The 72089-nt window shown below is 41.6% G+C and overlaps 2 protein-coding genes across 2 annotated transcripts; both read right to left on the reverse strand.

Annotated features, from left to right (window-relative positions):
• Window positions 1-382: 382 nt before the first annotated feature.
• On the reverse strand, window positions 383-28110 carry AMACR (alpha-methylacyl-CoA racemase). Its single transcript, XM_075727020.1, has 5 exons — window positions 27861-28110; window positions 24816-24959; window positions 21365-21525; window positions 11088-11274; window positions 383-792 (listed from the first exon to the last, which is right to left on the reverse strand). Exons 1-5 carry the CDS (start codon window positions 28108-28110, stop codon window positions 383-385), a joined length of 1152 nt encoding a protein of 383 aa, XP_075583135.1.
• Window positions 28111-37537: 9427 nt separating this feature from the next.
• Window positions 37538-52663, reverse strand: C1QTNF3 (C1q and TNF related 3). Its single transcript, XM_075727044.1, has 6 exons — window positions 52376-52663; window positions 47237-47348; window positions 44475-44629; window positions 40704-40833; window positions 39104-39203; window positions 37538-37697 (listed from the first exon to the last, which is right to left on the reverse strand). Exons 1-6 carry the CDS (start codon window positions 52661-52663, stop codon window positions 37538-37540), a joined length of 945 nt encoding a protein of 314 aa, XP_075583159.1.
• Between the last annotated feature and the right edge of the window lie 19426 nt (window positions 52664-72089).

The following is a 72089-nucleotide window of genomic DNA, read 5'->3' on the forward strand; positions in this document are numbered from 1 at the left end:
AATACAACTATTTCATGAGAAGTATAGTAATATACATTGTAATTACATGAAGACAAAGCAACAGTGTAACTAAGAATCAAAAGAAACAAACATTTCACAGGATATGATATTTAAAGAAACATTTTGAGGATTTACAGCTGCTTACTAAGCAAACTGAGTAGATCTTCAGAACATAATTTTGGTATCATTCTGGACTGCAGACCATCCAAGTACACAAGAACGTAACTCCCACTGTTTTCAATTAAATTTAAAACTTCAGTCATTTAAAAGAAATTATTTAAAAGCTGTAGCATCCAAACATTTATTTGTCATATAATTCAATTTTAATGCATAAAAACGTACTGTATCAGCCTGAAATTTCTCCAATCTGCATAGTTAGAGATTACAAATTAGCTTCTAGTTTACTGAATTCTATTACTTTATCAGAATACAGTTTAGTAATCTCTTCCTGAGTAAATCCATATTCTCGAAGAATTTCTTCTGTGTGTTCCCCTATAAAAGGATCTCTTTTAAATGATGGAACAGCAGGCGTCCTTGATAGAAGAGGAGCAGGTCTAGGACTTATCTCTTCCTGTTCATTTTTGATAAAAGAACCTCTTTCTTTGTTATGCTGATGTGAGGCAACATCATCAAAGGTTAAAACAGGGGTCACACAGGCATCAGTACCATCAAATATGCTGCACCACTCAGCTTGTGTCTTCTGTGCAAATATGGATGCAAATTTTTTCTTCATTTTGGGCCAGTCGGAGAAACTCAACTGACTGGGAAGTTTATCTGAATCTAGCCCAAGACCTGGAAGGAGAAAAGCAAAGTTTAACTGTAGTATAGCTTACTTAAATTAAATTAAAGTGCTGCCCACAAGTAAGTATGTTCCTTGAGAAGCTAATATTTTGCAGGCAGTCCAACAGAGAAGAACATACTAACTAAAAGTCACTTCAAACTTTACTATGATATCTATGATTGAGGAGGAGGGAGCAGAAGAATGCAATGTTCTATTACTTTCAATTAGACTAAACTGCAACAGTTACAGCCTTTTAACTAAGTACATATAATAAATACTCATTGGTATAAACACTTCATAAGAGCAGCAGCTGCCTAGAGACAACATTTTGTCCTGAGAACATTTTCTGTGACAGGTATTGTATTCTCTACCTAGCAGTGGCAACACAGAAGTCTGCTCAATGGGTCTTGGACTACAGCAATATACTTATCCCATAGATGCCAGTACATCTCACTCGCTGAGGCGAGCAGCTCCAGGGCTGGTATGATCTGCAGCAGAGCGCTTTAGCATGGTGCACAGGGGGGTTTCCCAAACCAGGGGAGCCTCAGGGGAAGCCAAGAGAGCTGCCAGGAGCCTGTAGCTGGCGCACAGGAAAGGCGCTAAAGCTCTGCCAGCTCAACCGGGGAGCAGTGCTATCCACCGGGAAGAAAGCCATGGCCTCTCTTAAGCTCTGCACCCACCGCGACTGAAGCAGCTTCCCAGAACGAGCTGCGGTGGGAACACGCTGCTACCCTGGTGTGGGGCTGCAGGGTGTGCCCTGCTTTTATGCGAGTACGGGACAGCAGCAGTGAGCACACCTGCAGGATGTGCACCCAGGTAGCGGGATGTGCACCCAGGTAGAGGAAGTCCTCTGCTTAGTGAGAGTGCTGTGGGAGGAGGTGAGTAGGTTGAGGAGTACGGGGGGGGGGGGGGGGGGGGGGGGGAGGGAGAGACTACTGGAACCCCACCCTACCTTCCCTGAGACAGCCTTGTCAGGCAGACAGGTCACACAACATGGAGGATTCCCTATCCTCTCTCTGCCTGGCTGAACACAGTGACTTAAGGGGTAGGGGGCAATGGCGACAAGTTCCTGCCCGGCGCAGCAAGCACGTCTCCTCTGCGACTGCCCCACCTTCCCAGGTGCCCTTGCATAATAGGTACGAGGCTCTGCTCGAACAATGATGAGGATGATGGTTTATCTAGCTTGGAGGTGTTGCCGAGGTTAAGTCAGCCTACGCCCTGCATCAAAACCACTTCCATAAAGAAAAAAAGGCGGAGCTGGAAGCCACTGTGCAGCGGGAAAACTCTGATATAGCTGCAATCCCGGAAACATGGTGGGATGACTCGCACAACTGGGGTGCTGCAATGGATGGCTATAAACTCTTCAGAAGGGACAGGCAAGGAGGAGAGGCAGTGGAATAGCTGTGTATGTTAGGGAACGTTTTGACTGTCTAGAGCTCGACCATGGTGATGATAGGGTTGAGTGTTTACAGGTAAGAATCACGGGGAAGGCCAACAAGGCAGATATCACGGTGGGAGTCTGTCACAGAGCACCCAACCAGGATGAAGAGGCAGACGAAATATTCTATAAGCAGCTGGGAGAAGTCTCATGATCACTAGCCCTTGTTCTCATGGGGGACTTCAACCTACCAGATGTCTGCTGGAAATACAATACAGCAGAGAAGAAACAGTCCAGGAAGTTCCTGGAGTGTGTGGAAGATAACTTCCTGACACAGTCGGTGAGGGAGCCAACTAGGGAAGGTGCCCCGCTGGACCTGTTGTTTGTGAACAGAGAAGGACTTGGGGGTGATGTGATGGCTGGAAGCTGTCTTGGGCACAGCAATCATGAAATGATAGTTTTTGATTCTTGGAGAAGTAAGGAGAGGGGTCAGCAGAACCACTACCTTGGACTTCCAGAGGGCCGACTTTGGCCTGTTTAGGAGACTGGTTGACAGAGTGCCTTAGGAGGCAGTCCTGAGGTGCAAAGGAGTCCGGAAAGGCTGGACATTCTTCAAGAAGTAAATCTTAAAGGCGCAGGAGCAGGCCATCCGCTTGTGCTGAAAGATGAGCCAGCAGGGAAGAAGACCAGCCTGGCTGAACAGAGAGCTTTGGCTGGAACTCATATCTAGTATGAAATTGACAATTTGACTTGCAACTGTTAACAGGCTTGGCTACTAAATGCCTGTTTGCAGGTAGAATTTACACAGAACTCCTCTAATCTTTAGCAGCAGATAGGCAGAAGAAACTTCCTGTGTCTTCTATTTCTACAGCTTCCTTATCACTGAGAGGGGTAGACATATAGTGACTGAAACATACAGGGGAGAAGAAAGGAAGATAATGTCCATTCTTCCACTCTTGAAGTTCTTTCTTTCTGCTCATAATCTCTACTACATGCACTTCTTGCGGCTCATAGGCTCCCCCAAGTTATCATAATATTTAAGAATTCCACCGTCGATCACAAGATTCTTAAACTGTTGCTTTGAAAATGAGTACCTGCTTTGAAATCTTACTTTGGTACTACAAAGGAAAACACAGAGAAATCACCAATCTCTAGACTCAGAAATACAGCCTTGCAGTTGTTCATCTTTATAAGAAAATCAACATAGTCAAAGACAGAATAAGCATTTTCACATCTTATTAGAGATTCATACAGGTATCAGGATAAGTATTACTACAAGGTAAACATCAGTCCTTATCAAGTTACCAAGTCATGTGCACCTAAATCGCTAAACTAAATCGCTAAAATCTAGTCTTCATAACCATTCATATCATCTAAAAAAAGATCAGCTGAAGATTACTCATACTGGTTGAGCATCCATAATTAAACAGAAGCTAACAATGCTTTCAAAATTAATTTGATTATTAACCCTCAAAGTATAATACTAAAGATGAACAGTGCTGTATAGTTTACTTAAAAACTAGGAGGTGAGGCAAATTTACCTTCCACAATAAGTAAAGCTAAGGTAACAACACACTGTCTGAGATTCTGTCTCAGTGCATGAAATCTTGTCAATTGGAAACATTGTTTCAGAAGTATTTATTTGCTTATTAATTATGGTTTGGGTTCTAGTAGCCAATCCAACATGAACAGAGCTCTACCATTATCCCATTACACAATTATATTTGAAGATCATGCCAGATGGAAACTTGGCTGAACCTAACCGTACAAGCTCTAGCAAAATAGAACAATATGCAGAACCTGGAATTTAATATTACATGCTCATTTTTCCGTTGACCACTGAAGACTTCAACTTTAAATAGCACAAACCGACAGCATTTAAGCACTATAGATTCTCATTTTCCAGCTTGTGCTAACCATTTGTGGTGCAGATGAACAGAATCATAGTGGGAGCGACTGAGTCAACAAGGAAACAATTACACAGCACAGAATTGTTTGGGATACCACAGGATGACAGATTTCACCCAGCATAATCAAAAACAAAGTATCTTTTACACAGAATACCTGGTAACACAATCTCAAGTTGTTTCCAAGTTTTTTTGTTCAAATTTTCATCTAGGGATTTTTGTTAAGAAAAGCCCAGTAATCTGCCCTAGTACAGCTTTGAAATAACTATTTTTGAAAAATGAAAAATTAAGTCTCATTATAATGATATAGTTTTAAGTCTTCTTTAAATGCTATAGTTTTATTGACATGTATCTGCATGTCATTTATTAAACAAATTGAAATCTCTATTTCTACAGAACTTCTTAGGCAAACTGCAGTAAAATTAGGCACCTATTTCAAGAGAGAGGAAACAGTAAAATTCATTAGATAAATCAGTGAGTACTACCAGACCATCGCTGCAAATGCATCCATAGCTGTACTCCAAGTTTATGTATTTAATTACCACAACTGCAAATGTTTTGGTGCAGCAAGAACCTGGCCCTCTACAGTATTTGTACAATGTTTAAGTCCTATCATGATTAAGTAAATTCAAATAAAACTTAACATTATGTGTAACTGATGGTGTCTAAAATGTAATGAGGAAACTGTCCACTTTGCAGGTCTTAGTAACAATGTTGTACTGCGGTACAGTAGCAGAATTTTTAATACAGTACACAATACTTTACAATCACAAAATAGAGAACCCTGTGGAAATCCTTCATAATAATGTAAACTATGTTTTCAAGGGCTTCCCAATTTTTTTTCCTTCTTTTTAAATAAAAGTCATACAATGTAGGAGTATCAAAGTAGTATGAAAGGAGTACTATCATAGAATCATAGAATCGTCTAGGTTGTAAAAGATCTTTAAGATCATCAGGTCCAACCATTAACCTAGCACTACCAAGTCCATGACTAAACCAGTTTAAGGGTAGAGTAATAATTAACTTCATGTTTCCTGGCTTGGTGGCTGAATTATTTTTTAATGAAAGTAAAACAAGAACAGAGTCATTAAGGTTGGAAAGGACCTCTAACGATCTTAGGATCATCAGTCCAACCATCAACCCAACACCACCATGCCCACTAAACCATGTCCCAAAGTGCCACATTTACACATTTTTTTAACACTTCCAGGGATGGTGACTCCATCACCTCTATGGGCAGCCTCTTCCAATGCTTGACCACTCTTTCCGTGAAGGAAGTTTTCCTAATACCCAATCTAAACCTCCCCTGGCACAACTTGAGGTCATTTCCTCTCATCCTATCACTTGCTACTCGGGAGAAGAGACCAACACCCACCTCACTACAACCTCCTTTCAGGTAGTTGTAGAGAGCGATAAGGTCTCCCCTCAGCCTCCTCTTCTCCAGACTAAACAACCCCAGTTCCCTCAGCCGCTCCTCATCAGGCCTGTGCTCCAGACCCTTCACCAGCCTTGTTGCCCTTCTCTGAACACGCTCCAGCACCTCAATGTCTTTCTTGTACTGAGGGGCCCAAAACTGGACACAGTATTCCAGGTGCGGCCTCACCAGTGCTGAGTACAGGGGGACAATCACCTCCCTGCTCCTGTTGGCCACACTATTCCTGATAGAAGCCAGGATGCTGTTGGCCTTCTTGGCCACCTGGGCACACTGCTGGCTCATGTTCAGCCGGCTGTCAACCAACACCCCCAGGTCCTTTTCTGCCGGGCAGTTTTCCAGACACTTTTCCCCAAGCCTGTAGCATTGCATGGGGTTGTTGTGACCGAAGTGCAGGACCCGGCACTTGGCCTTGTTAAACCTCACACAGTTGGCCTCAGCCCATCGATCCAGCCTGTCCAGGTCCCTCTGCAGGGCCATCCTACCCTCGAGCAGATCGTCACTCCCACCCAACTTGGTGTCGTCTGCAAACTTACTGAGGGTGCACGCAATCCCCTCATCCAGATCATTGATAAAGATATTAAACAAGGCTGGCCCCAAAACAGAGCCCTGGGGAACACCGCTTGTGACCGGTCACCAACTGGATTTAACTCCATTCACCACTACTCTCTGGGCTCGGCCACCCAGCCAGTTTTTTACCCAGTGAAGAGCATGCCTGCCTAGGCCATGAGCCACCAGCTTCCTTAGGAGAATGCTGTGGGAGACAGTGTCAAAGGCTTTACTAAAGTCCAGGAAGACAAGAACCACAGCCTTTTCCTTATCCAATGTATCCAATGTATCCATGTATCCAATGAACGTTATCAAATACACGTTCAGAACTTTAGTGACTGTTAGTGCTTTTCACATCAATGTAAGCTGATACTAAGTTCACCTTAGGTAACCGAGTTTACACCACATGATAACACAGAATCAAACCTTTACTCTCACCTGATACATAAAATTTACTGTGCTCTGCATACCTCTTGTAGCCTTGCTACAGCAATACTAAGCACATATTGCTGAAAATCAAGAGAAACCTGCAGAAGTAATTCACAGGTCAGCTGGAAGACGTTCTGTCTCTTTCTGTCAAAACATTGAGACAACATAAGTAGCACATGTTTCTTACATCAGATTTTTCATAAGATGCAAAGGCATTTTAGTTACTTATTGGCTGACTTTTGTAGTAATAAAATATAAGCAAAAGGATCACAGCATTTTTGTTAACAGCAAATAGTCTATAGTGAGCCCAGAATACAACTCCTAATACTACAGCTACTACAGAAATTATTTACTATATCTGTTTTATGTAGCTTCAGTTTCTCATATCATTTTTTTTTTAAAAAAATTATACATTTGTGGTAAGCAGAAATTTACTTTTCTCTGCTGAGCACGACCTACAAAGCCAACAATCTTCTCAAACTAAGATGCTGTATTTTCTTAAACTTAGCTTCCCTCTGCAGACCCCTTAAGAACTTTCCTCGCCATGTCTTTGACTGCACTCTGGTCCAGCACTGGGTTCCTAATTCTGCAGGGAAACACTAAAGCGAGCCAAAACCAAAAGGAAATTAGTTTCGCTTCAGCTAACCAGAATTTTGTGAGCCGTGACAAATGGTTCAGAAAATATGTTCCTTTCTCAACTCTGCAATCTTTAAATCTCCAACTCTTAACACCTGCAACACCCGTATCCTTGTGTTCTCATTATATAGGAGTGGCAAAAGTAACCTACTCTCTGAGTATGGACACAGAGACATAAAGTGGCTTTTGAATACATTTTATCTGGAACAGCACAAAATTGCTTACCAGCAGAACTGACCAGAATTATGGGAAAAAAGTATGAAATAAAATTATGGAAATTGTAACTGGAACATACTGTTTTAAAACAACTTCAAAGCAGGGAATTAATGCCTGGAACAGACGACTCAGCCTAAGTCAAAGCTCTTCGGGTTTGTGAAAGAGCAATACAATTCTCAGAAGCAGCTTTTTCTTCACTATTAACATTCAAAGGCTTAAATTCTGAACTGAATTTCTGCAATAGATATCCCAGAAAGGAAAAAAAATCCCTAAGCCACAAGAAGGATCTGCTGTTCTAATTTAGTACGCTATTGCTTCAGAAAGCTTGCAACCATAACTACTGAAGGGGATAAACATTTCCTATGTGAAAATCTGAACTCATAATACACACCTAAAATACAATGAACAAAGACCACTTTAAATGCAGTATTGTGAAAAAAACTCTTGTGTTCCCTCCTATACTTTAAACAACACACTTTTACAAAATAAACAAAGAAAAATTGTTGACTGTAAACAAGCAAAGACTGTGATACAATTAAAGGCAAAAAGCAAAATTTCCTTAGAAGACTGTAGTCTGTATGCTAGATTTTTTAAATATGATGGAAACAGACTGAAACACAGGCACAGCTGTGATTGCAGTTGCTGTCTACTTACAAATGGATACACAGGTTCTTTACTGCTGGAATAACTAGTTTTGAAACTTCAACTGTTAAAATCAAGCCATTTCTGTGCACTGCAAGCATAAGGGATACTTTCAAACATGAAAACAGTTGTTCAATGTGGGTGCCACAGTATAGGCAGATTAATTCATAGTTGCTGCTCCAATTTTATGCTCTGAATTTCTGAGAAACAACTAAGAGGAAAACAGAGAATTTGAACATTTTCCTCAGTAAAGAGCTATCTAAATAAGACAGAGACCAGTCAGTGGTCATGTTATATTGCCAGATCACTGGATTCATCCATCAGAGGCTTTTTTCTGGATAAGCTGGCTGGCTGGTTGAGAGAGAAAAGCCTAAGTCTTGCCCTGTTGCAATGATCAATACAAGAAAGCTGGAGTGTCCAGCTGAGAAGGAGAGTGACAAACATGAACAGACTCCATTACAGAATTCATTTTCTTTTTGAACAAACAGAGATTCCATCCCACTTCTGTAGCTTAAAAGTAAGTGCTATTCAACTTAACCTCTAGAGAAGAATAAAATACTGCAGCCATGAACACTGCAGGACAGTGTTTGATCACTTTAAGCCAAACAGATGGGTATTTGAGTAAGCAGCTTTATTACTTTCTTTTTTCCTTTGTATTTAATACAGGCGTTCTCCCTGAAGACATGTACCGGAATTCCAAACTCCTTACATTTTACTTTGATACAGTTTTACATTTATTTTTGTTCTCCAACTCCATTTCTTGCAAGCAAAAACATCTCAAGGGATTGGATGAGAATAACGTTTCAAAGAATGACAAAGTGTAGAATCATCAACTACACTGGCTTCTTCAAGATCAGTAGCTTAGAACTGGAGTTCGCAAACAAGTTACTCTCAGATCCTGAGAATAATCCGTATTCTCAGGATATGAAGGACAAAGTACCAGCTTCTTCAGCCAAGAACATGACTCTTCCAAACTTGACATCTTATCTGGGGGCAGCACATAATGCTGGACATGTCCCTGAGTCACTCCAGGAGCGTGCCTTATGTGTTTCATGTATCAGCATATACCAATTTGGATATTCTATGCAATTGCATAGCCCTTTTTAAGCTACGTAGAGAAGCAGCCATTTACAGCCACAGATGTGCAAGAACTTTGGGAGCACCGCAGGTTGCAAGAGAACAAAGCCAAAGCATACAGAACGAGATCTCTCTTTGGGGTGCTGCTCACCAAAGGCATACCCCACCTTACAACCTCATACCTTCATTGCATTCTACCATGCTCCTGAATTTCAAAAACTCCTGGAAGTGCAGATCCTGGCACTGACTACACTTTTGTTAGCACAATGTAATTGATTGGGGCTGAGCTGGCAGTAACCGCCTGTGAGAGGAGCTGTCATGGTTTAACCCCAGCCAGCAACTAAGCACCACTCAGCTGCTCACTCACTCCCCTTTCCCACCGTGGAAAGGGGACAGAACTGGAAGAGTAGAAGTGAGAGAGTAAGTCGTGGGTTGAGGTAAAAACAGTTTAATAATTACAAACAAATAATAGTAATTAAAAAATTGTAAAGAAAAGAGGGGGGGAAATAATAACAAAGAGAGAGAAAAATAAAACCCAAGAAAGACAAGTGATGCAAATGAAAAAAATCACTCACCATCAACTGACAGATGCCCAGCCAGACCCTGAGCAGTAGACACCCTGGTCAACCTCCCCCCACCCTTTATTGCTCAGCATGATGTCATATGGCATGGAATGTCCCTTAGGTCAGTTGGGGCCAGCTGTCCCAGCTGTGTCGCCTCCCAGCTTCTTGTGCACCCCCAGCCTGCTCGCTGGTGGGGTGGGGTGAGGAGCAGAAAAGGCCTTGACTCTGTGTGAGCACTGCTCAGCAGTAACCAAAACATCCCTGTGTTATCAACACTGTTTCCAGCCCAAATCCAAACCACAGCCCCATCCTAGTTACTCTGAAGAAAATGAACTCTGTCCCAGCCAAAATCAGTACAGGTATCTGTGCTACAATTCAAGGAATAATCAGCGGGGAGAGACTGAGCAAGAATAAGCAGCTATTCCACTGCTACCCTCATTCAGCAAAGATTTACCACATGTAAGTCATGCACATACAGAAGTGGTTCACATAACACTGGGTGCATCCACTTCAGGTATATCCTTTGTTGGTATTCCTTCTATTCATTAAGCAAAACTAAAATTAGGTTGAGAACTTTTTGTATCCTTCATATTCAGCGTAATGGAAAGACAATAAATACCAAATTCTTTCATGAATTTTTTATATGTTCATAAATTCTGTATGGAAAGCATAGCAATCTACCAAAAGAGCATAACAGAAGAAATTATTTTTAAATTAAATAACCAGTCAGAAGCTAAGAGCATATCTGGTCAAAAGCTTGAAGCACACAAACAGTTCAAAGGTAAAGAGACACGTGCAAATTTCTGTTTTAACTTCACACAATTATTTGCATGACCCATTCTAGTTTCTCAAACAGATAAATCACATTTTATAGTCATATCTAAAGAGTATCAGTCAAATATAAAAATTAAATCCATAGCTGGACACTAAAAGCACTCTGAAATTCTGTGGTGGAGATTAATTTAAAAAGCTGACTTCGCTTCTAGAAAAATTCTGTTCTATCAAGAAATACTATGAACTACTTCCAATGAACATTTATTTCTGAAACAATTTAAACAGTTTCTTTTTTTAAAAAAAATAGAGCTCAAATAACTGAAACTGCTTGAAATTTTATTCACAATACCAAAGAATTAGGTCTACTTTTTAAAGTATATTCTCAATCTCTTGAAAAATGTGTTTTCCAAAAATGGTTGTTTAGTGCTCCACCACATCACAGGCTACCCTTACCATAACTCCAGAAGAACACCTGTCATTAAAGTGTAGTTTCTGAGGGTAAGGTGAAGAAGGGATGAAAAAGAAATCAATCAATTCCTAGAAGAAGAAAGTCAACTGAACTGCTGCACTCTACCCAATTAGTTTCAAGAAATGTTTGGGTTTTACAAAGCAATCAACATAACCAATGTCATGAATCAAAATCAAGTATTAAAGAATTCATTCAGTCATGCTTTGCAGATGTGAAACAACTGCTCCTACTTACCCTTTATTAACTGCTCATAGAATTGAGGCTCAATGGCACCAACAGCCATATATTTTCCATCGGAGGTCTCGTAGGTTTCATAAAAATGCGCACCGCTATCTAGCATGTTCTCACCTCGAGGTCTGTTCCAAAGTCCCAAATTTTGTGATTTCCACAGGAAAGAACTTAGGTATGCTGTTCCTTCCACCTTGAAGATTTACAGGAAAAAGTAACAGCTTCAGTAAATTAGCTGGCACGTTACCTTAATTCTACATAAAACAAAAGAGCAAAAAACTACTACCAGTTCTGTCCTTTAATAAGATTTTTAATGACAAAATCTCTGGTAAGCAGTGTAATTTCTTAAAATTTTCAATTACTGTTTATATTGCATATGTGAAATCATCTAGAATTAGAGAATAAGAAGGAGCATAAACTTAATAACACAGCTTCAGATGGATAACACACTTTCAATGCACAAAGTTTCCTCATTTAGCAAGTTTATAAGGAGTTCCCAAAAAGAATGTAAATAATTTTAAGTGATGTGAGAAGCTTCTTGGCTCTATAGAACATTAAGTATCTGACTGCCGTCAAGCCTTCTAAACCTCTGCAAATCAAGATGCCTCTACCAGTCTTTTAAGTATCAAATTTTTATCTCAGCATTAACTTCTTTGAATTTACTGATTAGAGTAAGACTGCTATTTTTAGGAGAAAACTGGAAAGAAATCAAAGGTTAAAGCTCTCTTATACTAAGCTCATCTCCATCACTAAGTTAAGACAAATTATTCTCCCATTCTCACCACTGGCAGGTATACAGACATAGCAAGGTAATCTCTAAATAGGCAAGTGTCTGATGAATACAGCACTAGAAAACATGATTAATCCTGTTCCAACTTCTAGAAATATCCCTGGCTGGACAATTGGACAGCTAGCTTCTATCTGAGGCTGTGGTGGTGCAGCACTGCCCCCACCCCCCCACACCCCGCCGGGCCACTCTTGAGATCCCAGGATAAGCCCTAATTGTGCTGTTACCTTGTTCGCAAATGCAGTGACTGCAGGTCATCAGGCAGTCTCTGTCCACACCTGGGCCATCTGCTCCTTGAATTGTATACCAGAATGACTCAGTATGAATTGTGGTCAGAATGTAAAATACTGACCAAAGCCAATCACCTCGAGATCCTATAAATAGACCTTCTGGAGCAGAGCTCTCCGGGACTGCAGCAGGCTGTGTGACCCAGTATCTCCCCCTAAGCTGGGATGCCTCTCAGGGAAGATTTGAGGATCGAAGGACTGTCCATTGACGACTTCGTAAGGACTCAAAGGCCTCACTTCGCAAGGTTCATCAACTGTCTGTTGATGAATGCTGGCACAAAAAAGTGACTAATAAATGAAACTCACAAAAAGGGAAATTTTCATCTCAGGTTAACCTCGGGGTGTGTGTGTGTACAATTTGTGTCAGAACTGTTTGTCTGTCTGTGTGTGTGCGTAATTTGATTTAGATCATTGGTCTGTCTGTGTGTGACTTGATTTAAACCCCATCTGTGTGTGCAACCCTGCTGTAAGTTTTGGGTGACCCTTGCCATTCTCGAATCTTTTAACTAAGTCGCTCTTTTGATTGTAACAAATTCCATCAAATTGCTGTTTAAATTGGCTGATGCTTAAGTGCTGTTAAGAATTATACAACGTAATTCTGTGATCTATCTCAAAAATATTAAGAAATCTTAAAATTTCTGCTAAACCAAAGCTGTGTAAAAAAACCCCATATTTGCAACAGAGGCCTACTGCAATTCAGAGACAAATGAAAAGGTGTCTAATGTGTGCACCAAACGTCCAAATACATGCTCAAGCAACACCACACACACACACACTAATGTGGTCAGTTTCTTTTAAAACACGAAAAGGACAACATGGGGAGACTTCACTTAAGCCTAACTGCAGAATGATTACAGTAACAGTTATGTGTTTCACTTAATGGCTCCCTCATGCTAAAAGCATCAACAGTCTCTGAAGCAGGGACAAGAATCCAGAGGCACCACCCCGCTGGGTGACCTATCTGCTCCACAAGTCTTCTGTTCCTCCTGCGGAATGAAACAGTTCAAACAAAACTGAGAATGAATCCACACCAATCTAATCTTTATCCTCGTGACTGATGAATGCCTCTAGGATGTGGGAGTTTTGGTTTTGAATACCTCCAGGCTGAGAAAAACCTGGAACCCCAGTCTTCTGCTGGACAGCTAAATGCTCTTGCCATGAGACTATTATGCAAGTGATCATTACCACCATCCTCTCCTGTGGCTGTCTTTTCGCAAAGAGTGAGTCATGCTTGGTCAGATGCCTATCATCAGCAGAAGGCTCTGTCTCTGACTTTGGAGTGAACCAAGGACGGATGTAGGGGGTGACGCCTTATGAGGAAGCAATTAATCGAAGATTGTAATCATTGGTGGCAGATGTATACTTTGGAAGATCAGGAGAAATGGCCTAAGAACAGAACTCTGAAGTATAACACTATATTGCAACTAATGCTGTTCCACTGTCGCAAAGGGAAATGGGATCTTTGAATTGTAATTTTGCAACTTTTGTTGTTTTGCAGAAGGCAGGATAAATGGGATGAAATGCCATATGTGGATTTTTTTCTTTAAGAAATGATCATGAAACAAGAAAGAAATGTAAACTGTTGATATCTGATTCAAATGTATTGATGAGGATGGAAGATAGAAAGAAATTGCCTCGCTGTTGTTCTGCTTGTAGTATTGGGAAAAATGTTTGAAAACAGAACAGAAATGTGCAATTTAAATGCAAGGGATGGTCCAGATCGTTTTATGCTAGCACAAGAGCTGGAGTGAGATCCAAACACAGGGGTGGGCAGATTAATGGATAAACAATATCAGCAGTTGATATTATATGGAAAAAAGCATGCGGTAACTAGACCTAAAAACCTTGCAAAACTATATCAGGTGGTGCAAGGTAAAGATAAGACCCCTCTGTCTTTTATAAGAGACTGTGTGAAACAGCCTGGAAGTGGACAGATTTGGATCCTGAGGATGAGGCTAATAGAATGACTTTTACTACTTTCTTTGTGGGGCAGTCAGCACCGGACATAAAGAGAAAGTTGCAAAAGGTAGATGGCATGTCTGGAATGTCAATATCTCAATTAACAGGAATTTCCTATAAGGTACGCAATAATAGGGAAGGATTGGAAAGGAAGGAAAAGCAGAAAGAGAAATTGAAGGATAGAAAGCAAAATGCTGCAATTTTAGCAGATGCCTTTGCTCAAGCACAAATTTCCTCTCAGGGAAGAGGTTTCCCAAGAGGGTGGGGGTGCAAAGTGGGCTGAGGAGCAAGAAGACATATAGGAAATAGAGTCCCTTTGGGGAGAGCTCAGTGCATGATTTGCAAGGAAAAGGGACATTGGAAAAACAAATGCCCAAAGAAATGGACACCCCTGTCTGCACCCATTCTGGAGGCAGACTTACTTATGATTGGCATGGAAGATTCAGATTGATGGGGCCGGGAGTTAAGAAATTAGATTCCCCTGCTGAACCCCTGGTTTCAGTCAAGCTGGGGAATGAGACAGTTAAATTCCTAGCTGATACAGAGGCAGCATATTCTGTACTAAATAGTTGTAAAGGGCCCATGAGCAAATTCTCTATGTCAGTGATTGGTGCCACGGGAAAATGAGAGGTCAGTCTTTTCTTTCAACCGATTAAGTGTGAAATTGGGAATCAAATACTTACATATGAATTTTTGTATATGCCAGAATGTCCGTTACCTCTGATGGGAATGGATTTATTAAATAAATTGGGAGCACAAATAACCTTTGATCAGGACAAAGTTCGAGTACATATTTTACAAAATAATGTTTGGGAGGCACAAGTATGCATGTTACAGGAATTTTCAGAAATACAAGGTGCTGGAAATAAGGAGAAGCAAACTGAAGCCTCCTCTGAAATCATGAATGCAGTAATCCCTTTTGTCTGGGGAACTGAGAAACCTGCAAGAGCTATGTCAGCAGAACTGGTGAGAGTGGAATTGAAACCAGGAGCAAAGCGGGCAAGATGAAAACAGCATCCAGTAAAAATGGAGGCCCATGCTGGACTGCTGTCAACAACTGTAGCAGCCTTAGTCCCAGAAAGAACTTTCAAAATCAACACCCCTAATTATACAGAAAAAAGGAAACAAATTGGCCAAATTACTGAAATGCATAAAGACTACCAACAGATGGTGGGTAACCCCATTTGGACAACGTGTTGTAACTCCACAAATAATGAAGGAGTTAATGGAGTGAATCCATAAGAGTATGCATATGGGAACTGAAGCTTTAATTGAAGCAGTAAAAAGATATGCTGTAGGAATCAATATGATGCCGATTGCTGAAAGTGTTACACAACAATGTGAAATTTGTATCAAAAATAATCCTAAGATCCAAAGGAGACCCCCTCCCGGAGACGTGAAAAGAGATTTTATGCCTGGGGAATACTGGCAAATTGTTTTTTCCGAATTACCTAATTGTAATGGATATGGGTATTTGTTAGTAATTGTTGAAACTTTTTCAGGATAGCCTGAAGCTTTCCCATGTCACACCAATAAAGCAAGAGAGGTGGTGAAGATTCTGTTAGAAGAAACTATACCAAGATTTGGGGTACCAGAATGGTTCTCTTCAGATAGAGGACCTCATTTCGTTACAGCGATAGTTCAAGAAGTATCAAGATTTTTACAAATTAGGTGGGATTTATATACTCCATGGAAGCCGCAGTCTAGTGGGAAAGTAGAAAGAATGAATCAAAAAATTAAAGGCAGTTGAACAAAATTTGTCAGAAAACTCAGTTCAAATGGTCAGATGCTCTCCCGTTAGCATTACTGAGAGCAAGAATTACACCAAAGTCCAAAGAAAAAGTCAGCCCTTTTGAGATATTATTATATGGAAAACCTTATCCAAGTATAAATCATGAGCCAGGATCTACAGAATTAATAGGGAAACAATACCTTAAAGAATATGTGCTTTCTCCAGGGAAGGTTCTGTCTTCTCTTAATAGTTACCTACAGTTAAGAACACCTTTGGGCCTAGACACTACAGTCCATGAGTTTCAGCCAGGAGATTGGGTCTATTTGAGAACCTGGAACAACGAACCCCTGAAAGAACATTGGAAAGGACCCTTTCAAGACCTCCTGACCACATATACTGCAGTCAAGCTTGACAGAGTGGGTCCCTGGATCCATTACACTCAGATCAAAAAGGGTCTTCCTCCGATAAGTGGACTGGGGAAAAACAGAGGGAAAACTCTTTGCATAAAAAAGTTAATTCATGAACTGTACCTGGGATCAGGAAGCATCAGACATAGATTTTGACTGCATACAGGGTATTGTTTTGTTTTGTAATAGAGATAATTTTAGTTATGATTCTGCTGATAATATGGAAACCAAGATTTTCACATAAAAGGAACTACAATGTCTGTAGGAACAGTATACATTAAGAAGCAGCTCATTAAAATTTAACCAAGTTGTTTATTAATCTGACTTAGACAAAACGAAAGCTGTAAATGTAATGTTGTTATGGAAATCTAGTCTTGCAACTTATCCAGTCATTCGGAAGAATCCGTAACAGTAGTAGTGTGACTGCATGCCTCCATTACCAAAATTGGCCTTGAGCTCCTTGAATTGGGGAATGCTAACCATAGACTTAAATCTAACTTTTGAACTGATGATTAACGAAGACAAGATAGAACAAGTAGCAAAATCAAGTCGTGATTTGGGAGCTAGAATGGAAATGGGATGGCTGAATGAAATATTACATGGATTTGGATTCTCCCTTACTGGGTGGCTTTAAAATTTACTACAAGGCTTTGTCTGTATTGCAATCATGATTGTGATTGCCTGTATTTTATTTGGATGCATGAAATAAGCAATTATGTGGACTCTGTTTGTCAAGAACATAATGATGATCAAAGATTACGGAAGTCTCAAATGAAATACTTGAAACTTCCAAAGGGGGGAATTGTTACCTCAAACGTATATATTTTTCTTGGATGAAATGGAAATACTGCAGGAGTTAGTAGTAGTTAAGAAAGGATCACAGGATTGGAAACTAACACATGAGAATTTTAGAATATTCAAGGTAGTAAATAATGTGTACGCCAGATAAGAGGGTATTAGCAATGCATGACTCACTAACGAGTACCTCCTCAAAAGAATACAAATCTGCAGAACTTCAAGGACTGACAATGGAAACACCCTGCTACAAAGAAGGCTATAAAGATAAGGGAAGGCCACAAATGCAAGGTCAGCAGTGATAAAAGGGAACATCTTGCCCCAGAAGATGCTGAGAAATTGGGTGATTGCCCAAGCATGATAACTGGGGGAAAGGTAATTCTGGCATGGGGAGATTGCGACCACCAACTCAACTGAGGGATGAAGGGACTACCCCCCCACATTCCTTTTGAGCACATGCAGTGAATTAAAATTGTGCTGTAGCTTTATAATTAAGCGGAAAAGATACAGACCAATGAAAGAAGAGGATGCTCAGTCAGTTCAATTATTATGTATTAGATAGGTGTGGTATGTTAACTGAAATGTATAAATGTCAAAATGAACTTCAAGAGGTGTGCTTGATTTGTGGAAATATTCCACCTTCCACCTGGCACTGAATAAAGTAATGCCTGCTTCTTAATACAGAAAGTGTTAAGGAGTTCTATTCCCGAGTTTGGTGACACCTCAAGTGTGGCCCTGATTCCTATGCCTCTATGCCAGGGCAAGAGTGCAGATCTACAACTGTGCTTACCGTACCATACCGTGGTGTCCGCTCCACATGCTACTTAGCACATGGGAAATATCAGGCTCACTGCAAGATACCTGCGATCCCTACAGAGTCAATGACAAGAGACAACAACTCACATGAATCAGCTCAGACCAGGCATTTAATTCTCCCAAGGTAGACAGATGAAACACAGGACCCAGTGTCTACTTTTTAGGCAGTCTGACAATAACACTGGACACGGTGAACAGGTAATGCAAATCTAGCCCTTGGCCCAACCCTCTCTGCCCTCCTTTTGTATCAGTTTAATTTAACTAGAGGAGTTCCACAAGTATTACTGATCATAAGAATGCTCCCAAGCCATTTTTCAGCTTTAAGCATAGTAATTAGAAATAAAAGATAAATAACAAATTCTTCTATCACAAAAATTCGGATCTCAATCTAGAATTACTAACCTCAAAGACAAGAAAGAATTCATTTTTTTAGATTACCTCGGAAAAATAGACATTGCAATAAAAGGAAAAAACAAACAAGTGCTCAGTAAAACAATCCATAAAGTAAGATGAAAACTTAATAGAAGTAATCCTGGGGACACAAAGCTGCTAAAAAACAAATTAATTTTCCCTCCTCTACTGTAGAAAATTCCACCATGTGTCAGAGTAGTTAACATATTCAGACTACCTAAACTGTACAACAACTTAAGTAATAGGCCAATTAAATAAAAAAAAGAACGTTAAAATGAAATGTCAGCTGAAATGCTGTAGTATTGTGATTTTAAAATATCTACTTCCATGAAACAAACTTAAGATATAAAAACAGGCTCATCAACCCAGTCTATTTAACTGTCTTTGCTGTTGATCATGCATGTATGTTTTTCATTAACTGTCTCACTGAAAGTTTCACCTGAAAGGTGAAAGGAACACAACAAAATACCAGGTAAAGTACACCAGCAACATCAGCAGGGAACTGTAAATTCCACATTTATAGTGACACAAGAAAAAATTTAAAGAGAGAAGTTTTGAGGGCTTAAAACCAAAAAAAACCCAGAACACATTCCATTTCCAGTGAGCCAGAGATCTCATTAGGACATTAGCGGACTTACATTGATTCTTCTCATAACAAATTCTTTTAATGACATAAAGTACCAATAGCGAAAATAAGGTAACACTCCAAACTATAAGAAGTATCTTTTTAAATATTTGAAGACTTGTCACAGTTCTCCACAGTTTTTGCTTCACAAATATACAAACTCCTTCAATTTTCCTTTGTAGGTCATGTTCTTAGACTCACACCATTTTTGTGGTGTTTCTCAGACTTCCTCAATTCGGTCATTTTTTTTGAAAGATGATGGCTAGCGTCAGAAACACTATTTTCCTGAGACCTCATAAATGTCGAACAGATTAGAAGAATTACTTCAGAAACTTTGCTGGCTCTATTTCCTGTTTATACATCCTAATAGAGTGTGTGTGTATTTTACAACAGCATGATATTGTTGACTCATGTTCAGCTTGTGACTTAATACAAACCCCCAGGATTGTACTTTGGCCAATTGTTCTCACACTGCATTTGTGCTGCTAATTGTTTCTGCCTAAGAGAACTACAGAGCAGTGGTCTCCACAAATTTCAGCCAATTTTTTCCAGGTCATTTCTCCAATTTGAAAAGGTCATTTTCAATTCTAACCCAAGTGTCCAATGTACTTGTAGCTCTTCCCACATGCATACCATCTGTAGATTTACTAAACACAATCACTCATCCATCACTCAGCTTAGAATCATAGAATCGTTTAGGTTGGAAAAGACCTTTAAGATCATAAAGTCCAACCACTAACCTAGCACTACCAAGTCCACCACTAAACCAGTTTAAGGGTACAGTCATAATTTCATGTTTCCTGGCTTGGTGGCTGAATTATTTTTTAATGAAAGTGAAAACTAGGAATCATTAAGGTTGGAAAGGATCTCTAAGATCATCAGTCCATCAACCGAACACCACCATGCTCACTAAACCATGTCCCAAAGTGCCACATTTACACATTTTTTTAACACTTCCAGGGATGGTGACTCCATCACCTCTATGGGCAGCCTCTTCCAATGCTTGACCACTCTTTCCGTGAAGGAAGTTTTCCTAATACCCAATCTAAACCTCCCCTGGCGCAACTTGAGGTCATTTCCTCTCATCCTATCACTTGCTACTCGGGAGAAGAGACCAACACCCACCTCGCTACAACCTCCTTTCAGTTAGTTGTAGAGAGCAATAAGGTCTCCCCTCAGCCTCCTCTTCTCCAGACTAAACAACCCCAATTCCCTCAGCCGCTCCTCATCAGGCCTGTGCTCCAGACCCTTCACCAGCCTTGTTGCCCTTCTCTGAACACGCTCCAGCACCTCAATGTCTTTCTTGTACTGAGGGGCCCAAAACTGGACACAGTATTCCAGGTGCGGCCTCACCAGTGCAGAGCACAGGGGGACAATCACTGCTCCTGCTTATTGGAGAAAACACTGAAAAAACCCAACAGACATCTGTGGAAGTCCAGTTGATAAGTTTTTCATTTTGACAATCAGCTACTAAAAACTATTACTGGGGTAAAAACATTGGACCAGTTTTGCACTGATCACATAGAACTTTCATCTAGACCCTAATGCCAGGGCCTGCTACTGAGAATGCCATGTGAATTTGTCAAAAACTTACTCAAGTCGAGATAGCTAGCATCTCTTGCTGTTCTTCTACCTTCCAGAGCTCTTCAACAAAAGGATTTTTTTCAATTAATACAATTTTTTTTCAATTTATATTTGAGTCCAAATCATAGCCTTCACTGTATCACAAGACCTCGAAGAGAGGTCAAATTTTAATTGCAACGCTCTTTAAAAACAGAAAAAGAGACAGAGAGAGAAAAAACACTTGCAGATAACACAGGTTTCAAGGATAAATGTAAATACATATTTTTCCTCTGTAAGTGGCCTTGCAGTGAGAAATTCCATAGTATTCATTATTAAGCTAGTTTAGCCTTTCATTTATTTTACAGCACATTAATGCAAAGTGTTTGAAATTGACTTCTTGGCAATAATCCATGGCAGTGTAATTATTCGAGGGAACAGTGATTCTAATAAGACATGACCTGTCACAAATTCATAAGCGCAGGTATCTTGGATAAAGCTAATGCAATTCTTTATTTTATTAGGATCATAATTTTTGCAGTTATTAATTATGTTAATTGTTTATTATACACCCTATTTCCATACACCAAACTTACTCATCAAATATATACAGCTGATATTTTTTGAAGAAGGCCAACTTGTAAAAGGAAAGATAGAGAATGGCATAGGGGGAAAGCCGCAGTATGTGCCCCATGTCATAAGGATGTTATGGCAACAGTGATGTGAAAACTGCTTTCAGGTGAAGGAACAGCCATTTTATGAGATTACTTACTTTCCCTTTTCCAAGTTCTCAATTTTAAACCTTATGAATAGCTCCAATTTCCTCCCTTTTACTGACCTAGAGTAAGAAAAAACCCAAACAAGCAAACCTAAGAAACCCCACCTTCCTCAAGACCAAACTTACCAGACTTGCATCAATGACCTGCCCTTTGCCAGATTTGGTACGTTCATAAAGGGCTGTAATAATGCCCATTGCACACATGACACCTCCACCACCAAAATCAGCCAGAAGATTTATGGGTGGATAAGGTTTTTCATCTTTTCGACCCAGCCTTGACAGCACACCTGACAGTAGAGCAAACAAAGCAAAAATAAGTATAAAATTCATTATAAACATTCATTTCTACATTTCTACAACTAAGGTTTCATTCTTTTCAATCTATGCAAGTAAACAAGGGATGAAGCAAACTACTACCAAGTTTTCTGTCTCGGCTGTGTCTTAGCAAATAGTTAACTCTTTAATTCACAAAAGAATAGAATATCTGAAATCATATTAGTGAAGATGCATTTAATTAAATAGATTAATAAAAGTCTCACAGATAAACCATTGATAATTTGGCTGTATGGTGACAAAATTTCATCAAAAAAAACTTGTGTGCAGTAATTCTATTTTATTACTTTGTACATGAATAGAACCTCCCCCATAAGAATTCAATAGGCATTATGAACATGTCTCAAAACAATTTTGGTAAATTTTTCTTCTTTGAATCTAAAGTAAAAATGCAGACATATAGTCTTCTGTGCACGTAACCCATGAATTAATAATCATAACAAAGGTTTTCACACCAACAACTGCATTTCAGTACTAGCCTCCTTCTTCAGCTATCTTTGGAGAAAAAAAGGTTGTAAGAGGAATGGCTGAGTAACACAGGAAGGTTACCTCTGATTGCATGCAACATAGACACAGGGAACCTATGTTTATGCCAGAAATTACGCAGGAATGAAAGGGAATAGAGCAAAGGCTAAGCCAGTTTACCTCAGACGGAGCTTTGAATCCTCTGCCATCCTGAACAACCTCTTGTAGTTCCCTCATAGTGATTCCCCTTGGGCAAGCAAGAAACTGCAGTATGATCATATCTCTCCTATGCCTGTAGCCTAAGGTCTGAGACTTGCAGCATACACAGTCAAAATTTCCTGAAAATTGCATGATTCTGATGCACTGTTTAGTTAGCTAATGGTCTAATGCACTTCCTAAGTGCAAGCAACTGAGTGCATGGTATAAGAAGTTCCCAAAGCCTGTAGTGCAAGTAAAGCCCCATTGCTGACTAAAGCCTCACTTCTAACAGTCTAAAGGTCGTCACAGGCAAAAGCAGATTAACATATTAACTTATATGTGGAGTTTCTAATGCAAGCCATTTTTTAGTTAAAGAAAGCCAAAGCTCATCAGGAAAATACTCAGGATATGAGACCTCATTTTTAAGGAATGATACCTCCCAAACACCTTGTCCTATTTCCTTTAAATAGACAGAAAAACTTGACCTGTGAAATTTCAAGCAAAATTATTTAATTTTAGGAAGATAGCAGTAACCAAAATACTACTGATTAAATCAGCTCCAGAGGAAAAAAAAACACTTATTTTGTAAGCATAAAATATTACAATCTAAGGTAGTGATGGACTATACTGTTTCTGCACTGACTCTTTCCTTATGCTAATAACAAATAAAAATATTTTAATACTTTGAAATCATCTGGGTGTGAAGACAAAAGCGTTTCAAACAAGGCATCCTTTCTTTACTCTTTTTTATTCTCTGACAGCTAACATAATGAGACAAGACTGAAACGATCCCTGAAGAAACTTAATTCCACAACACAAGGACTCCCCATAGTAGGTGATACCAGATCACCACATTTGTGGTGCCTCTGCTCTGGCTCTTTGCTGGGGCTAAAAGAAATGCTTTATCCAGTGGGAAGCCAAGAAGTTTTGGGCCACTTTCTCTCCACCCTCACAGGAGTGGAGAAGCAGCAGAGACAGAAGCAGTGTGAACAGCAGTAGGTGGGGCCGTGCATGACACACTGACTGCTACCACCAGAGTTGGGTACTGTTGTTACTGTTTGTTACTGCATACTTGTAGAACATGACACTTAAAACCAGCATACTGTCTACAACACCTTAAGGAAACACAGCATTGCCACTTTATTTTAAGCCTACTTTCCTTTCACTTAGTATCAATGGAGGGACATTTACAGCAGAAAAGCAGGAGAGCTCAAATGGCTTAGGCTGCCTAGTTTTCATTCATTCAAAAAAAAGCTGCTCACAAACACGCAAAATAATCTGCAGCCCTTTCAGGATTATAAGAATATAGATTTTCTAGGAGAGAGGCCCTGAAGAAAGACAAAAATGCATTAAAATTCAAGTCCTCTCTTCAAAGAGAAAATCTTTATTCAGATAAAATAGCACAAAGGAAGGAAAATACTGTACCGCCTGAGAAGACATGCTGATCCAGCCTAACAGCTCACTGCTGCTGCCAAAACAAACAGCCTGTCCAGCCCGTGTTTCCTCCTGTCTTGTGCCATCTTTTTATGTTTGCTGGATCCCTTAATGAACTGCTTCATCTCAGTAACCTGGCAGACAACCATCCTCATTTCTCCTGGCCAGTTTTTGACACGTGACGGAGCTTACAGAGTGTGAGAGACTGAAAGAGTTAATGTATGTTGATGTCTCAGACATTGTGTGGAGACAAATTAAGGTCTGCATAGCGACAAATTAGGGTCTGCATAGCACCACTGAGCCACAGGTGAGAAGCCAGTTGGCACAGAGCCGGGAAGGTGTGTCGGAGGATGCACAGTCCCGCCTTCTGCTGTGCCGTACATCTCGCCACATATGGCCAGAAGTCATACAGGGTTCCTTTGGGGAAGGGGCTCACGACCACCCAAAAGACCCCTCGTGACCACCCCCGAAAATGGTGCCTGCCAGAAGATGAACGCTGTGGAACAAGAACCATGTAAGCCTCAGTGGGGTGAAACTAAAGGCAGGGACTAGCCTATAAAAGACACAACTCCGAGGAGCCAGGTGTGTGCCCACCACCAGAGGATTGCCAGGTTTACCATCGACATCGCAGAATCCAAGGGTGGTGATATCTCTCTCTCCCTGCCCCCCTTCCTTCTTTTTCCTTTCCTCTTGTAAGTACTTCAGTGAGAACCCATGTTGCCTACCATTACGCTTTCCTAGTTCAGGTTTCCTACCATTACACTTTCCAAGTTCAGGTTGGTTTGGGTTTTTTTACCATCAATAAAGTGTTTAATCAATTGTTTGGTGTTGTTTCACCTTAATTTAGCCCAAGGGAATCACAGAACTGCCATGATCCTCTCTGGGCAGCCCAGTTTGTATCGTGATACACAGGGGTTAAGTAAGCACCAGAGCTGACTGGAGAGAAAGGAGCAGGGAGAAGCACATGGAAAGAGAAGGAAACCTTTCTTTCACTGACAGAGACACTTCAGATCTGCTCAGCTGCTTCATCAGACTGCATCTCAGGTAATTTGAGATATCTGCAAATAAACTTTCAATAAATTCTTGAGTCTTGATTAAATCAAGGCGGGGGAAAAAACCTTATTTGACAGGAAATTTTACAGCCTACCTGATAAAGCCAAATAATTGATGTCATGACCTGCAGACCGGGCATATTTTCCTGTCTGGCCAAATCCAGTAAGTCTAGCATAGATGAGTCTGGGATTCTCTTCTAGAAGGACCTCTGGACCAAGCCCAAGTTTTTCCATGACACCTTAAAAAGACAAAAGCACAGAATCCTAATTTGTGTTTATTTTTAATAAGACTCAAAATACACATGGTTCAAAGTTAAATTATACAACAACAGAACTGAATTGCAATTTATGAAGTAATGCATTCAAGTATCCATATTACAATGTGAACACCCAGAATGTTATAAATTACCAACATACTGCACACATTTTGAATACAAGCCAGTTAAGTGGAAATTAAGCTTTAGGGTCATTTCTTTTTTTTTCAGCTTTTTTTCCTGTTTTACCTCCCCAAAAGACTGCCAGACAGATTGCTGCAATCCATGTACTGTTGAATGAGAGTGAAAGCTTGTTAAAAAACAAAAGAGAGAAAGAGGAAGCTTTTACGTTTTCCACATTAAAATGACCTGAAATTGCTTCCTTCTCTCACTGGAATATATTTTCCTCATCCTATGAGCCTCTTAGTACCCCATGTGTATCTGTATCTTTTAACTCACTGATGCGAACGGACCATGCCACTATTCCACAAATGATTTGCAACAACTGTACAAAAGAAAATGCATTCTTTTGTAATGCAGAGAATGAGGAACTTTCATAAAGCAGTGAAATGTAGGTTTGGTCAGCATGGGTTTACAGTAATCAAGGCTAAAATTTTGATCTTGCAGTTCTAAAATAGTGGTTTTAAAAGAAGCAGATTCAAATAGCAAATAAATGATAGATTTTTATTGGCTCAGTGCAGCTTGGTCAGACTATGCTCTATAATCTATACTGGCACTGCAGGGAAACACATTTTGGAGGGGAAGGATAACGTAACTTCAACACCTATTCCGCCCCAGAATCTATTACTGCAACTTGTTTCACAGACTAGTCCATAATACCAATAAATCTTCATATTCCTTAAGATCTATTTCTATTGTTGTCCTGGTTTCAGCTGGGATAGAGTTAATTTTCTTCCTGGCATAGTGCTGTGTTTTGGATTTAGCATGAGAATGATGTTGCTAACACACTGATGTTTTAGTTGTGGCTGAGCAGTGCTTACACTAGTCAACGACTTTTTCAGGTTCCCATGCTCTGCCAGGTGCACAAGAAGCTGGGAGGGGGCACAGCCAGGACAGCTGACCCAAACTGACCAAAGGGCTATTCCATACCATATGACGTCATGCTCAGTATAGAAACTGGGGGGGGTTGGCCAGGGGGCAGCGATCGCTGCTCAGGGACAGGCTGGGCATTGGTTGGTGGGAGGTGAGCTGTTGCATCACTTGTTTTTCCTGGTTTTGTTTCTCTTTCTCTTGTTGTTCTCCTTTTCATTACAATTTTTATTACTATATTATTATTATTATATTTCAATTACTAAACTGTTCTTATCTCAACCCACAAGCTTTCTTACTTTTGTCCTACCAATTCTCTTCCCCTTCCCACTGGGGCTGGCAGGGGTGAGCAAGCGACTGTGTAGCTCTTGGTTGCTGACTGCAGCTAATTGTAATTAATTAATTAATTGCAATTGTATTACATGCTGGGGAGTGGCAAGTGATTAATGCCAAGGACAAAGCAGCAAAATTTGGTAAAAAGCAAGATTTTCAAAAGCACAAGTGAGAACTGGGTGCCAAATAACCCCTGGTGTCACAAAGTCATTGTCAGAAGGTCAATGGTACATGTGTATTTAAAGAAACTCTCCTGCCACATGGGACCTCATCTTCTCATTGGTTCACAGCAGTGTCACTGGATCACAGATTTGCCTAGTTCAGTTACAGGCCCACAAACCCTGATGTGTAGTTACAAAATTCCGGCATTTCCAGATTAAAAAAAAAGGCAAGCACCTATAAAACCGAAGAAAACAGAAATTTCCATGATAGGAAAAGAAAGATCCCACTAGAAAATAGGAAAGTAGCTACAATAAAAAATGTAATTTAATGTCTTGATTCTATTTACACAGCTTCTGAGGAACAAAACAAAAAATTCTTAATGTAAAAAAATCACGATCATAAACCCCTGCTTTCAGAATGAAAAGCATTATCCGTGACACAGGATATATAAGCCTGTTTATGATGTGTGATGTTGAACTGGTACAGCCTTCTATTGCTAAACTGCAGAAACCTTGAGGTTCAGCTACACTTCAGCTAGCTCCTCACTGAAGCATGACCACAGAATCATAGAACGGTTTGGGTTGGAAGGGACCTTGAAAGGTCATCTAGTCCAGCCCCCCCTTGCAGTGAGCAGGGACAACTTCAAGCAGATCAGGCTCCTCAGAGCCCATCCAGCCTGACTGCGAATGGTCCTCTTGGTAACACAACAGCATCCTCATGGAACAGCAGGGATAATGAAACAGCCCATGCATGAGCATCAGATGAGCGAGTGCCTGTGTATGACCCATGAACGAAGACAGCATGTTAAATCTGTTGTCTTCAGAGGAATCTTAAGCTCTGAGACTCAGACCACTGTCTGCTGCATCTTACCCACACGCTAACCTTACAAACATGAGCTGAATTGTATCAGCAGGCCGGAGGCACTGCAGGACTGATGCCCAAGCTCATGCATGACTCCTCGGCCCAGACACCCTCTGCTGCCGTCCACAACTATTTGTTCAGTGTCTCCGTCAGTGGGGCAAGGCCCCGGCTGAGCACCTTCCACGGCTCCTGCCCTGTGGTGCTGCAGGGCCGCTGCCCTTCACAAACCCCGGTGCCTCCTGCAGCACTTCTCACCCGGTCACGCGAAATAAGCCCCCAGAAGCCGCTCCCTTCCCGCTTCCCACTGTGGATTTCAAGAGGTCACGGACCGACAGGAGCCCCCTCAGCACCGCACCCCACGGCCCCTCAACTGCCAGCACCCCACCTCCCGCCTACACCCCCTACACCACCTCCCTCAGGCAGCCCCCACCGCACCGCCCCCCGCTCGACCCGCTGCCCCCCGCGCCCGCCGCCCCTCACCGTGGCGGAAGGGTTCGATGACCACGTCCGCTCGGCGGCACAGCCGCTTCAGCACCCCCGGGCCCGCCGGCTGCTTGAGGTCGAGCACCAAGGAGCGCTTGCCGCGGCCCTGCACGTCGATGGCCACGGCGGAGCGAGGCATCCGGTCCACCCGCACCACCTGGGCCCCGAAGTCGGCGAGGATCATGCCGCAGAGCGGGGCCGGCGCCAGGCCGGCCAGCTCCACCACCCGCACCCCGCGCAGCGGCATGGCGGCCGCCGCCTGCCGAGCGCCGAGAGATCGATCCCAGCCGCGGGCCTAGGCTTCGCGGCGGCGGGGCGGTGCTGCTGAGGCGACCGTCTCCGCCGTTCCCGGGGTGTCCCGGGAGGAGCGGGCTGCGCCACGCACGCCTGTCCCCTTTTATGTGGCTTCCCTCTCCGGAGGCTGAGGCGTCGGCGCCGTGTTTCAAAGGGCGGCTAACAGCAACACCTGGCCCCGGCCCCGGCCTCGGGCTGCCCTGCGTGGTCCAAACCCACAGGCACCTCAGCCTCCCCGGGTCACACGTCGGGATATTAGCAGAAGACCTGATAAAAACTAGGGGTTTTTTTCAGCAGATGCGTCTTCAAACTGGGCTGTCCGGTCCTGTTGCTCCTGCTGCAGCAGCTGCAGCCTCTCCCGGAGGAGCAGGGCCCGCAGCTGGGCTAGTGATATCTCAAGCAGCCCCCACCAAAGCTGGTCAGGACAGGGCTGACGCAGCAGCTTGTGGAAACTACACCGCTGGGATTTTAAATAAATACAAATTTCAGTCAAGATCTTGATGCTTGCAGCTCACCGGTGCGGAGACGTTAGCTCAGCCGTGCCACAGAGGGACGACGGTCACCACGGAGGCCATCAGCCCAGCAGCCTTCTGCTGGCCAGCAGTCCCGTGGACCTCCAGCCAGAAATGTCTCCTGTCTTCCTGACGCTTTCACCGTTTCCCCTGCACAGAGCCCAGGGGCTTGTGTTTGCTTAAATCAGCTTTAATAAAGCCCACATTCATGCACAGTTGCTCTTTTCATGCAGCCTGCCAGAAAAGCAGCCATGTTTGACTGGAGGCCATGGTCGTTTTGTTTTTGTTTGGGCTGCTCACAGGAATCCATCCAGGAGAGGTGATGAAACAGGCATTGGATTAACACAGCTTTTCAAACATAAGTCCTGCTCCCAGTATTTCAGGTTACCAGGTAGGAGGCAGATCGAAGAGGCCCTTAAAATCAGTTCCATGCTCATTTTGTTTATTTCTTTAAATTAGTTGGATTACAAAAATGTGTAAAGGCTGCAAATATGAATGCAGAATTTTTCCTAGTTCTGCAATAACAAACAGAAGAGGTCTATTGCCAGAACAGTCTTTATTTTCCAGATAGACACCTAGTCCTGTAATGCAGGCATTGATTGTATCCACTGCTATGCTGCCACCCACAAGAAATGGCAGAGAGGAAAGTATGTTCATTTTCATTCAAAGAAAGCTGGTTTGTTTTGTTTATTATCCATCTCCCTTGGAGACAGTATTCCATATAAAGGTTTGTTTCCACAGACATCATTATGTTACTGGGACACTGTATTTCTTTAAATGATTTTCAGTTTAATTTGTCCCCTCTCACCTTCGGGTCTTGGAGTTTGTGTTGAATAAGAACAGACAATTTCTGTTGTGTTGCCTTCTTTCATTTCACCTGATGCTCTTTAGTTTACCACATCCAAATAACACCATAATCACACACTGGATAATGTCTGGATTTTGCTACAGTTTAACTGAGCAGGTCTTTGCACCTGCTTTTTTGCTGTCATTGACCATTACAGCAGGTATTCTGTGGCAGAAACATTCGAGTCAGGACCTTATTAAATTATTTCAGTTTCAGGGAGGTGAGGGCAGCATTTTATGAGCATTAAATCCACTTTGAAGAACTGGATTTTAATGAACTAGGAAATAAACAGGCATGAGAGAGAAACAGATACTCTAATTAACAAAGAGATGAGGCTAATGATATAAATCTAGCAAACTGTCATGAAGCAGCAAGTTGGCCAGCAGAAAAAGTATGTTAAAAACAAGGAGCTATCCGCTAGAATGAGCTTGCAGTAAAAACAGTGCAGTGCTTATCTATGCAATACCATTTAATATGCATCATTAATATGCAGCAGCAAGTAGGTGGCTGTATGAATGGCACTGCAGAGGCAACAGGTGTAGCAAAGGAGATTGTTTTGAGATTAAAACCCCAGTGTGGGTGGCAGGACACTCGGTCGTGTTTCACACCTTGTCAGACTGCTTTTGTGAGCTTTAGTGAATTACGTCGGTGAGTTGCTACCTGTGTCATCCTGTGGAACATATATAATTCCTATACTGAAATTAGTGTATTCTACAGTCGGTGTTAAAAAAATGAAAATATCAACATTTCTTGCAGAGGTACAGGCACTTCTGTGATACAGGCTGGCTACACTGCATGCCAGACTTTTACAGTTTGTATCAGATTTGTTGTTTACAATTACTATTACTTTTCAGTCCTTTGGAAAAATACCAAGGCAGGAATGTGAAGTTATAGCTGTACACAAACCCTTGATTCTACCCTTTCATATGTATGTTGTTTACAATTTAGTCCATCTTAATACATGGTTAAAGAGATAGTATGGTTTGTATTGGTTTTGTTAAATGACAAAGCAAGAATTGCTCACATCTGTTATAATTTTTGAAATCTGCATAGTTATAAATGCCTAAAAATGCAACTAGTAGGTCACTAGTTAGGGTGAAACTTCTCTAGTCAATTTGAACATACCTGCCTCCATCTGAAATTGAGAATTTTAAGGATTTTCATTAAATTTATGGTGGTATTTTTATGTCCCAAGTTTATGAAAGCTCTCCTGAAGGTGCTTTATCCTGAAGCCTGCATTTATGCCTTGCCTGAACAGAAGCTGAGTTCCATTTATAACACTTCTTGACATCCACAAAGACAGTGTAGGTGATACTCCACTTTTCTGACCTCATATTGTGTGCTGTTGTGGCACACTGTCCCTCATACAATGTGCTTGTCAAATGCAGCTGCTTAATCTCTGCAATTTCAATAGGTTCTTTAGCTTGCAACATCTCTTTTTCTTTCTGTGTTTCTCTGCTTCTGTGTGAGTGTGGATATGCACGTTATTGTTCGCTCTCTTTTAAGTGTACATCCAACCACACACCAGCAAAAAGCCCCAAAGTGAATCTAACCTGAGATCGATACATCCCTCTAAAGTAGCTGTGAATTCATGCTGCTTGAGCATCTGACCCTGTCTGTTGGAGATTATGAATTATAGATTTAGAAATGAAAGCTCACTCTCATCCACAGAAAGTAATTATATAAGCTGCCATGTGCTACTTCATTATAATGCACATACCCTAGAAAAACTACTGTTTGTGAGTTGTTTAGTCCAGGCAGTCATTGGGGTGATGATCTGGCCTTGCTACAGTGAACAAGCTTTGCCATTAACTTTCACAGTGTCAGAAATTTGCCCCTTGATACTCTGATGCCTGTGACCGTGATTTCTGTACTTTGGACCTTTACTCTTGTACCTGAATCAAAATACTCATATTTTATTTCCTTTGAGTCACAGCTTATGGTATTACTGTGCTTTCATGATTTAGATGAAGAGACTGGCAAGCAGCTTTATATAGCTAATATTTACATTGGCCAAACAGTAGAAAATAAATATTTTCCTGCAAGTTTATTATTAACCACTATTGTAGGGACTGGAAACTCTAGACCAGGGTTATTCCCAGATTTTGTTTGCCTGGACACTGAGCTTCAGCTCTGTGCTGGGCACCACACATACCACCACTTGGCCATCCTGCCCGAAATTATTTCCAGTGAGCCATTCCTACTGGATAGTGTTGTCCACTGCATTCATTAAAGAATTTCTGCTGAATTGCTGATGTGATGGATTGATAAGCCTTTGCTTTTATGAACTGTTTTCATCACCTTGCCCATGAGCAATTTATTTGTGCCTTAGCTATGTCACACCTAATTCAGGTTCTTTATTTTCTGTGCCTTTGGTAATCTGAGAAAGCAAGCAAGGACCATTCTGGGAAGCAGCTAGTCTTGGAGGGAAGAAAGCATTGATCTTAAATGATGCAGTATCTGAAAGATTTTATTCAAAAGAATCATACTTCTACTCTTTTCCAGTTTAAAAGATGAACAGAAGACAAATTAAATTCTATCCAGCACTTTCAGCTGCGGACCAGGACTTTTCACATGGCAGAATGGCACAAACTCTGAATTTCCATCTCCTGATCTGAAGTTCCAGTCCTTATGGACTTTCTTGACTCTTATCAACTTTAGTGTGCTGTGAGAGCCTGGAGTGTTTTTCTTTCAAAGAATTGCTAAGATTGAAAAATGAAGCTCTTAGAAAATGCCAAAATGAAGGTTGCTGCTGTGGATTTAATTCCTCTGTTCTTTCTTACATATTACATATTTCTTTCATACATATTAGCATGTTCTATTTTCTTTAGAAACAGTGCTTCATTAACAATACATTTGGATGAAGTTACTGAATGAAGCTGTTCTATATTCATCTCTGGCTATCACATTCCAGTATATGGCCCATGCCTTATTCAGCAAGCATCATATAATTGCTGCTGGATGAGGCCAAGAAGTAGCATATGACTGTATGATGGGAAGAACATACTGGGAGACACATTCACAGGAAACAGGAGCTAAGATGCCAGAGATGATTTTAACAGGGGTATTTCCATTCTTGGTGTTGTAACAATGTGATTATTTTAAAACACTGTTTTTGTGGAATTTTTCACATCTGCTGGATTGTTTTCAGAAAAGCAGAAGGATAAAACTCCAGTTGTGTGATTTTGCACCGGTTCACACAAGAAGTCTCTTTGTTTAATAAAGTTCTGCACCACATGGGTTTTATTATTTTGTGAATGTGTTCATGGAGGATGTCCTACCCTATTTCAAATGCAGATGCACAATATTGAGCCTCTTCCACTGTCATCTTTACAGTCTTCATGCCAAAATCTATGCACTGATTTTGTCAATCTAGTGGTGGAAAAGAGTGACCTAGCCAGTCACTCCTGTTGGGAGGAATTTGCAATGTCAAGAAGCCAGCATAGTCTCTTCCCACAGCTATTATCAGTCCTTGTTCAGCCTGGAAGGTACTCAGGACAATGTACACACTAGTGAATTAAACAGCAACAGGAATTTCCATGTCTGGGAATCGCTGGATTGCAGTGTTGTGTTACCAGATTTGATGGGTTATACAACTACGTTAGCAGAATGGTCCTGAGAATGCCTTTAGCCCATGACAAGGAGCTATCTCCCCAACTTTTCTTGAGTACTACTTGAAAGTTAGTGCAAGCCAGGGATCAATCACAACAGACAGTTTTGCAAGCAGACGCCCTGCTATGGAGGCTGAGAGAGTTTAATTAACGTTAACATAGTCAGATGATAACTTTGGGCTGGAGAATACACGCTGGCACTGTTTTGGTTTTTAGTATCAGTTTAACCAGAGAGCAGGGGGTGAGGTGTGGGAAGCATGCTGTTCTCCACTGCTACTGCTGTGCTGCTCAAGGAAGCTATTTGATAATGAAAATTAACATGGCACTGCAGATGGTCTAATTCCTGCTAGGACTGTGTGGTTTGGCCCAAAGACCAAAGGGGCTGTTGCCCTTTGGTGTAGGAATGAATCTGGTCATACTAAGAAATGTACATTGTATTGAGTTCTTTTAATTTATGAAGAATTTATGTCTTTCTTCATTGGTATCCGACTATTACACCAGTGTGGAGCACTGCTTTGTATAATTCCTTTTGTTGCCTCATATTTTTAAATCTGAACTGATCACTGTCAGTTTTTATTTCCTTTGGATGCTGAAGCAGAACTAACTGCCAAATAGGGAAATTTTGCTACTGATTCACCAAAATTAAGAACTGTGGGCTTTTTCACACACCACTCAGTGATTCTCTGCATGTTTTGTCCTTGTGTGATTTTTTTTGGTTCTGAGCACAAAACAGTATTTTAATAATTTAAACTAAGTAGGAGAAAAAACAGTTTTAATAAAAAAACCCCACTTTTATTAAAAACTGCTTCAGAAAGCAGTAGGGTATAATGTACGAAACTTAATGCAAAATTTCATGGGGAAGATGAAAGATCTGACTGAAGAGTGTGTTTCTTACTTTCCCTTTAGAAAACTGTTACTTTATTTAAAGCCCTCCCTTCGGCTCACAAGGTTTTCAGTTGGACTGTGGCTGCAAACTGTTGTCAGTCTAAATTGCTTCCTCAGAATCGACTCAGTCACCCTCAGGCCATGGACTAGCCTCTCAAACTAAAGTCATAGACAGATTTTTTTCTCAAGGATTTCTAATTAGAGTAAACTGAGCTGCTTTCTGCTTTCTTTAAACACTACTCATGAAACTGGGACCCAGATGTAAGATACTTTCCTTCAGTTAGGTTTCATTCTAGTTCATGATGCTCTCGCACAGAAGTTGTGTTTTACCTCTGCCAAGGGAGTGCAACCAGCATTCTCTCAAGTGGTACACAGCCCTATTTTGCAAAATGCAGCTCTTAATGCTCCTAACGAAGCTGGAGATGAGAGCTGCTACCTTGCAAGGTTGTCATGAGGAAGGACAGCAGTCCCTGGGTCTCAGAGGAAAGGGAGGACCGAGACTGGGGATGGTGTTTCACACAGAGTGGAGCTCAGCTTGTCTCTGTGTGAGGCAGTGTGTTCTACTGCTAGGATGCCAGCTCCTACCAGAGAAGCAGAATATTGCCTACCAAACCACAGCTTTGTGGCAGGCAGTGGCTTGCAGCTCTTGCCAAGTTTTGGTTAAATCTGGGAGCTCATTGAGTGGGAGAGAGAGAGAAAGACTCAGCAAAGACAAGAAACCATTAAGTATACTCCAAATTGCAGCTTTTGAGTTTCCAGAAGGTTTCTCACTTGTAAGACAAATTACAACATACTACCTATTTTATAATAGGTGACAAAAGTCTCTGACAGAAGACATTTTGTCTTGAGCATCTGCTAAGCAAGAAGCTTTCAATTATCAGCAGCAATGGAAAGACGACTAATTTTCATAAACATTTCTGAGAAAAAAAATGCACATTCCATATGACTTACTGAATATGAAATGATAATTTTGAGGAACAGGAACACACACACATGTATTTTTACAGCAGCTGCTATATTTTGAAGGATCTTTGAAATTAATATGTAAGTTAACAGTTTATTTGTAAAGTATTACAACACTCAGCCAGCAGAGATTACATGCAATAACTTTGCAGAGAAAAGACTGCAGAGATTTCATACAAAAACAAGGAAGTTTCAACCTTGATGTAAAAAACCTCTTGGCTTTAACCTTGGAACTGAGACCATGCTGCTGTTTGTTTCTCAGAAGCTTTTGTGGTCATTCTTAGTTGCTTTGTGCTCTTAGCAGGCCAAGTTCCACAAAACTTGTGAAAACAACATAAAATAAGAATGACAAAACTTGGCTTTCTTTTATATCATGACCGTTACAAGAGATGATGTAAAGGAGCTTAAAATGAGTGTATGTATCATAGTTTCTAAGTGCTTTATTCTGACCAAAATGGATTAAAATGGCCATGCCATAAAGGAAAATTAAGTCCCTAAAGGAAACCTTAGGGATTTAAATTTTATATGTGTGTGTATATATACACACATGTAAAATAAATGTATTTTAAACCTTAGTGCTGGCTTTTTCCTGTTCAGTAGCAAAATGAATGCTTAGGAAATACATATTAAGAATATAACTCCGTAGTCTCCAAATGGTAAGGTCCTTGGTAAATACAGATATGAACAAACCAGTATAGTTGTATGACTATTACACTTTATTGGGTAAATGTACATGTTACAAAGTAAGCAAACATTCCTAACACAACACAAGAAATACTTTTTTCAAGATTTTTCCTACTGTGAACATTAGCTCATGATGCCGTATTTCTCAAACAACTTGTGCACTTATTCCAAAAGAATAACATTATCTGATTACCTGGTGGGTGGGTTCTAGTTTGAAGGCATGCCAGAATTTTACTAAAATGCTTATTAAAATACATTAAAAAACCACGGTCTCAGGTGTTGAAAAACTATGTGATACAAACCCAACCCAAGTTCATAAACAATAAAACGCATCAGATGATAGTTCATTAAAGCTAATAATTTCAGTGGTTGATGCATAAAACTAAAAAATCACAAGTCATAATCATCAAGTATCAACATGCATTTTTTTGTTGTAAGACATGGTTTACATACACTAGGAACATGTACAAGGACATACAAATTCATATAGCAGATTTTGATTTGTTTGCTCTATTGTTGTGCTACTGGTATCTGTATCCAGTATAAAAGAATTTCAAATAAATGCTTTCCTAACCCCACCTGCTTGTTATACATTAATGGCAGGTAATGTCTGGTTAAAATGTAATGTCTGTTAAAATGTATTTTGTATTTCATTAGCTTGTGTGTGGAGAGCCAGAATGTGCAGAAGATACATTCAAACTTGAGTATTGTCTTACTATATTTGGTGCTGATTCTGATGAAAAGAAAATAGCAAGACAGGATTTCAGGTACCCAAATTTTGAAAAACTGGTGGCAAATATTAATGCTGAAGAATGGCCCAGTTTACTGTGACCAGGACTTCTGAGCCAGCCAGAAGTTAAATATTGAACTGGGTTAACTGCTGCTTTGCCAGGCCGCAACGTCTTTTCCTGAAATACTGGTTCTTGGAAGGCTGGTAGGAAAACTGTATCAACATCTTGACTGTTAAGTAAATATGCAGTATTAAAAGTTACATCCTCCTGAAAGAGCTTGAAACACCATAGAGCGTGTGTTTCTCTGTTTGTTCTGTTGGCATATCCCCACTTCTCCAGCTATATGCCTCTGCTTTGACACCTTGCATTCAGTTACATCCGATTTTAACAATTTCAAGGCTAGGAAGAAACAATACATTCCCCTGTCTGATCCCCTGTACGCTGCAGGCTAAATTACCTTAGCCTCAAGCTGCTACTAAGAATTACTACCACTCTTTTTTTAAGAGAGAGAGAGCATAAATATGTACTAAAAGTCTATGAAAAATGACACCAGATACATCTTCAGAGGTTTGAGATGAGAATACAATAAACCTGAATCCTTGACATCTTTATTTTCACATTTTTTTCTTCTATTGGTAAAGTTCATTCTAGTCCAGTAAAAACGTCTTCCTTTAAATCTGGTCTCAGCTGAGCTTACTTACAATTCATTCAGGCCTATCTCCATGATGCAAAGTTAGATGAACATGTAATAAGAACTGAATAAAGGAACAGAAAAACATGATTCAATTGTTCAATTCCTGACATATACTTAACTAAAGTATATTTACAGACAAAATTTACTTTATTGCGCAAACTGCTCCAAATTGTTTAAACTCCTTTTCCTTTGTTTTTCAGTGACTTCAGAGAAAAGAGCAATAGCAACATTTAATGATTCACTAGATACAACCCAGATGACAATACATCTTCTGTGAATCTGTAAGTGTGTCAACTACCCAATGTTACTTAGCTCATGTCTGATATACAAATAGAAACTCATTGCATCAAAACAAGCCTTGTTGATCTTTCAATGTTGGTAATGCTATTCCACAGTCCAGAGAAAAATACCAGTTCCAAAACAGAAGTTTCCTCTATTGGGTGGTTTCTTTTTTTACTTGGTTTCAAAAAGAAGAAACCCAGCAAAGGTAGAGAAGCGTTGATGGTCCCCGTGGAGGGCTCCATTTCCCATTCGCAGCCAAACTTCATCTCCCTTGGCAAGTTTTAGCACTGCACTGTTTCCTGAAGTGTCTGCTTTCCCTTTTGATTCATAGCTAAGGATGAATATTTTAACAAGTCAGCTTTTTGTTTCTCAAAAATGATCAAGCAAACAACTTTAAAATAAAAGAATCCAAGAAAGCACATTGTTATCCTGAGCAAAACTTCCTTGAAGAGCTTGCCAACATCTTTTCAGCTTTATGAGGAAATTTGGGCATCTTTCTGCATTTGATCTCCTAGTCAAATTTTGCACCTTACCTAACTGCATAATTTCATTCCTTTCTGAAATTCTGGAAGTTTAACTTACGTATTTTTTTCCAGGGCACAGGAACAAATTTGTTCTTTAAAATAAAACTCTGCTCATTCATCACAACACTCCAGATTTCCTGTGATGTTCTTTTTTCCTTGGGTTCATCCCAGCTAATTTTAAATGCCTCCATGTCAGGAGTCTCATGTGAGCTGTGCCCCAGTGCTCCCCGCACAGGCAGTGGGCAGAGACAGGCGGCTTACTCTATCCTGAGGCCTTTTGTTGGAATGTAGGTGTGTTCGATGTGGGCTAACCTGCTGGCTTTACGTGAGTGTTGGTTCCCTTTCTTCCACCTGTTGCCTTTTCTGACATCAGTGCTTCAGGGGAAAAAAATTCAGAACTTTTTCTTTTGCAGGAAAGACCTGTTGGGAGTGAAGCACCCTTTGGTGGTGCTTCAGGTACTGGCTGTTGAAGAAACCTTGACAACTTAAATGAACCTGCTATCATCTAAGTGCCTAAAAACCAGTGTGATCAATCTAAGCTTTTGTGTCTGTTTATTCAGGCTCAGGAGAGAAGCTTGGTTTTGGCATCAGACCCCGGGTTGGTATTAAAGAAATAATATTTTTTTCCGAACATATTTTTTTCAGCTATCCATCTGCCTACAAGCTTCTTGACCTGGTCCTTATAGAAGTTGGTAAGCTAGAAGTGAGTCCTGTTCTTGATGATCCTTCAGCTAACATAAAGAGTTCAGGAACTTTTTATTCCAAGTGTGCTAATGATAACAAAGCCTGTAAATGGAGGACCTTTGCTTCTTACTTATCCTTACTACTGCAGTTCAAGTGTTCTCCACCTTTAAAGTAAATTTCTCTCCCCTAATCCTTAACAAAACTTTTACTAGTCTGACAGGCAAAATGAGGATGAAGATATGTTTTAGCAGAATGACAGCATGTTACCACTGGACTCCAACCCTGACTTGCCATGTTAATTCCTTTCCCCTGAGCTTGTGATCAAGGCTGAATTTTCGGTCCAGGATCTGTGGCAGGTATGATCCAAATTTGCAAGTTGAGGAGGACAAAATACAATAGTTTTTCTTTGTTGGTTATTTTACCCTACAGAATTCCTTCAAAAAATGAACAATTTCATGTTTCTTGAAATGCGAGCAAGCTATCACATCTGTGCAAACATGTCTTTTGCATTAAAATGTCTTTCACTTACCTATATAAGCTGAAAACTGTATTACCATTATGCATCAGGTACACGTACACTTCCTCCACATCTTCATGTTTCATCATATTGAAGGTGAAGAAATACACCCCTGAAAAGATTACCAAATACAACGTGTTTGCTTCATAGAGGGAGGTAGTCATGCTACAGACTTGTGCTTCTTGCTTAGAAAACATAACAACTGAGGCCAAAATGACCTTCCAGTTGTCAGTGGGTATTTTACTTCTGCTTATAGTGTGCCAAAATCTGATAAATTTTTATTCTGCATATGGCAGGGGGTCAGCCACAGCCTGATCCAGAAAAATGTCTGGTTTTGAACATGGCAGGACCGCTCATCCCTTCCTTCTCACTAAAAGGGGAATTTCCCAGAGGCTGAGTCTAGTGACCCCTCTCTCACCTTTTTTTCCTTACCTTCTTGCTCCTGCCTTCTCCCAAAAAGGCAGCCTCCAGGCCAGCCAGGGCTCAGCCTCAGAGGCTGTCAGACAGACTGCATGTCTCCCAGGTCAGGCAGGGTACGAGTCATTTTAGCAGCACCCACTGCTGCTCACCTGGCCATACCGCATCCTGAACAATGCGGACATAGCCACCACTTTCTCTTCTTGCACAACACACCCTTACCATCACCCTTTTTCTTTTTAGCTCTTTCTCTGTCTGAAAGATGCCAACAGTGTTGTCAGTGCAACCATGTTATGTATCATGAGTTCTGCAAGACTCTCCCAGGTGGGAAGACAAGCTCCTGGTTCCTGAACAGTAAGTCTGTAGCATTGACCCTGCAATGGGAGTTTGGAGTTTGCATCAAAGTCATTAAATCATTGTGGTTCAAAGTTTATTGACATCCACATATACATTAACCTCAAGAGGAAGCAGCTGTGAGGACGCCCCCCCTTAACTGTCAGTAAGATGTGTTACAGCAAGCTTGGATGGCCTGACTTTTATTTAATTTAATATAATCTCCTACAGCAGTGAGTAAATAAATGGCAGGGTGAGAAAGGCCAAGTGAAGGAAGGTGGTGTCAGGTTTTGCTTAGATGTGTTTTTGGTTATGGCCCTGCCTCCTCCATCTCCTATTGTTCTTCCCATGCCACAGCTGCGTATGATGAGGGATTGATGCAGCTGGAAAATAACTCAGGAAAACCTGTAATGCCTCATTTCCAGCCACACATCTGTTGTAGGCCAGCTCACAGCTGAACTGGCATGAGGGAAGATGGGGATGAGGAGAGTGACTGGCGGCAGGAGGAGGCAACTGTGAAGAAGCTGCTGCTGCTGTTGCTGCAACATCAAGGCCATGGTTATCTCATCACAGTGGCTGAAGGGCTAAAGGTCTCAAAGCAGATGGTCCTGCTCCCTCCCCAGCTCTGGCCATTCCTCTTCCTCCTGCCTTTGTGCCAGCAGTAGTCTCACTGGCTGGCAAGCCCTCTCTTGGCTTGCTCAATTTCCAGTTTCTTTTTTTCTGAAAATAGGTAGCAAGAGCTATGCAGAGCAAGTCTCATCAGTGCCTTGTGCAAGGGCAGTTAACCAGTTTCTCATCGTTATTGACTATACTTCTCCCTGTAGCTCCCAGAATTGCATTATTTTGTTTTGCAAACACTCACCATTCACTGGAGCACCAAATCTCCCAGTCATGACATCAAAAAAATTCCCAACGTTGGTTTCAACACTACTGAAGATGATCCCACTGTTCTGGTTGCTGAAATGAGTAGCCATGGAAGCCATGAATGCAACCTGCAAAAATGAAGTTCCTATTCAGGCAGTGGTTCACAAAATGCACATGTGTAGAGGAAACAGCTATGGAATTTTTCCCTGTATTTGTGGTCTGTTTATTTTCCCAACAGAGATGTTCTTCTAGGGCCTGCTCCAAGGCCATTAAACTCCAGAAACAAAACTCCCATTGAATGAAACTAGAAGAGGACTAGGCTTCTTACATACAATTGGACTATTCATGACTGTAAAAGTAAGTGTATGGGCAAGTGTTTGCAGGTCAGGACCTTCGTTTGGGATTTTATTTACTTTTAAGGCTCTCTAGAATGATGCAACAGAAATCTGGTATTGAAATGGATGGTGACAAAAGTGATTTAATTATTTTTTATGTATTCCCCAATGCATTCAGACTGGATATTGCTTTTAACTGAGTGCGTGTAATAAATAATGCTTGGTAATCCATACACATTAGTGTTTCTTGCTAACTACCTTCAGAGATAGATTAAGCATTTTTATTAGAGGTCCTCTAGAAGTGCAGGTGCTGGGACTCAACATCCAGTGCTTTTTCTCTCTTACCAGTTGCCCTGTACCCTCAGTCACAACAACAGAGGGTGGTGGAGACCAGAAGAGGAAAATAATAAAGTGAAAACTGTGCTTCAACTTCATGTTACACTTCTTGCAGTGAGACATCTTGGCTATGGAAAATGTTTCATAGGAAGCAACACAAAACCTCCCACATTGGACAATTCAAATTACCCTTAGCAAGATACCAGGGAACGACCCTGCCAACTTGCATGGGCAGAAAAGTGGGTTATCTCCTCTGTGAGTCTGTGATCCCCCCATCTGACTGTCAGTAAACAGGGTACAGGCAGAATTGCTGCACCTGGATGCTAGAAGGTCACATAGTGACTTGGCATTTTATCTCTATCTCTTAACTACTTAGATGAGAAGTGTTCAATTACAGTTGTTACAGCCCCTCACAAAAATGACATTTTTTGTGAGATTCCGGCTATGCTGGTATCAAAAAAACCCACCCCAAACTTCTTTTGATTTCAGATCCAAATGCGAACAAAACCAGAACAGGCAAAATCAAATGCAAGTCTGGATCCAACAATGGAAATCATTAGCCATCTGCTCAGAAATTTGAGGAGCTCCAGATGTGAGCTGAAAGCTTGGGCTCATTTTCCTTATCCCTGCATGAACGTGTTTTCTATGATGGCAAATTGTTAACTTCTTGCTTCTCAGCCAGGATCACATCAAAGTTCATCATGTGTTAAAGGAAAGCAGCTGCAATGGCAGCTTGATGGAATTTATTGCTTTTTGTCTAGATTCCATTTCACATTCCCTTTGACGCCAAGCTACTTTTCTTGGGCTGATCAGAAGAGTTAAAAAAGATGTCCTTTCTCCCCAGGTATCATTTCGAAGTAGCAGATCAACATGGACACGCCAAGTCTTTCAAAATAATCCTGTACTTAAAACAGTATTGCATTCAAAAGTTTTTTCTCTTCTACCTACCCCCACTCTAAAATTCTTAAGCATGATGTTAACAAGAAATGGTATGCTATACTGTGTAAGGAATTTTTAAACACATCTGTTAAAAATAGTGATGGAATTTTACTTGGAAATAGGTACTGCAATATGAGCTTTTGTTATTAATCTTCTTTCATTATTCAGTTTTTAATTAAATTACTACCACTACCTTTATGTAAGAAAAAAAATGCTGAAAGCTCATTTTAAAATTGCAAAAGGGTTTATGTTGAAGTTAATTACAACAAATATAGTTTTAAGATATTCAGCTATAATGTTAATTCCAGTTAATTCTTTAAAAATACTAAAATAATTCTGCTTTATTACAAAATTCCAGTAATTTTGGAAGATATTTTCATTGTGAATGTTATTCTGTGCAGTTATCCCGTCTTCATGGTGGAGAATTCAAATATACACAATGCCAAGAAATCCAAACCCATTTTCGCACACTGCACACATTGGTTGTATGGTTGATTTTGCTGTTAATTTGCATGCCTATTATGACATATATATATAAAACATATATGAATGACTGTTATTGGGAAATAGTATCCTTCAGTTAAAAGGTATAGATCTGTAAATAGACCAGAACTTCAGTTTCAACGTAGTCAGAGTGTTTGGAAGTGGGATTTCTTTTTGTGTGTGTTTGCTATATCCTATTTCGTCCCTTCTGTGGTGAACTTGGTGTGAGGGGTACGAATCAGATCAAGACTAAGACACTTCCATTAAAGTGTGTACGTGTGAGTGAGGATGTAAACTCCCTTACAGTTTCTGGAGATCTATATACTCTGTGCTGTCTGCAGTCCCATTTCCCCAAAAGCAGCCGCGATTGTCAGACTAAGCTGAGTTGCTCTTCTAGATCCTCAGTAATTGTAATGGGAGCTTAGATGCTTCCCTCACCTGTAGTCTCTCTGGAGCTGAATCTGACCTCAATCACTTGCCCACGCAAACACACCTAGTGCTATCTGAAGTGCTCTAGGATTCCCCTGCACGGGGCTGGCTGATCTGACCTACAGAAACCCCTTCCACAGTGGCAGCTGGAGACTAGGAGGGATACATCTCAAAGGCTTGTCATGCATCTAAGTCTTGCCTTTAGCACCCTAGCTGCGCTACATCATAGAGATAGTCAAGTCTTCCTGCTATTGCAGATGAACTGGTTGTATATTGCTACACTGCAGTGTACAGTGTGGACAACTCTTTTAAATCCCCTTTGCAACAGCAATCAAGGGTCTTAGTTATCCAAGTCCCTTACTTTCGGTAGTCTTAAGAACAGGACTATACCATGTCTCTGCTGTACTGCAGGTATATATGTGTATACAGATATATACATATATATCTTTTATATATATATATATATATATATATATATAAGCTCTCTGCCATCTGCCAGATTCCTGGGACATGAAGAAGCTCTGATGCAAAAGCTATGGGACTACACCAACACAGTGTTGAGCCCAAACAAATATATCCCATCCCTCAGCAGAGCTTACCAGCTCAGGCTTGAACCCGTGTTTTAATGCTCATCTGGCTTTTGGGTAGTTCATTCATAGGCAGAACCTACATGCTTCTCAACTTACTTAAGGTATCTAGACATATAAAACCACAGATAGCTACTGAGGGGGATTTTTCAAAACCAGAGGACTTGTGTCTGCACTCAGAGGTTTTGACCCCATACTTTGAGGTGCTGGCTACATATGTGTCTGAGAATCTCACAAAGCCTGACTAACCTGAGAAGCATGGGCCTGAGTCGCTCCTTTACTCATTTCATATGCCATAGGAAGCACAGTTATATATGTGATACAGCTTGATAGAAAAATGATAGTCTCCCTCCTATTCTCCTTTAATGACCCATATACTGGCTTTCTGCCCTGAAAGGGAACCATATATGTTTCTTCCTGCTCATTTCTTAGCTGGATTCTTACTCTAAAGAAAGACTAAGCCATGATGTCTTTCTTTTCCAGGAAAAGATGTCAGAGCACATTTGTCAGTCATGACAAGGGGTATATACATGTCTTACTGTATTAATTTACAGAGGGATTTGCTTCTTAAGTATCTTACAGTAGGTAGGTTCTGTTTTTCAGAGAAGAAAACCATAACCTGAGAACTGCTGCAGCCAACACAAGCCAGAGATTTTGTACCTGCAGCTCTGGGGGAATCCCAGGGTAACCCTTCTCTCCTTTGGGTCCATGATGGCCACGCTCTCCCCTCGGTCCCATATCTCCTTTGTCTCCTTTCTCGCCTTTGGCTCCTTCCTGGCCAGTTGCTCCATTATTTCCATTGTTTCCATGATTTCCTTAAAGGAAACAGAGCTTTCTGTTTATTTTAAATAATTTCATATAATATATTTTAACAGATAACTGTGACAGGGTCCTTTTCCACGAGTTTGCAACACATGGACTTTTCACTACCATAAAAACCAGATTGAACGTGATGGATCAGAAACAGCTGTGTGGTTATGCTGAAGGTGAAGGTTTTGATGAGCAAGTTTCCAGAAGGATGTAGATTGATGTTTAAGAGTTAACTCTCATGCTTTCTTGGTGTTGCTGTATAAACTGCCAATGTCTCAAGTTACTGCATTGTTGGGGAGATGTGCAAGCACAAGACCTCAGCAGACGTGAGGCTCAAGGAAAGCGAAAGCTACGGCCTATTGACACATACCAGCTAGCCTGCATAAGCACTTTTGCTTTTCATTTTGTGTAAAAACTTATTTCCTGATAATTTAAGTTTATTACGATAGGATAAGATAATTCTGAATAACATTTTGCTATCTTTGAAACATGTCTATGCAAATGAAGAACGGCTGTAGCCTTAAACAAACTAAATGACCCATCTCTGCCAAAAACAGGAGAGTGTACATTCTCGGGGTGCTGGTTAGCTTGAAGGGCTTGATTGGTTGAATGTTCCTAGATTTAAAGAAAGACAAAATTTTTACAATGAAGCTTTTCTGAGGTGGCTTCTTGTAAAAGGGGTCATTATAAAAACATATTCCTGCACCTGCAGTATTACTTACTTCCTGATGTTTACTGAGGAAATTACTGAGCAAACATCTATGAGACTGACAAAATTTTACAGTTGGGTAGAATCACTGAGCAATTATTATGCCTACCTGAAGCAAAAGCCTGACCTTTCAGTTAATTACTCAGGGGATTAATTAGTGTCATCATTGTTCTAATTCTACCTGACTTGAAATTAGATTCTTTGCCACTCTGCTTGTTCTCTGATTAGTCACTCTGTTACAAATTTACAAGAACAACAGTGTTGTTTGAGATCAAATCTAATGATTAAGTGATTCTTCAGAGTTTTATATTGAGAAAAAAATTTACTTCAAACAAGGAAGCTAATGGTGGAAGAAATTAAGCAAATTTTTGTTTGGATAGAGAAATCAATAGCTCTTAAAAATAACAAGAATAATCCTTCATGTAAAGCCAGAACTACTTCTCTACCAGTTCAGAACAGAAGTCTGCAAGCAACATTTAATTCAATCAAGGGAAAAGTAGCTGTTGTCGTTCCCCTTACAGGCACAATGATATGAAATACAGCAGATGAAGGAGACAGAGAAATTCCAGGGTGCAGAAGGCTGCTGTCAGCCATACATTTGTGGCATCCTGTGGTGACAAGCAAGTGTGACTGAGATACATCCTCGCATGAGGAAAGGGCAAAGCTGGGACTGGGCTGTGTCCCAGTATGTCCACTGCATCCTTCAAAGTGTGGGTCTAACACAAAATTGTGTACCACTTCTAAGAAACCAACAATTTGTTAATATGTAATGCAATATTTCTGCACAAGAGGCCTCACCATTAGATTTCTCTTACTGCTGTAATGGTCAATAGTATTTTTATAAAAGGTTGATGCATGAACAGCTTACAGCAGGCCAATACCAAATATGCCTATGACCTAATTTTGCCTAATACCCAAAGTATGTCCAAGTAACAATTTATTTCAGTATTTTGCCCACTGAAGCTAGTTCTTGAAACAACTCATTCACTCAGATTTAACTTCATAACAGTCAGATTTAACTGTTACTGTAAACTGCTTGTACCAAATATCATTACATTATTTTTTTTGTGTATGGTTATCTGTCATGTCTATTACTGTCAGTACTTTTGTGAGACAGAAGAATTATGAAATTATATGTTTATTGTGATAACAGAAGTTCTAAGCTTTTGAAGATGAGACAAATCTGTCAGTCAGTGACATATTAATTTACATTATACATCTGCTTTAGGAATGGCAATTTTCAAATCCCTGAAGGTAGCTGCTGTAACAAACTTACACCAACACGCAACTAACTGCCTTTTTCCCTTCTCTGGGCTCTACTTTTTCCATACCAATTATCAGATCAAAGTATACCCTTGTCTTGTGTATCCTGGTTTTCTGTGTGCATTTTTAATGGAAAAATAAGGTACTTTTTGTTATAGAAGACAAGAAGGAAGAAGGAAAAGAAGAAATTTCTATGAGAGAACAGAAGCCTGTGTGTCTCTGGAAAATATTGGCTGGCAGTATGCTAGGTAAAAAAACCTCCTGAATACAGTACACAATAGCATAGCTGGATATTCAAAGGTGATGGCAAGAATCAACTGCAGGGAACAAGTTCTTCCAACTTTAATGGAAGCTTCATGCTACTTTAAGAAGAGAGACCAATTTGCCCTAGAAATGTAATGAGATTACTTTCAGTATGAATTTGTGAAAGCTGAATTTTAATAACAAATGGATTTTCACTGGAGAAGACTTTAGAGTCTAACTGAAAATCTCTGTTTCCCCAGAAATTACAGAAAAACTTGTTTCTGAATCTGTCCCCAAATACTGATGTTTGGACCATTCTCTGATATTTCATAGAATAGCCTGTAATTTATAGCCTGTAATTAGACTGATCAAAAAATCAATTAAACTTCATCTTTACCTGGCATCCCAGGGGGCCCGGGAGGTCCTGGGGGCCCTTGGTAGAGTCGAACTCCAAAGTCACCACGGCAGCAGGAACTACAGTCTGGATTTTGCGGTCCAGTTTGTGGGGGCTATGTGCACAAAAATAAGCTTTAAATAGCTCATTCATGGAGAGCATCAATCATATGCATGTCAGTTACAGGGTCTTCATTATATATTCTCTGCTTATATATTTGCTAAGTTTTCAAAACACTTCTTATCTGGGCTGAATTCTCCCATACTTGGGTTGTCCCTGAAGATGTTATTTTTGGAAGATTTAAGGGAATAGCTCTTCAAGTGTTCTAAGAACTATATGAATATTAAAAAAACCCAACTTGTCCTGTCAAATAGTGAAGGTTTTGAAAATAAAATAATACCAAGTAATGAAAGTTAGATGAATATTTCAGTCAGGTTCCTATCCTGCTTTTCACTGATCCCACATTTCAGCTGACCTTTCTTGACAAACAAGCCTATGTACAACAAGAGGTAGGACACAAGGGACTTCATTTGACCTTCAGCAATGAACTATCCTCCATTAAACATAAAGAAAACTGTGCTGGACCACCTGAAGGAGATGTTCAGAAACATCTGTGCAGCATATTCCTGTTCATGGCCTCAGACTTATATATTCACAGGCTACTAAAGTTGGGAGAACCTAAAAAAGTGCCAAGATACATGACAAAAATTTGAACTGATCACAACACCTGGTGTTATGGACATTTGATTATTTATAGTTGTGGGTGTGTAACTGTGAAAACCTGTTTATATACTGAAACTAATACAGCAGCATAAATAAACTAATGAGTTTATTATACACAGCTCCGCTCCTGTAATAATAGTTTGATAATAGTTTTGTTTCAGTGCTTTTCTTTCCCAAATTATTGTGTTTATACTAATGGAGTCTCATTCAAACCTGGCTGATTTTCTAACTAGGCTCTTGCTATTATTTAGCAGTTGCAAATCTTCCGATGGGTCAGCTGAGGTAGAGGTCCAGGGTTTGATTTTATTTCTCTACCTCCCTCTCATTTGTCTGTCTTTGTTTCTTTTTCCCTACAATTCTTTGCTATTATCCTGAGGTGCAAATCTGCAGTTCTCAAATTCTGGAGGGCAGTAGTTACACCAGTCCAACTGCTACTTTTCTCTACTCTTTCTACTGTTTGTCTTCCTTCCCTTTCTTTCCACTTCTCTTTATCATCCTCAAATTACTTGCCTAATGCAGATCTGTTGGTTTAACAGCAGAAAATTAGCTTCTGGTGGGATGGGAGCTGCCAAATAAACATACAAATGTGCTGTGTTCCTGCCCTTAAGGTCATCAGCTGGCTTGATCTTAAACACTAAAGCTTTCTGCCTGTGTTTTGAACAATACCAACTACACCCCCCGAATTCACTAATTTCAAGAGCCTTGGGAGTTTATGTTTATGGATACAGAAAACACCTTTCATGCCACCAAAATACTGCAACTCCTCAATGGGACAGGCGCATGCCCTCTCCAACTGGAATCGCCAACAGTGGAGCTACCATGGGAATGAAGGCTTACCTGACAGCTCAACAAATATGCTTCATATTCAAAGAGTTATGGAAATGTTAAGACTTGCCAATGGGCAGAAGAGCTTCATATTTATGGGGTTTTGGTCAATACTATGCTTTTTACCTTAGTTCTGGATAAGGTCTATATTTTATGAGAAAAATGAGTTTTGCCTGTTGGCCTGTCTGTTCCTGGAGAGCCTGTTTTTATGTTTCTTGCTGTTTTGTCTATCCCAGTTGTTATGAAGAACATAACTGACAATCACCAGATACACTATTTAAAGCTTTCCTAATATGAGAGAAGAAGTAGCCCTGCTTTCATGCTCATTTTCAGTCCTTGAAGGAGAGCCAAGTACAAGAGGACTGGAATTGCACAAGTATTTTGCATCACCTGAAATGCTAATATTGAGTGTTGCACGGAGATTAAAATCTCCAGCTCTTTTTTGATAGTGCTTCATATTTGTGTTAAATGAGAGGGCAAACTATAAGAGCAAATAAGTCATATCAGCCTAGAAATATCCAAAGACTTAGAACTGTGGATTATAGGAAAGGGGAGGCATGAATCCAACAAACTGGACTGCATGTGAATCTCTCTCTGTGCCAGTAAGATTTGGTCTTTTACCCAATGCACTGAAATCCTGAATGACATTATTAGCTAACCAGCTATGTTATCATAAAATAGATACTAGTGCTAGTCATAACCAAACTCTATGTGGCATTTCCCTCTCAAAAAGCTCAGCAGGTTATTATGTATGAAATGAGGCAAGTCCTGCCAGCCTGGCTGTATGAAAACTGTTCCACTGACTTCAAAATAACTACTTATGCAAGTCATAAAGTACTATTGACTTATTATCTTTACTGATCCTTTGACTACAAGGAAAAAAATGTTCACAGTCAGCTGCCAAGAACAATGAATATTCAGGCTACTCTTTTAATCTCTAAAAACAGAGAAATTAATGAAAAGTACATTTAAAGGAAAAACCTGTTCCTGAAGTAAAATTACACTCAAATGGGGCAAAGAGATTAATTACAACCTACTTGCCAAAGATGTCCTACACCGCCATTTGCACATAAATTTTATAGCACAATGAATTTTTGGCATTGCTCTCAGAGCATGAATATGATTTAGGAGCTTGTGAAATGCATCTGCCACATTGATGTCCTAATACAGATAGAAAACTGGAAATATTTCTGAGGTTATTTGCTGAATTTCCTGTGATTTAGTATGTAGGAGACAGTTCTATGCAGCTGATGGTCTATAGAATTCCATTAACTTAAAGCTGCAAAATTATAATTGGAGACCCAGCCCTTTTTCAATTCCTTATTAATTTTATGGTTTTCTGACATATTGTCTAAGACAGTGCAGAAGACAACTAATGTACACCCACCATTCTTGGCTCCTATTCTGAATGCAAAATAGCATGTCTCTGTGGGCACTAAGGCCCTCCATGCCCGTTCTCTAGCAAAGAATTAAACAAATGAAAATTGCCAAAATTCAGGGTAAAACACCAGTAGGTTTAGGGGTACAAAGAGCAACCTGAAAAGGAAGAATGTGTCTGGCATGGCTCTCCCCAGTCACCAAGATCTCCTGCGTTTGAGAAATGCACATTTTATTTTATTTTATTTAAGTTACCAACAGCATGGAAACTGGCCTTGTACCCAGTACAGCCAATGCTATTGTCTTTATTCCACAACAGGGAGTGGGACCATTAAAACACTTTAGCAAGAGGATGAAATTCTCAAGCCAGAGCTAAGATAACCAAGAAAGTAGGGACTTAGGGATGAAACAGCTTTCAGATGGCTCAAGGGGAATAGAGAGTTTTGACATTAATTAAAACATGTCCATGCCACCTTTGTTCCTCCTCTGCCTGGAGTCTAGAGATGGAAAATACCTATTGCGTCAGCCACTCTGTGATGGATTATCCCTGTCATGCATCTGCTAGTGCTCCATTTCATTTCAGTAAGCCAAAAATTGCATCATTTCCCCAGCAGAGATTGCTTCTTAGAGAGGGTCTGGCAGGTAAATGACTGCCATCAGCTGTACTCAGACTTGCTGGGCTCAGTTTTAATGTCACAGCCTCTTCCCCCAGCAGGCAACTCCAAACATATTGCATTAATCTCTCTGATGAGAGACACATGCACCCCAAACACAGTGACACTTTCTATGAGGGAGAGTTTGACCCCTAAAAAAGTTGTAATTTTGTATTAAAACCTGCATTACCTGAAATTGATATTGAGTTAAAGGCAAATCTTCTTTAAGTACCAATAATACATGGGCTGTAGTATGCAGCTGCACAATTCTCTCTGCAGTAAAGAGGTATGCACACACTAGCTGGCTCATTGGACTATATACCTGATGGTTTACGCTGTTCATGTACTGCAAGTGCAATTTAACATACCTACAATTAAGTATCTATTTTGCCGAGTGCACTGGAGGAACATATAACTCCTGCCCAAGAAATATGAAATGCAAAGCACTATGAAATTTAAATACAGGGAATATAGTGGTGTATTAAACCTACTCCCATACTTGGATGTGTTTCTGTTCTTCAAGCCTAGGACAGGATTAAAATCAAATCTCTCTGCTTATCATGAAGTAGGTTATTATTCAACACTTGTCTGTATGTCCATGATTTTTGGAATTCAGAATATCATAGTTTGATTGAAAGAGTTTTAAAAAACAATTGATAACAGATGAACTATACAGGACTGAAACATTTATATCAGCAATAGGAACAAAACAGTCATGTTCTTATTGTTTCTTAAAAAAATCAACAAAAACTTCATTTGAGTAGAATTTTGTTTTGCCTAGTGCTAGAAAAAGCTTCATCTTCTGCCCTTCAGATTTTTCCTTTTAAATTTGGACTGCAATATTTTATGTATAATCCCATTATGCCATTTTCCCTTTGCTGTGAACTAATGACTATAATATCTAAAATACCATGTAAAAGGCATAAAAAGATTCCCAGTTTAAAATGCATATACTACAGATGATTTAGAGTTTCATTCCGAGTTTTTTTCCTCTGAAACTGTCAAGTTGATATATATTATTAAATCTACTCATTGCATTAATACCTGTTTTTTTCAAGCTATTCCCTAGAATATGATTTTTGAACACTCAGAATTTCATTATGCTTGTCTCAAGCTCAAAAGAATATACTTTATATACATAATTTTCAAGTAAAGTTATTCTCTTTATAATCATAATTGGGTTATAATTGAATCTTTCCAAATACCTCTATAAATTCTGTAATTTTCCTTCACACCCAAATGAGTTAACAGAATCTACAACTTTCATACATAAAATAAGTAATACCTTGAAATAATTAAGAGACTGTATATCAGAATATATGATTGCACAGGATCAGAGTTTCAGCAAAATAAAGGGCTGCTGTCTATGTTGAAACCAATGTCCCCAACCACTGCTGGTTCTACTAGCTCATTAGAAGATCCTATAAAGCAACGAGCAGGATACAGACCAATACACAGTTTTAATAAAAATAATTTCATAAATATATGTCTAATAATCTTAGCAAAAAAAATAAAAAGATCTCATTAGCTTTAAAGATATCTTAGGAAGATTAATTCAGAGTACCTGGACTCTATCTGAGGTAGTCAGTTCTACATCATCTACCTCTGGTCTCAGGACTTTTTGGTCTGTAGAAGTGCTATTATCAACAGTCCACTCTATAAGTTGACTCCGCTGTTTCAATATTTCCCTGCTTCTGGAACCTTTATGGCCAGTCTGGTGGTGACTTTGCAATACTTTGGCCACTGGTTTATAAGATCTTCTGCTCACCTCCATGTATTCATCTTGACACAGGCAAAATGGAAGAAAAAATAAAGCCAGTAGATGCCAATTGATGAAATCCTTCTCTGCCATGTTATTCAAAATAATTTTTCAGGAGTCCAGCAAATGCCTTGCAGGAGGAGAACCTCTTTGCTGCACCAGGAGTTATGTGGTCCTTTCAGCTTTTCCACTAGTGAGCCTGGCACTGAGACTAGTACCAGGTTTTATACGGTTGTGTGCAATAAATAAAACTGAAAATGCCAAAGTGACAGGATCCTTCATCCAAAATCAGTCATGCTCCTTTAAACAAACCAGGCATTATTCACCACTTCACCACCACAAGGAAAATTGATTTGTATGCTGGAAATGACCACAGCATTTAACGGACTCCCACGGTTCCTATTTGAGGGTATTAAAAAATGTATCACCTTTTCTTTGGCATGTTTTTGTTTAAGTGTGAAAAAATGTGATGGAAATGGAGAACATGTGGCTAATGGTTTATGCTCCTTGATTAGACATGGAAAGGCTGTGAATTCACACTCCTAAATGTCTTTTGGACACAGTCACCTTCCTTATTTGCCAGGAAATTCACACACACAACTGTGTCAGCCCAGTCCGAAAAATCCTTCCAAGAGCAATTAGGAAACAAAAGCACAAGAGGAGCTTTTGCATATGATCCTGACCCAATGGCTGTTTCTGACTATGCTTTTCATTCACTAAAAGAAAAATATTGAATTTCTGTCAGTTGGCCAACGGTGGAAGGAGACTGGGTAAGTAGCTCTGAAAAGCTGGGTTGAATTCAGATTCACAGAGCCCCATTTCTCAGCATTAGTTCAACCTACTCAGCCAGGAGATATTTTTTCCCTTGAGTTCCCAGTATTTTGCTAAATGCAACTGCCAAACCAACTTTTATATCTTCGCTGCCAAGTAAATATAAATTTACCAGGGCCTTATTTCAGACTAAAATAATCAAATTATATATGTATAATATATATTTTATATTTTTTGAACCACCCACTAGTATCCTCTGGAAAGCCACAACTGCAGAATGCAGTTCTGCAAATGCAGACCCACACATACACATGCACACCGAACCTTCCCAAAAGCAAGCAGCTCCTTGGTCTGTGAGAAACACTTCACCAATACATGGCTACGACATTACTGAAGGCATCAGCCCCAGGGCATGATCCCTGGCCACGAAATGAGATGAACTGGCTCATACTCAAGTTGTTCAGGGCTGACCACTCTGCTTAGCATTTGGCTGGGGCTCCTCTGTGACCTCTGGGGTGCTCTGTAGCCCTAAATTATCCCGCTATTTTTCAATTTTCTTCTTCTTCCTGTCCAGTTGCCTGACAAAATGTGAGGATTGTGGTGCAGGGTGATACAGTGGTTGTTTTTAGAGCACGAGGCTAAGGTTGTGTGAGTACCAGCGGCCTGTTGGGATGGTGATGAAGGGTTCATCCGTCCAGAAGGTAGTCTCCGAAGCCAATGATCTACAAATATCACCCAGGCTTAATTTTGAGGGGGAAAATAGACAGTGCACTCCAGAAGAGATGCTGGGAGCAAACCAGGACGTGACCAACCAGAATGCCAACACCCACCAGTGAAATGAGGTACTAAGTTATTTGATAGTGTAAAAAGCCTTAAGCATGCCAATATGCCACAGCAGCAAAGCATAACACCACAGGCACTGCTGAACAGGGGAAATTAAATTGCATCTGCTAAAATACCCCAACTTCATTGACTGCAGCTGCAAGGGGCAGCCATTACGTGTCTTCACTGCCTGGCGTGTTACTGAGGTGGGGATGAGGTGTGGATCATCTGAAGAAACAAAGCCTAATCTTAATCCTTATGAAATCATAGGAAGCCCTCTTTTTGACCCCAAGTAAGGAAAACAAGGCTCAAGCAGCAAGGATTTTTAAAGTGGCTGTGGCTCTCCTGTCTAAATGGAAGATGAACCCAGAAGGGAGATCTGTGATGTGAAGGCTTTTCATTCAGATCCTTGTAGATGCTGGAAGGGGTGCACAATTGATGGTTGCTGAATGGTGATAAGAAATCACTTGAGTGATGGTGAGAAAACACTCTCTCTTTTATATTCAGCTCCTTTCTGTGGGAGACAGCAGGAAAAAGGGGCTGGCTGGAGATGCAGTGGAGAAGGGTGAGCAGTGCTAGTTGGAGTATGTCTGCTGGTGGCACAAGCGCTGGGCATGATGTGAGTGTCAGCCTGTACCCAGCTGCTTTCTTCAGTTATTTCCTACTTAACAGCCCACAGAGAGGAGTATGGGGCTGCACCCGTCCCCCAGAAATGTAGTGCCAGCCCCCACGGACATGCAAGGTCCGCGCTGAGCCAGTGCAAGGGCAGTGCTTGGGGCTACTGGGAGCGAAGGCAGCCAAGGGCAGGTCTCCCCTGTTTCTCCTCCACCAGCCGAGTGTGGCATAGCAGCAGAGACCTCAGCTGCTGTGGGCTCAGTGTTTCCCCTCGAGGACAAACATGACCCACTGCCTGCAGCACCCCAGTTGTCTCAGCGACAGCCCCAGGGACAGACGTTTGTTATCTCAGCCCACAGGCTTGCCAGACAGAGCTCTATCTCCTTGCTTCATGCTTTTGTTGTATTTATCTCCCTTATTTGAAGTGCTAATGGCAGGAATCTTAATTCAATTTCAGTGAAATCTTGGATTCTCAAGCCAGCTGTTCAGGATCATTGAATAACACTTCATAATTAACTCTTGAGCCTTGCTTCTGTGTATAAATATTAATTAACTAAATAGCCTTGCAGAAGAGGCTTGTTGGCCTATGCTTTATGACTACTGAAAATCCAGATTTAAAAAAAATGCAAATATTCCAGTTATTTCACTGGGCAAGGTAAGATGGAAAGGAATTTACTGGAGACTGAAGCAAGACTTCTGAAAGCACGGTTCCATATTTTGGAAGCTGCTGCCACCAAAATGGGGTTTCTTTTTCAAGGAGAGAGGATTTTCTTGGTAGGAAGCGAGTTTGAAAACCCTGGACTCTGTAAAATTGGGAATGACTCAGAGACAAACATTAATTTATGTTGGCACTTAATAATTTGATTCAGCAAGTGCTGGGACAGCACTGATGTTTTCAGCTGCCGTTAGGGCTTTCATGGCTTTCCAAACCCTGTTCCAGGAGCTTCCTGTGGCAAATGTTTCCAATGTGAGTAATGAACATCCACAGCACCCATGTCCCAAAGGGAGGAGCAATAAAACCAAAGAGATTTGGGTTTCAAAGCCCTCATCTATCATTTCAGGCAAAAGCTGAAACAAGCATGTTTCTTGGCAGCTATCACAAAGAAGAAAGATTCCTTTCCTCGCTTTCTAATAGAGTCCACCTGGTTCCTACCAATAACTGCTCTGGTGGTTTGATGCTACACACATTTTTTGGTCCAAATTAGTAATAGAGTTTAGATTTTGCTCTTTTGTTTCCAGTCTTTTGAACAGAATCCCATCTGCAGAAATCTTTGCTGCCCATCCTTCTCCTCTGTGCCTTCAGCAAGGAATAGCTGGCCCACAAAACCATTGTCTACAGGCAGAAATTTTGGACTCGGAAGTAAAAAGCAATGGAGGAACTGATTCTGATTCTCCATTCTTGATGTCCAAATGGTCAAATACTCTTATCCAAATGTGTGAACTGAATCTAAAATAATAGGACATCAAAATAGCAGCGATTTGAATTAACTTTGTACTGGAATAAAACACTGACAATGCTTCATGCTGAGAAGAACAGATCCTGCTGATCTGGAGATGAGAAAAGGACTGACCTAAAAGGTTTGGTTTTGCCTTTAGTTGCAGGGCCAGTGTGCGTTGCAGGAGTGCTGACAGAGAGAATAAAATCTGACCCCCTCCCTACCTGGTCGCTGTGTGTTTGCACACCCAGCATCACCCTTCCAGCCTTTGCTAGCTAAGCTGAAGCACAGACGTAATTACCTTTCCCCTGGTGGTCTCTGGCAGCAGGATATGCCTCTATCTGGTAATCAGCAGTTTAAGATGAAGTGAAGCACATGTATCTGTTTATGTCAGATAATGAGTTATCAGCTAAAATGCAATAACTGCTGGGTGAAAGCTGCTTCCCACCTTCTCTGCAAGCAAAAACTCTGCTCTGTGATGAAGGGGACTCTTATTACTATGTTACTCATATTGACATTGGGAAAGTGGGTTATTAGTGAGGTTATTATGTAAAACTGCAGGCCACCATTTCAAGAGGCAGCAAAACAAAATTATTAAAATTAAAAAGAAAAAAAAGCAGCCTGCTGTGGCCCAGGCAGGATTGTATCTGTAATTACACATTTACAGTTTCTTCACTTAGAACTAATCCTGTTTGCAGTGATAACTCTGCCATACTGGACACAGAGGTAATCTGCACCTGCTATTTCACAAGTGATCTCCACTCAGCCATACTTGGTGTGGCTGCAGGGAGAAAATGGCTTTGAAGCCTTTTCCCACCTCCATGATGACCACTGAAAACCCACAGGAACAAGTAAGGTATTTTCATTGAAGGCTTCTGTGATTTGTTCCTTGTTTCTGCAGGAGTTTTGGTCAGTAATGGGAGTTTACACAAAACCCACGACCCTCCTTCTGACGGGAGCCTCCACAGAGATGGGCTGCCAAGGGGAAGGAAGATTCATGGGGCTTTCCAAGTGTTGTGCACCCAGAAAGGTTTACACTCACAGTCTGTGCAACATGTTCTCTGTGGTTGAACATTTTCTTCTCCTGCAACCCACTGCCACTGAGCTCTGTGGACAGCAATAGTGCAGTGAGCACTTTGGGCAGTTTGTTTCATGATACCCAAGCTGTGTGTAGTTTGCAGTTACACCAATTCCCAGTGGTATGTAGCAGTGAGGTGTGTTTTGTAGGTGTTTTCCTCACTGGTTATTGGAAGCTGTTGGAGGAGGAGAACGGGGCAGATCCAGCTCTATTACAAAGCTTCTGCCCTCACCCAGAGCAGATGATCTCCAGAAGGGTCTGGATCCTTCCCAACTTTGACTTTCCCGTCAATCAGGAAATCGTCTTGCCTTGCTTGATGCTAGCATTTTCTTTCCAATATAATATGAGAGCTGGAGCTGCAGTCCTACCTCTCTGCCACCCTCCACCACCCCCTGGGTCCCCATGGTTTGCCCAGGGACCTACCCTGTGGTGATGTGCTCCAGCAGCCCTGGTCTGCCACTACCACCTCATCCATCTACTTTCCACAGCCTAAAAAACATGCTTCCCACTCTCCAGATGCCTAAACTAAGGGAAACCCTACATGAAAGGATCAGCAGTGGGCAGAAATTTAGGCCTGAGCTCCTGGCTACCAGCAGAGCCACAGTCCGGGTGATCCTCCAAAACGCAGCGCAGCCTCCGCCAGCTTGTCTGCACAAACCCTCACTCCAAAATACTCACTGGAGACACAGACCCTTTCACTACATCAATGCCGTTTTCAAGGGTCCATGACAAACTGCCTGGATCAGACTGTCGGCAGTCCCAGATGGGATCGCCAGGTGGTTTATCCAAGTCTCTTTCATTGCAGAAAGAGATTTCACAGTGGTGATAGGTCTCTGGTGGTAGAACAAATTATGCAGAATGATAAGCTTTTTCCAGTCTGCAACGCATCAATTATCCGTTTCTAACTGAAGAGCCAGAGCACAGTGACTTCCAAGAAAGCAGGGTGGGGAGAGAACAGACACGGTGCCAAAAAAATAGCCGTGGTCAACATTTTTGTCAGGGATGGATATCCTGGTTTGGATTAAACAAGATCTAACCTGAATCTTTGGCTTCATCTTAATTCACCTTTTTTTCCCTCAAGTTTCAAAATGTTTAAGTTTATTACTTGAAATATGCTCTTCTCTGCAATTCCTCTGTTCTGGCCAGGACCAAAAGTGTAACGGCTAAAATACCACAAAAACAACAGCTCATTATCTTAACTACCCAACAAGCAATAAAGAACGTCTTGTGAGAAATCCTGTTCTGACTGCATTCCCAGCTCAAGCTTTGCACATGCAGGAGATGTGGGTAGCTCAGATAAGGCGTGCTGGTCTTGGGTGGGAAGCCGAGACACAGTTTCAGGCCCACCAGTACCCAAGACTGTTCTTCTGCCCTGCACAATGAAAAGCATGAAGACAAAACGCTCTCAGTGTGGTCTCATATCCAGGAGAGACCAAGAATAAAATGTAAAACATTTGTCTGGGGACTGTAAGCAGAATTCCAGAGTTTACATGACCTGATGTCACATAAATCAATTTTAAGAGCCCAGATTTAACAGTTTCTCAGAGTCCTAAGATGCATCAAACATGTTATGTCTTCAGGAAAGTGTGCCATCAAGTGAAAAACAGGGTTTATATAAATCGTCAAACTCCCCCGGGAGTTCTCCCTACCCTACTTGGGAACTGGATGAAAATGAACTGCAGTTGATCCATAATCTATTAACCCAATAAGATCTGGTTACTGGGATAGTTCTTGGCTGTTCGTATCAGATTATTAAAGTCTTTGTTTTTTGCGTGTATTGAGATGCCATCGAACAAGAGTGGGGCTGTTAGGAAAATGGCAGCGCTATAGTTTTGGATTACAACCTTCTGGTGAGCTCTGCAGAGATCATTAGGGGAAAGGTCCAAGTGCTTGCTGTGGATGCACTGTGTCCAGGCTCCAGTCAAAATGAGAAACCCCGTGTCACCATGCTTGGGAGCCAAAAGTCACAAAACAGACAAAATAAATCATGCTGTGGTAAGAGGAGGGGGTGTCCATCACCATCCAATTTTGCTAAATTACCTGCATCTCCTACCAACAATACGTACCCTGAACAGGCCAGCTTGCAAGGAGCTAAGAAGTGCGCCCTAGAAAGAGGGAAAAAGGTTGGGCTTATCAGAACAACCCAGGCCAACCTACCATATAAAGCCAGCAGCTGCAGTGTGCTGCAGGCCTAGCTTTTTGCTCATTTCTTCCCCTTGTAAAAGGTTTCTCATAAATACCCCATCCACAGGCATCTGTTTACCCCAGAAAATGGATAAACTGGACAGAATTGAGAGGGACATCTGGCACATTCACTTTCATTCATTGCCTGCCTGTTTGAGCTAAAAGTATTTTTAAAAATATATGCTGTAATAATAACGGGGAAAGAGCCACATGGACTGGAGACGAGTAACCTCTGTTACAGAGCTGGCAGCCCTTGCTGTGTAAAAGCCCAGCCAACTAGCACCGTTTATAAAAGAAAAGAATGAGCTTCCTGCAAGGAAAAGCTGTGTTTGACTTCCTAATTTGGTTTCTAAATATTCTCTTTCACAGGGAGAAGAAAAAAAAGATAGTTTGAAAAGGAAATTATATCACCATGGTGGGGTTTTTATGGCATTTACAAAAGATTGTGGCCTTATACACTTGCGGAATTCCTTATTCATCCATAGGAAAGGATGGATGTTCCTACAATGCTCCACATGCTTACAGACTGTTCCTAGACCTGTTACCAACCACATGCAGGCCGTCAGTCTTGAGACTGTCAGCAATGACACCCTCTGATTGAAGGGATGGCTCCTGCAAGACTTCAAGGAGTTTGTCCAGTTTTTGACCACCACATTTGTTACCAAATATTCACCCCTTCGTGACAGCACTTGGGCTGATTCAGCGTGAGTGAAGTGGAAATAGAAGCAAGCTAGACTTAAATGTTTTGGTTAGACACCTCAGTTCTCTAGCAGTGCCATAGGCATACCTACTTCTCCTGCTGTGTGAAGTGTCCCTGTTACTTGAATATTTCACTGTATCAAAGACACAAAAGCAGTCTGTCAGCCTCTGGGCTCCTTGCTGCAATTAAGGAGCAACCTCTTTATGGCTATATATCAAGGGAGTGATGTTATAACCTATCAGTATAGTCTTTTCAGGAAACAGGGGTGGTGGGAATAGGTGCTGTACAGAGCTGAGGGTGCCTCTGAGAGCTATGATATCATTTCAGTGGTAATCAGGTGATGTGAAGGGCATCCTTCAACCCTGGAGAAGTCCCTTCTCCTGCTAGTGTGAGCAGGGCAGGCACAGTGAGCTTATTGTGTGCTGCCCTGGAGGGAAGATGTATCATGTGAGTCAATTTCCATGAGCACAACCACGCACGCTGACAAGATGAATAAAATGTTCTGTCACAGCATAAATCAAGTACAGACTGCAGTTCAGCAGACAGTATAAAAAATAAGTGGGACAGCAATGCTACCTAAGGTTTTTTGCCCTTTAGGCCTGCAAGCACTGAAGGATTTCCCCAAATTCGTTCTGCTAGCAGCACTGGCGTAGTGTCTTGCCACTTTCTTGGTAAGGCTGATGCTCTGGGATCACCCAAACTGAGTTAGAATAGCCTTTTTGGCAGTGGCCCAGCTGCAGACGGTGGTGTTTCCATCTGAGACAGCGTAGGGCTGTAGGATCATGAATAATTCCTTTGCAGAGAAGTTCTGGCTCTCCCTGAGCTTTCATAGGTGGGGAAAGGTGTGAACTCCCTTGAACTGGACAACTTCATATGCTCTGCTTCCATCCCTCTTTCCCTGTCTGGCTCATAGCTTTTAACAAGGGTTAGTTGTTTCTCAAGTCTTGCAGTGACATGATCCACACCATGCCAGTTACTCCAGTAATTGCTCTGTACCCTGCCACTGAGGACAGCAGGATCCCTTGCTTTTCTCCTCCCATGTACAGATCCTGCAGGAGTTCTGTCAGCAAATAGGATAGCCAAAAATCTTCTTTTTCTGTAACGCAAAACTACAAGTCACATGAGTGGCTGAGAACCTTGTATAAGCAATTCATCCTCTACAATATGGTGTAAGCCGCATACACCCAGCGTACTCAGAGGCAGGGCAGTGAGAGGCTGTCAGAGTTGCCCCATCGCCTGTTTCAGGTGACACTGACCCTACCAAAGGTGCAGGCTCAGGTACACATCCTGAAGTTTCATTTTGGGAGACTGACTCCAAATAATAAGTAAAAAATATTAGACTCATTTAAAAAGCGGATGGACACTGACCTGGTTATCTCTGCTAACATCTTGTGCCAGAATGTTCAGTTTCAAAAGCCACCTTCCCTATCAGCCTGTAAATGCTGTGTTATGGCCATCCACAGCACTGCTATGTCTATTTACTTTGTTAGAAACACGTTATGGAAAGATATGTAGCTTTTCATTTTTAATATGTTTTCTGGAAAGAAACCATTTCTTTCTATAAGCCTTACTAGGAGAAACTGATGGAGGTAAGGCTTGTTTCCTAAATCAATTACCTCTAAGGTGTATAAATTAATTTTGTTTCTTGTTGACTCATTATGTTTCTCTTTAGGAGAAAAAATGGCTTTAATACTATTTTTTTTAGAGAAGTCAATCAGCTTGGCACCTTGGCAATTTAAAGCTAACAAGTGCAGAAGTCTGGATAGGTTCATAGGAGGTGTAATTTTTTCATACAGAGCTCAGATTCATTTAGCCAACACAAGCTTTCGAGAGAAATAAAGAGACCTTATTTCTCTAACACATCTTTAGAAAAGCCTCAGAAACCTCAGGACACAGAAGCTACTAAAGCAGACATTAAATTTGCTGATCTGATTTTAATGTTGCTCATTACTTCATAAGAAAAACAGATGGGACATGGAATTATGGCCAAGAGATCTTCTGCAGTGGGACACTTTTGGCTCAACAAGTTTCACCCTGCACCTGTAATTTCTATTAACTTCATCAGTAATGTCAAATTCAGTTTCTGGTGGGAAAGAAACCTGAGTATTATTATGAAAGGTTCAGCCACAGGATTGTTAGCAAATCTCTGAGCAGAGACACTCCCGATGCACAAGGCAGCGAGCCCAGCCTACGCCTTCACCTTTAGGCTGAGTTATAAGGATGGTATGTAGGAAAAGCAATGCTATCATTGCAATCAGCATGTTTATTTTGCTGCACCCCACGGCCAGCCATAGACACGGGTGAAGCAGGCAGCTGCTGGGTTGCAGCCTGAAAGATGGTGGCAGCATTGCAGAGGTGTGCAAGAGAGAGAAACTCTGCACCGCACAGCAGCCTTTGGCAATATATCTGTTGTTGCAGCAGCAAAGCCAGCAGAGCCTGCCGGGCCAGGGGGAAGCTGGTGGACCACAAACCCACCAGGGCAGCAGGGAACCAGGACAGGGCTGGCCAAGGCTGGCCCAGCTCCTTCCCCACTGGCTGAGGAGGGTCTGGGGAAGTGGGGCTGGGGCAAATCTTCATTTTACCCCCTCTCACCAGGGCAGCACCTCTCAGCTCCTCTCGGAGACAGTTTCACCTGTCAGCTGATAAAATTGATGCAGGAGACTAGCCACAGATGCTCCTTTTAAGTAATTTCTTTTTTCAGAGAAAAACTGTGCTTCTCAGGGTGCCTCTGAAAAATAAAATCAAATCCTTTCAAGTAACTTCTGAAAGTCTTCAGAGTGATGTCATTACCATGTGCTCCAGCTGATGGGATTTTCTGCCATTGGTCCTTACCCCATTTCCCCCACCTCCTGAAATACACCAAGTTGCACAGATTACTTGTGTCCTAGGCAACAGGCAAGCACATGTTTTCCTGAAAACCAGAAAAATCAATCCCTACCAGCAGAAGGTTATGCAGGCAGAGCAAAGATGAGCAGCAGAGACAGAGGCTAAAGATGTCCACCCAACCCAGCAGGAGGGAAGCACTTGTGCAACTCAGAAACACAGATTTACCATCCCATACCAGTGTATGTGGCTGAAACTGGGATTTTAGTGACCTGCTAAAGTTTTAAGTCTAGCTGACCACAAACACTTTGCTAGGCTCACAGCTTCTGTCAAACAGGGTTTGCACAGCTGTCCCAACCCCCTCCAACACAGTAACTGTAGGGGAAAGGGACCTCATCTGCCTCCTTCCTAGTAGCAAGCCTGAAACAAGTCCTCAGTGTATACAATATTAGCCAGAGACTGCCTGGCTTGGTCTGGGGTCTTACTGTAGATTCATTTCTGCATCCAAACTGAGGTTCACCCCCTGCAGGAACCTGCAGTGTGACATGGGAAAAAGTTTGCTTTTGGGGAGGGGAAACCCCAAAAGGACTAGAATTTCTAGTAGACCTTACTTTACTATCAAAGCAAGTAGGATGCTACACAGGCTTGCAGGTGAGCAGAGCAGCAGGAGCTGCCACGGGATTGGTACTCCCCAGCACCGCCCAGCGTGGACCCCCTGCAGTGGAGTGACACACTGGGACAGTGGAGGGAGGGAAGGGAGGGTGAAAAAGGGGAAAGGAACATTTCAGCTGACGCCAGACTCAGCTATCTAAAATACTCATATTTGGCGTAAGTTCTATCAACAGAGAGAGGAGGCAGCCCAGCTTGTCTCCATGCCCAGAGCACATAGTGTGCGTGCAGCTTGCTGACGAACGAGACAGATCCTGCCTGGTGCCACACATCCCTTTTCATTGAGGAAAAACGAACTGAACCTGGCGTCAGACACGGCAATGGGATCTGCAGGAGGATGTCGCCAGGGAGTGGTCAGCCGCTTGCGCCAGCTGTAGCCGGCTGCTGGCGAGCGCTGCGGGCAGCTGCGGGGCAGCTGCTCTCCCTTTGCTGCCTCCACGTCAAGTCACAGGGCTGGGTATGGATGAGTTATCCCCTCTTTTCCTCCAGTACCTTCCTGAGTGTTCTTCCTTGCTAACTTGAAAAAAGCTGACTGAAGCAAAAACTACAACACTGTACACCTAATTCATGGCAGTGGGATTAATAGTAATACTGGGGGAGGGATCAAATGTTTTGTAGTTAGGGACAAACCCAGTTTTGATAGCATGGGAACAGAACGTTGCTTCTGTGTGAAGCACCTGATACTCTGGAGTGCCTTCCAAACATCAGACTGCATGTGTTCAAAGGAACGTAATCAGGGGAGCAACACATTTACCTACTGAATAACCCTCATTCCAACCCTGAAGGGCAGAAAACTAGCATTCATATTCCGAACCCTTATGTGAAGCCTCCAATTCATATTTCGTCCATCAGACCTCCTTACTCAGTACCCTGTAAATGTAGCTAGACCAGTTCTTGCCATTCATCCATCCACCCATGGCTTTAATACCTTACTTCAGAGGTCCATGTTGAAAACTGTAGGTAAAGTGCCTTGCTCATGGTTCATCCTGTGGCTCTCATGGATTTGAATTTTATCTCTTCTTCACATATTAAAGTGAAGAACAGAATCTACATCTGGGAAGGATGTAGGTTTTATATGACTGTCTCCATTGCTCTGTGATGCAGGTCGTGGCCATTCCTGTGGAAGCTGGACAGCCTTTGAACATTTGCAGACTATCGCCAGTTTACACATTGGCCTGAGCCCTGGTGTGAAATAGGGCTGGAAAAATCACTGCAAAACTTACTTGTCTTTTTCAACTGTTGTTGTTGTTGTTGTTCGTGGTTTAATGCAATTTCATAGATGTGAATGCTGAGTTTGTGTCAAAATTCTATTAACTCATTTACAGCTTTGTGATGAAAAACATGCAAGGCTCAAGCAGACTCAGGTACTTCGTCTCCCTCACACATGGGCAGACAGCAGAGCCGTCTCCTGTGACCAGAGCAATGAAAATGGCTTTTGAGATACGAGAGAGCCCCACAAGTGCACAGGACCTTGGTGGAATGATACATGCAGCACAGTGAAGTGGGTGATGGTTGCGGCAGAGCTCCCTGCATTGAGTGCTTGGCTTTCACTGCCTTCAGCTCCTGCAGCCAAAGAAGGCTCTACCTGGAAAAGAAAAACTTTATTTCTGCTCTGACAGCTCCACCCCTCCCCTGGGAAATAATATTGCACACCAGAATATCTCCAATCACTTCACCCACTTAGGTGGGCAGGGAAGAATTCATTTTATTTACTGATCAATACAATTAGCACCAAGAAGTGTTTTAACATTAGTCTCACTTTTGGCAAAGTTAGTTTTTCTCAGGTTTTTTAAAGATCCATTTTTGAAAAACATAACTAGTGAAAACAATGACTGAAGCCTCTGAAGTGCTAAGCAAATCCCTGCCACTCAGGGGGAGCACCAAACTTCCAATTCTGGTCCCAGTTTATGAAGGTCCTTAAACCTCTGTTTTCATCTACCTTAACTCAGCAAAGCATTTATGTTCCTTTCCTGGTCTGGGGCTACATCAGGAGCCCTAATTGTGCACAGCAGGTAGGATGCTGGAGGGGCTGAAGAAGCTGCCGCTGGCCCCACAGGCCAGGGAGAATTTGGGAATTCACCATCAAAAGCCACATCTCAGAGCTGCTTGTGAAGGTCATTCAGAAACTGCCTTCAGCCCAGAAGAGGAGGATGTGTCCAAGCAACCGCATTGGTTGGATGTGCTTCTGAGAGGGAAAGAGCAACTGTAGAAAACACAGAGAGAACTAGTCCAAACAAACCCATAGATGAATAGCTTGAAATTCTCCTTTACATGGGAGATTTCCTGCATGTCAGGGTTACTGGGACTTTGCTGGCCAGCCCTGCTGTGTTTTGACTGCACAGAAAAAATGGGGCATAGAAAATTCATTCTCTGGGAAATGCAAAGTAGGAACTTTCTGAGCACTTTTTATCTAAATTGCCCAGACACGGTATTCCCACTTATGCCAATCCATTTCAAAATAATGTGTACAATGACTCTGGATACACACTCAAGCAACTAACTTATTTTGCTCTTGTGAAACTTGCTATGCTTTTTAGCCTCCCATATGTGTTACATGGTAGTTACGCAGTGAGTAGTACCATCAATCCTAGCAATCACTAGGGAATTTTGCACCATGAATACATTGCTCAGTACTGTTGCACCCTTACTGATGCTTGTGTGAGAAACCATCTGCTCTTAAACTTGTGAGAAATATTGGTAAAGAACGCAAGCCTAGAAATGTTTTATTGTGGTTTTCTTTTTTTTTTAATTCAAAGTTGGTGAGTATCTGAATGCTTGACTTAGAAGGCATTGACAGAGCTCATCACAAAAAAAGTGACTTTGAAGAGATAAAGTTATAGTAGTGCCACTAAATAGGTTTATTTGTCTAGGTCTCACTTGAACAGAAACAGCACCATCTGTTGCTCTCTGTGCTGTCAATCACAGCAGCTTTTTCTCTGCCCAGATGATGATTAGGAGAAATGAACCATATGCAACAGAAATTAAATGAGAAGGAAAATGTTTATTTTTCAAGGTGCACTTAGACTGGAATAATTTAACCTGATCCATTGGATATGTAGGGCTGAATCACAGCCGCTTTTTCATTTTACAAAAACAATGCCCAATCAATGAGGCTTTTTTAAAACCCTGGTAAAAGCAGTGCTGATTTTGCATTTCTCCAGCAGTCTTGCAGTGTAGGAATGGCCCTCATAAAATTATAACTACTAGGGATGGAAAATACTTTCTAGGTTTAGTCCGATCCCTAAATGTTAGCTTGAGTATATTTCTCAGGATGCATCTTATCCAAATAGCACCACCTGTTATTGTGTGATTGGTTGCATTTCTCCGGACTGCTTTCCCGACATTTGCTCCCAGAAGGGTTAGATGACACCGTGCTGAAATCCCTGCTGCCAGCTGGAAGCTGTCTCACAGTAGGGCTCTCACATTGCTGCGGCTGAACCCTGATAGCAATGCTGGAAAATTTCTCTCTGTTTTCCTCAGTGCAGTGTGAGCCAATATATGAAAGAGCGTCTGGGCTAAGCAGCAGACATGGGCAAACCGTGGCAGAAATCTGAACAGAGAGCTCTTGGGCTGTTATGCTTGTGCTGTTCATCATTTCGCAGTTCCTCCTCAGAGGTGGAGTTCCTTGTCCACAGCTTAGGAGGCAGACGCTCCTAGGTTTTGCAGCTCTCTCTTAGGTGTGAGAGCTTCCTCTGGGGAGCCCAGATGGTGCTGATGGCTGAAGCCAAGGAGAACTGGGCAAGCTCTGCACACTCATACCCAAACTTGGGAGAGAGGAGCTTTTATTTCAACTGGTCTGCTGTAAAGAGGGTCTTGCAGTCTAAGTTATTCAGAAGAACATTTGGCAGTTATAATCTTCAGGTTTTATTGTTATTTTCATGGCAAGGAATGTGCTTTTTTGCAAGCAGTGGAGTAATGTTATTGCTAATATTATTGCTATCCACATCTGCAGGGCAGAGCAGCAACGCTCGGGAGGTGGCCCAGGGCAAAAGTGTTGCATCGGTCCTGTGCTCCCCAGCACACAGCCTTAGTGCTTAGTGACATGAATGACCACGGGGCCTCCAGGTCCCCGCCGCAGATCGGAGGAGAGCTGCCAGGAGCTGCACCCCCCTGCTGCAGCCCTTGCCTGTTGCTTTGCACAGGCCGAGTGCCAATAATTTCCTTTGTCTGAATTTTGAAAATGAGGTGAGGAAAACAAATTACTCTGTTGTGAGTGATCAAGGGAGGGTGCTGAAAGAGTCAGAGGAGACTGGCAGCTGCTGTTCTCCTTTACTTCAAAGTTGTGTTTGGCAAATTGGACATTGGCATTATGGTCAAGATACCTTAAGGGTGCCTGTTGGAAAATGTGACTTCTTCCCTTCCCCTCCTCTTTCCCCACACTCAGGTGTTTGGTTTCTTTTCATAAAATATCAAACTAAACCTGACATTTATTTCACATAGAGTCCCAGTTTTCACTTCAAGTTTTAAAACATAAAGAAAAAGAAAAAAAAAGAGTTTGCTTTTTGCTTTTTTTGAATGTTTTTTCTTGTCACCCCACTGAAAAAGCGCGAAGATATTTTAAAAAGGGGAAAAGTGGAGATTTTAAAAAGCAGAAACAGTAAACTAAAGAGCACAGTGAAACTAAAACTTACTTTCTTTGTTCTTCAGCTGTTTTTCAAAACTACACTAGGTTACTTAATTTGCACTTGTCATGCTGAGATTTTTGTCAAAAATCAAAGCTATTTTACAAAAGGTTTCAACATCAATTACATTACAGACTTTGATGGAAAAGTATTTGTCAAAACTGTTTGAGGATTTCTTCCTGTGCAGACAGAACATGTGTGGACTGTCTCAAATTGACAATAACTGTTCAAAATGTCTGTACCACTTGATGAGCACAGGCTAGCACAAGAAGTTGGAGGTGGATACATTTTCTAGCCTCTTGCATTAAACTAGGTGGTGAAGGTTGAGGAATTTATCAACCCCTCCAACTATGCTCTCCTTCCCTTATCAGACCCCCTGGCACAGGAATTACATTCTGCGGCAAAGCCAGATGCAGATGGGGCTTCCCCTCATTCGCACTGGTCACTGCAGCGCACAGGGCACAGCCACGATTGACTAACACCCTCCTAACTTATCCCCATGTAGATCAGGGAAGCAACTGCTGCTGGAGGAAGAAATAGTAAATGCAAAGTTAGGGTATTAACTTCATTCCAGTCAAAAGTGCATTTTTTGGTGCTTCCTCTGTGAGATCTGGGAAACTGCAGAAATTAAATATATACATCAGTGCTTGACTTTTGTCTGTTCTGTTTTTTATGGTCAGATAAAATAAAGGGAATAGCTCAAAGAAAGACAAAAAATGTTACAAAGAAATACTCCAGTCTCCAGTGGTGTGGCCTCAGCTCCACAGTATGGGAGGCTACAGCTGAAGATGCTCTGCCGTGGCAGGAAACATGCACTGAAGAACAAGTTCAGGTGAGACTGACCCACAGAAGGAGGCACCAGGCCAGGAAAATACACAGGAAATTTATGCAGGAGTCCTGGGTGCAACAAGTGAATGTTGAAAACAGAATAATTTCTCACAAGCAAGGCCACCAAGTTTGAATCCTACATGCTGAATAAAGCAGAGATCACATCACTGGTGGGGAGAGTAATTCTGAGTGTGTACGCTGGCAAAGATGCCCAGGTAATATTATATGCCTAGGAGGCAGAAGATTGCAAAAACCTGAGTGCAACACCCCTGCTGACTGGAAAAAGGGGAATGTTGTGCCCATTTTTAAAAAGGGAAGAAAGGAGGACTCTGGGAACTATCGACCTGTCAGCCTCACCTCTGTGCCTGGGAAGATCACAGAGCAGATCCTCCTAGAAGCTATGCTCTAGCACATGGAAGACAGAGGGGTGATTTGAGATAGCCAGCCCGGCTTCACCAACGGCAAGTCCTGCCTGGCCAACCTAGTGGCTTTCTATGAGTGACTGCATCAGTGGACAAGGGAGAAGCAATGGATGTCATCTACTTGGATTTCTGTAAAGCGTTCGACACAGTCCCCCACAACATCCTTCTCTCTAAATTGGGGAGATATGGGTTTGATGGGTGGACTGTTTGGTGGATAAGGAATTGGCTGGATGGTCACATCCAGAGGGTCGTGGTCAATGGCTTGATGTCCGCATGGAGACCGGTGACAAGTGATGTCCCTCAGAGGACTGTACTGGGAACAGTGCTGTTTAACATCTTCATCAATGACATAGACAGTGGGATTGAGTGCACCCTCAGAAAGTTCGCAGATGACACCAAGTTGAAGGGTGCAGTTGACACACCAGGAGGACGAGATGTTATCCAGAGGGACCTGGACAAGCTGGAGAGGTGGGCCTGTGTGAACCTCATGAGGTTCAACAAGGCCAAGTGCAAGGTCCTGCACATGGGTCAGGGCAGTCCCTGATATCAATACAGGTTGGGGGATGAAGGGATTGAGAGCAGCCCTGCGGAGAAGGGCTTGGGGGTACTGGTGGATGAAAATCTGGACATGAGCCAACAATGTGTGCTTGCAGCCCAGAAAGCCACCGAATCCTGGGCTGCATCAAAAGAAGCGTGGCCAGCAGGTCAAGGGAGGGGATTCTGCCCCTCTGCTCTGCTCTGGTGAGACCCCACCTGGAGCCCTGCGTCCAGCTCTGGGGCCCTCAGCACAAGGACATGGACCTGCTGGAGCGGGTCCAGAGGAGGCCACAAAAATGATCCAAGGGCTGGAGCACCTCTCCTATGAGGCCAGGCTGAGAGAGTTGGGGTTGTTCAGCCTGGAGAAGAGAAGGCTGCAGGGAGACCTTATTGCGGCCTTTCAGTACTTAAAGGGGGCCTACAGGAAAGATCTTTTTAATAAGGCCTGTTGTGACAGGACAAGGAGTAACGGATTTAAACTAAAGAAGAATAGATTTAGACTATTTAGAAGTTTTTTACCATGAGGGTGGTGAGGCACTGGCACAGGTTGCCCAGAGAGGCAGTGGAGGCCCCATCCCTGGAAACATCCCAGGCCAGGTTGGACGGGGCTCTGAGCACCCTGCTCTGGTTAAAGCTGTCCCTGCTCACCGCAGGGGGGGATGGGCTAGATGACCTCTAAAGGTCCCTTCCAACCCAAAGCATTCTATGATTCTATGATTCTATGATTACACAGGCATCTTTCAGCTTTGGGCTTAAGGAGCTAGGTGACACTTGCATAACCCATACCTATGTGTAACATACCACATTATTTTAACTAAGTGTGGTAACAGCTGAACTTTGCCTTGTTTCATTCTGAACACAGAAAACTGAAGAGCGGCAATAGGCTGGCTTCAACAACTCCACCCCGCTTCAACATAGCCAAGGCTTTCTGGCAAGCATGGCACACCTCAGGCACCTCCCACCATGTACTCAGGATCTTTTCAGCCCAGGGAGAGGAGTGGGAGAAAGAGTAGCCTGAGAGAAGCTTCCAAACTTGTCTCTTTGGTTTCTTTCTTTGGACACTGCAGTTTGACTGGTGATACTCATGCCAGCCTTCTCTCCACCATTTACCTTCCACTTTCCCTGCCCGGTGGGAAATGTTAGTTAGATCCTACAGAAGAAAACTCTTTTTCAGAATAACCCCCAAAGCAAAGAAACAGGTAGATGGCGAGTTGGTTGTTTGCTTGTAGCTGTCAGGACACTTAACAGCACTGTCTGCATGTTTACAAGTCTTTTTCTCTACAATATGAGGGAACACCCCTTACTCTCCAGTCACGCAGCACTATTCACCTCCAGGTCAGTATAATTGCCAGCAAGGGAAACCGTAACCTGGCTGCAAGAAGTCCCACCGAGACCAACCACAGCTCCAGGTTCATCTGAGCCAGCGTTGTTCCTCTTGCCAGCAGGGGCAGCTCCAATCGTCCTGCCCAAATATTAAGATCTCAAACTCCAGCACATTCTCTGAAGCACTTGTATCTCTGAAAATATCTAGGCTGGTCGCTGATGGAGAGACACCTGTCATGCTAGTCCAAGCGCAATCCTCTTCAGTACTTAAATTCAGATGCACTCACTTCACCATGTATATCCAGGGCTAATATATTCTTTATGTCCTGAAAAGAAATATAAAAATTATTCTACAAAGAGATAGAAATGCATTCCTAAGGGGGAAAAAAATATATTCTTGAGAAAAAAATACATGTATTTCATGCTCAAGTGTTTTCTTGTATTGTGGAGTCCAAGCCACTGGTTACGTGTTTCTTACATGTACGTTCAATGTCCTGGTGTGATGAGACCCACAGTTTGATACCGGAGTCAAAGACCTTCATGCAAACAAGCAAAAAATAGGAATAATACTCAAACTGATGGCACTGCAGTGCCTGAAGTAGTATAGGAAGGAACTGAGAGCAAAATTTGGCTGAAAGGGGAGCTGTCTGCAAGTTCACATCTGCTATATTTTTGGTCCTTTGACTTTG

This window comes from Pelecanus crispus, chromosome Z (genome assembly GCF_030463565.1).
Source record: "Pelecanus crispus isolate bPelCri1 chromosome Z, bPelCri1.pri, whole genome shotgun sequence".
Taxonomy (NCBI): domain Eukaryota; kingdom Metazoa; phylum Chordata; class Aves; order Pelecaniformes; family Pelecanidae; genus Pelecanus; species Pelecanus crispus.

Excerpts from the sequence above, each read along its gene's own strand:
- AMACR (XM_075727020.1), bottom strand. The coding sequence starts at position 28,110 with ATGCCGCTGCGCGGGGTGCGGGTGGTGGAGCTGGCCGGCCTGGCGCCG. Across the intron at positions 21,526-24,815 it reads CAATTATTTGGCTTTATCAG|GTGTGCTGTCAAGGCTGGGT; the intron begins GTAGGCTGTAAA and ends CTCTACTGTCAG. Across the intron at positions 11,275-21,364 it reads AGGTCATTGATGCAAGTCTG|GTGGAAGGAACAGCATACCT; the intron begins GTAAGTTTGGTC and ends TAAATCTTCAAG.
- C1QTNF3 (XM_075727044.1), bottom strand. The coding sequence starts at position 52,663 with ATGGCAGAGAAGGATTTCATCAATTGGCATCTACTGGCTTTATTTTTT. Across the intron at positions 44,630-47,236 it reads CGGGCCCCCTGGGATGCCAG|GAAATCATGGAAACAATGGA; the intron begins GTAAAGATGAAG and ends GTTTCCTTTAAG. Across the intron at positions 37,698-39,103 it reads ACAGTTTTCAGCTTATATAG|CTATGAATCAAAAGGGAAAG; the intron begins GTAAGTGAAAGA and ends ATTCATCCTTAG.